We start from the raw sequence: 72,089 nt of genomic DNA on the forward strand, positions 1-72,089 counted from the left end.
AATAGACAGCCCCCAAACATACATTGTCAGTGAGACAAGATGAGACACAAACACAGGCAGAGAACAGACTGAGCAAACGGTGGGGCCCAAGCTGTCTAGACAGGACAGGACAGAAAAGATACTGTCTGCAATGACACACAAAACCCTGAAAAAGTCCAACACTTCTGATATACAAAAAACCTGAGGTCACACGATCTCACCCCGGCTAGATCAGCACTCTGGTATAAACTGGCAGCAAGCAAAAAGATCCTAACATAACAGGGGACTGAACAAGCTGCAACATATAAAGCAGGGCCCAGTGCTACCCCCAGCAGGGAGCACGCTGAACACTAGCAGCAAAGCAAAAAAGACACTACCAGATTAGATGCAAAGGATTAGAAAAAGAATCACTTAGCTGAACATGCAGATCAGGCAGGGGACCAAGGAGCTCCAAATGCACACAGAGGAAAAGATCACCAGCAACCTTCAAGAACAGCCAGCTCCATTATATGCTCCCAGCCAGCAATCCCAGATTCCCAATTATCATCGTCAGGTGGAGAACTTCCATCCACCTGGCCAGCTCCACGACTCTCAGTAACCACCAGAGGGAGCAGAGGGAGCTTCGGCTCAGAAATCCGAGCAAGGGAGTATGTGGCGCCCCTGAGGCTCAGTCACCACAGAGGTACTGCACCTTCCCCTAAGGTGTAGTGCCCCACCATCCAGGTAAGGTGGGAACTCCTTTCCACACCCCAACACTCGAACCCCACACAACAGGGTAGCTCTGCACAACCACATTGCGGCTCAGTGCTTAGAGAGTAGCAGAGCACCTTTGGTGGTTCCCTGCTTGGAACACTGGATGTGCTGGGAGGTGGGTGGAGTCAGGATACATAAAAGAGTGGGAAAGTGTAGGATGACAGGTCAGTCTGACAGAAGGTCAGTCGGGTAGGAAGTCACTCAGACAGGAGTGAGGATCCCTGGAAGAAGGGATGGAGGAAGGAGTGCTACAGCTGCCTTAGTGAGCTGAGCCAGCTGGCACGGGAAAGGAAAAGAAGGAGAAATACGTAGAACTGAAACCTAAGCTTCCATAAGAGAGAGAAAGACAAGTACGGAACAAAGGAGTAAGGAGAACAGAGAGGACGTGGGTTGGAAGAGGAACCCTGCCTATAGGTTCTCAGCGCAAGGCCTGGGCCCGGTCCCCGAGATTGTATGGACACTTATGGTTCTGCAGCAGACACCGGTGGAGTAGTTGGCTGTAAATGCATTACTCCCATCTAAGACTTGGGACACAACAGCAATTGGATAGGGAGCCGGGACTCAGGAGAAGGGAGTCCCCGAAGCAGGCTACAGCTGACTGCCGTACAAGTAGAGTTCTTGGGAACATCTGTTAAAAGGAACTCCAGAGTACCACGGTACTGGAGATCTTCACACTTAAAGGCGCAATAGAGGAGACGTTCAGGAAAGGTACATGTTGGCGGAGTGTTGGAGGGGAGCTTTCCATCTTGCATGGAGGTTGGCTGGGCCTCTGACCCGGAGGACACGGCCCGGAGGCAGGCACCATTGTGTACCGCAGACTTTGAGTAAAGCTTTGGAACTACAAGCCCTGGTGTCCTCCATTCATTCTTGCGCCAACCCGCTCAGCACTGCTACATCTGGGTACCATCCTTTACACTGCCTGCGTCTCTCCTCAACCATTACAACCACACTGCCCTGGGGCTACTGCTTCACCTGTGGGGAGCTACACCATCTATGCTGCAACACACCACTAGCTCCAGAGGATCCGCATGCAGCGTTGGCCTAGCACCTCACTTGCCGAACACCACAGGTGGCCTCACAAACTATTCTATTCCACATTAATTACATTCTCCCATTGATTTGGGCGCTCAGGGCCACGGACCGGGTCACCGCTGCTGTGACACATCCCCCTGACCTCGGCCCGGTACCGAGTACCCCACGGCCCTGGGAGGGCGACCCAAGTTCACAACAGTTGCCCATAGCAACCAATCACTAAGCATCTTTCATTTCACCAAAGCTGTTTAAAAGATGAAAGCTGAGCTGTGATTGGTTGCTAAGAGCAACAGTTTTCCCGCTTCACAACACCTCAGCAGACACTGACTGGGTGGGAGAAATCTAGCATCCCCAGAAACATAAGCTCCCAGCCATTGTCTGCCCCCCAGAAAGGAGCAGAGAGCACAGGACAGACATGAATCACCCCCTCCTCTATTACTGCCGCACTCTATTGTTACCTGCGTAGAAAATCGCATCATCAGCGGCCGCACACAGAGCCACAGTGCCAGGTTACATAACAGCACATCTCCAGTAACTCCCTGCTCAGCGCCACCCAACTCGGGAGTAAGGGATGGAGGATGTGTGATGGTATATGGGCACTGGAGTAAGGGATGGAGGATGTGTGATGGTATATGGGCACTGGACTATGGGATGGAGGATGTGTGATGGTATATGGGCACTGGACTATGGGATGGAGGATGTGTGATAGTATATGGGCACTGGACTATGGGATGGAGGATGTGTGATGGGTATATGGGCACTGGACTGTGGGATGGAGGATATGTATGATGTGTATATGGGCACGGGACTATGGGATTTGAAGATGTGTGATGGGTATAAGGGCACTGGACTATGGGATGGAGGATATGTATGATGGGTATATGGGCACGGGACTATGGGATTTGAGGATGTGTGATGGGTATATGGGCACGGGACTATGGGATGGAGGATGTGTGTTGGGTATATGGGCAAGGGACTATGGAATGGAGGATAAGTATGATGGGTATATGGGCACGGGACTATGGGATGGAGGATGTGTATGATGGGTATATGGGCACGGGACTATGGGATGGAGGATGTGTATGATGGGTATATGGTCACTGGACTATGAGATGGAGGGTAATCATTATAATTTGTTATAACTAACCACAGTTAGTTACTATACCCGGGCAATGTCGTGCTCTTCAGCTAGTCTTCTATAAAACGTATTTAGGAATAAAGAGAATCCTCTTCACGACCTCTGCTCTGCTGGCTCCACTCCTGACATACTCTATGCTGCTGGCTCTACTCACAAAGCGGTTGATTTTTGGCCCCACCCACATAGTAAATTAGCATTTAAAAGACCCCGCCCACACGCTAAAATATTACCAACTACGTTCTGATAGCTCTGTAAAGGGGTTTTAAAAGATGTTCAACTTTGTATTTATTACTGTTTGCTGAATGGTACTGCTACATGTTCACATGTATTACCACACATATACAATGGTACTGCTACACCTTTCTGGGTATTACCATTGTTTGTATTTATGTTCTATTGTCTTTGTTGTTTTTATTTGCACATAGTTGTGATAATATTTAGTGCATTGCAAGGTTTGCCATTTACAGAATAGGGAAAGCGTAGTGCTCCCTTTGGACACTAGAGGGGTGTAGGAGGAGCTGCCGGGAGTTAAAGCGAGATGAGAAGGATATTAGTTCAGAAGGGGCCAGGGTGCCCGAAGTGTCCACATGGGCTATAGGCCCAGGACGGCTCGGCAGGCACACATCGTTAAGCAGCGACAGTCCAAGTTATCCGTGGCTATTGGATATCAGTATAGTGGGCCAAAGCAGTAGAAAAGATGTGGCGACTCATAGCCTGGGCGGACACTCTTAGGGCGAGAGTAGTATGGAGTAAGGAACAGAAGGATGTTGTAGCTTCGCAGGGAGTGGTACAGATGGGTCAGATGCTTTTCCAGAGGCAACCAAACCAGGTGGCGGATGATTTCAAGTCTGGGTCAAAACAGGCAGAATGAATTGTCATCTTGGCGAGGTTAGGCCAGGAAGTAACTGGGAAGCAGTCTAAGACGGTCTGGTCCAGGCATGTGCCGTATAGAAGTGTCAGAAAAGTAGGGAAACCTGAGGAAGCAAGTAAAGACAGATGTGTTATCAATGATGTACCAACTGTGGATATATTATGTGAAGTTGTCAGTAAATAAACCGTTCAAGTTAACATGGACTGTGTCTCAATTACTGGGAGTCGCCTCGTAGATGGGCCATCGCCGCTTGGGAAATACCCAGGGGGACCCGAACCTGGAGACACAGGTACGCCCTACAGTGAATTGTATATTTCTGTGAGGGAAAGCCTGGACACTGATGCTTTAGTGTCTCTGGCCACAATTATAGTCCTGGCCCACCCTAAAGCTATGTACCCACATATGCAGAAAAAACGGACTCCTTCCCAGGAAAAATGCGCTTTTTTATGCGTTTTTTTGCGCGATTTTTGCTCTTTTTTTGCGTTTTTAAGCATTTTTTACAGGAGCATCCTTCTGCTCATAGAATATAGTTAAAAATGCGCATTTTTCTGCAAAATTAATGAACATGCTGCGTTTTTTACCGCAATGCGTTTTTTTCCTGGAAAAAAACGCATCATGTGCACAAAAATTGCGGAATTCATTAAAAAGAATGGGATGCTTCTTGTATGTGTTTTTGAAGCGTTTTTGCCAGGAAAAAAACGCTTGAAAAACGCGAAAAAAAAAGTTTATGTGGGTACACAGCCTTACATTTGGCGTAGTTGGCAGGATACCACTAACTTGCAATGCGGAGAGCCTGCAAAGAAAAGAGCTGATGATGTGTGCGCGACTGTGTACTCCTGGAAAGTGAACAGGAAAAGGAGCAAGTGGTCGCTGTGTCTGGAGAAGAGAAGGGAGAAGATTTTGTGGACATGGACAAAACACTGGATTTGACTACTAAAGATTCTGTGACAACACCGGACTTGACTACCGAGTTGGACTTGGCTTATTTAATGAGAAAGTCTGACATCTTTACTGTGACCAAGATGTTGGCGGTGTATTTGGCGGGAGATGGTGAAGAAGAAGTAGACAACAACAAGAAACGCGTCGTTTGTGGGCATTGCAGCCGTCCCCTGGCGTCAAAAACTGCCTGTCATTATGCCCTGGTCCGCCCCTGTTGGGTGCGGAAGTAGAAGAGAAGAACCCGCCTCCCTCCACTAACAACAAATGGGTGTAGTGGCCGGAGGCTGTCCCACCTGGAAACGGGTGGGAACTGAAGGGACGAGCCATGTATGGCTGAGTATATCGATACCTGCTGGACAAGGGGAACGAAATGGAGAAGCGGGGACCGGAATGTCAGTGAACGGAACTTTCCCCGGCGAAGTCGGAGTTTTTCCAGCCACCGGAGCGTCGTGGAGGGGCCAGCCGGAACTAAGTTGCCAGGAGTCGAGAAGTAGAGGGCCGGAAGTAGAGAACGCCCCAGAGGTACTCGCTCCGGAAGGTCAGCGCGGTACGGTGCTGCGCCTCTGGGAGTTGGATCGCTTGGCCGCCGGTGCAGACGAAAACAGGCAACTAAACCAGGTGGGGCGAAACAGGCAGTAGGAATTGTCATCGTAGCGAGGCTAGGCCAGGAAGAAGCTGGGAAGCAGTCTAAGACGGTTCGGTCCGGGCACGTGCCATATAGAAGCGTCAGCAAAGTAGGGAAAGCTGAGGATGTAAGTAAAGACGGATGTGTAATCTACGATGTGCCAATTGTGGATATATTGTGTGAAGTTATCAGTAAAAAAAACGTTCAAGTTACTATGGACTGTGTCTCAATTACTGGGAGTCGCCTCGGAGAGGGGCTGTTGCCGCTTGGGGAGTGCCCAGGGGAACCCGAACCTGGAGACACAGGTACGATGAACAGTGGATTGTATTATTCTGTGATGGAAGGCCGGGAAACTGATGCTTTAGGCTGTGTGCACACATTACGGATTTGCAGCTGCGGATCTGCTGCAGATCCGCAATTGATTTACAGTACAATGTTATACTATGGGGAAAAACATTTGCTGTGCATATGCTGTTTTTCCGCTCAGATTTTTCCGCAGCATGTCAATTCTTTTTGCGGATTTCGCAGCGTTTTTACACATATTCCATTATAGGAATCCGCAGCTGTAAAAACGCAGGTGAAATCCACACAAAATTCCCAGGAAATCTGCATAAAAAACATGCAGATTTTGACCTGCGGATTCTGCCAAGAGAAGCATATTCCGAGCAGAAAATTCCGCACAGCAATCCGCAACGTGTGCACATACCCTTAGGGTGTGTTTCCACGGTCAGGAAACGCTGCATCCAGATGTAACAGCATAGTGGAGGGGATTTCATGAAATCCCGTCTCCACTATGCGATAAAACACGCAGGAGGCAGACCTGCGCAATCGGACATGTCTACTAATAAAATGACGCCAGAAGTCCCCGTCTACTGCAATTCTCGCGATAACTTGGCTTATCGCGAGAACTGCCGTGTTATCGCGAGAACTGCCGTGTACATGACCGGGGGTTATCTCTGGTCACGTACACAGTGTACATTAGATGATTGCCGGAGATCTCCGGTGGTCATCTACAAGCTCTGCTACATCTGGATGTCATGCATCCAGGTGTAGCAGAGCTGGACTCGTCGTAGGACAATCGTTATTAGGTCTACATCGAATAGGGAGTATACGGTTTGTTATTTTATTTTTCTTTCAGGAGATCGATGGCTTTGGAGCGCCCGGCCAGGGCTATCGGGGTACTCGGCACCGGGCCCGTTGATCTCAATGGGAGTTGTCACGGAAGCTGTGACCCGGTCTGTGGCCCTGGGGCTCCATGGCAAAAGGGGGTGAAAGAATAATGAAATAGAATTGATGAATAGTTCGTGACGCCACCTGTGGTGTTCGGCAAGGGAGATGTTAAGCCGACGCTGCATGCAGATCCTCTGGGACTGGTGATGTGTTGCAGCCAAGATGGTGAAGCTCCCCACAGGTGGAGCTGTAGTCCCAGGGCAGTGTAGATGTAGGGGTAGCTGAGAGGCGCAGGCAGTGTAGAAGCTGGTACCCAGATGTAGCAGTACCAGGTGTGTTGGCGCAGGAATGAATGGAGGACACCAGGGCTTGTAGTTCCAAAGCTTTACTCACAGTCTGTAGTACACACAGGTGCCTGCCTCCGTGCTGTGTCCTCCGGGTCAGGGACTCAGTCGACCTCCAGGCAAGATAGGACACTCCCTTCCAACACTCCGCCAGCATGTGCCTTTCTGAACGTCTCCTTTATAGCGCGTTTAAGTGTGAAGATCTCCTAGTACTGAGTTACACTGGAGTGCCTCCTGACAGATGTTCCCAAGAACTCTACTTGTACTGCAGACAGCTGTAGCCTGCTTCGGGGACTCCTTACTCCTGAGTCCCGGCTCACTATCAATGTTGCTGTTGTGCCCCCAAGTCTTAGATGGGAGTAGTGCATTTACAGCCCACTACTCCACCGGTGTCTGCTGCAGAACCATTAGTGTCCATACAGCCTCGGGGACCGCGCCCCGGCCTTGCGCTTAGAACTTCTAGGCAGGGTTCTTCCTCTAACCCACGTCCTCTGTTCCCTTTTACTCCTACGTTCCATACTAGTCTTTTCTTCTTATGGAAGATCAGGTTTCTGTTCAATGTCTTTCTCTTTCTTTCCTTTCCCGTGCCAGCAGACCCAGGTCACTGAGGTCTGCTGCAGCACCTCCTTCCTCCATCCCTCTCCCAGGGATCTTCTCTCCTCACTCACTGACCTCGAACTGACTGACTGAAATTCTAAACCTTCCCACTCTTTTATGTATTCAAAACTCCACCCGCCTCCCAGCACGTTTCGTGTTCCAAGCAGGGAGCCGCAATGTGGCTTTGCTGAACTACCGTGTTGTGTGGGATGCGAGTGTTGGAGTGTGGTTAGGAGCCTCCAACTCACCTGGATGGTGGGGTACCACACCTCAGGAGGAGCTGCAGTACCTCTGTGGCAACTGAACCCTCAGGGGTGCCATACTCCCCCCCGTTACACACAGCACGTCCGCGGGCTGCAAGTTAAACAGAGTTAACAATACAGGAACATACAAAATTTTGTAAAGCTGATAAACATGTCTTATACTAAACTTCCTAATATAGGAGGCACGTTTTCTTGAACGTTACAAACAAATTAACTGTCTAAATTTTAAATTATGCTACCTAATTTAAAGTGCTATATAAGCAAACTCAATATCAATTCACATTTGCTAGCAACACATCTCCTTTCCACTATCTTTCTCATTTTCCTCTTTCTGCTGTCTCTTCTAGACATAGGATGACAACCATGGATACCTGGTTCGTCACCTGTAGGTAACTTTATTCAAAGTTCTGTAAACACTCACTATTAGAGTTGAGCGACTTTTGGTTTTTTAGGGTCGCGTTTCGTTTCGTGAAACCCGACTTTTCCAAAAGTCGGGTCGAGCAAGATCGTCCGATTATAGGGAAAAGTCGGGGTCGTCCCGAAACACGAAACCCAATGTAAGTCAATGGGGAATAAAAGTCGGCAGTGAGAGGAGGACAGGAAACACACCTACAGTGCCCATTTGAATGCCAAAAGCATCAATTCTTCTTTCTTAAGCTTGTCAACCTTAATTAACTTCATAATACAAGTTACGCACTGAAAAATGGGGGTTATTTGGCTACAGACTGTGGGGGGGAGGGCTGGCTCCAGGTTTTCATGTGCCCTGGGCGAAAGAGCGCCCCTTTAACACATACCACAACTCATCATGCTCCGATACGGCAGAGAAATAGCGGTATAGTACAATGAAAAATACCTCACTTTTTACATCTCATGACGAGGCCCATCTATTTCTCCATACAGAATCATTGGTCCCATATAATGTTTGAAACAGTATATGATGAGCTCCACATAATGCTACAGTATATGTTGGTCCCCATGGATGAAGCTCTACTGTCTTATGGGCCCAAATAATGCTCCAAACATAATGGGCCCCATTTCTAATGCTCTAGTGTATAATGAGCCCTGTAAATGCTGCTCCAGTGTCTGATGTCCACCTTTGAAATGTTCCAGTGTATGGTGGGCCCCATCTATCATTCTCAGACGGTGTTAGGCCCAGTATGGATTGCACGTGATTGCACAAAGGTTAGAAAGGGTACCGTATCCCCAGATAACATGTATGGATAGCGTACACATTCAAAATATATGTCTCAGGAGGCAGGCTCAGACGGTGTTAGGCCCAGTATGGATTGCACGTGATTGCACAAAGGTTAGAAAGGGTACCGTATCCCCGAATAACATGTATGGATAGCGTACACATTCAAAATATATGTCTCAGGAGGCAGGCTCAGACGGTGTTAGGCCCAGTATGGATTGCACGTGATTGCAAAAAGGTTAGAAAGGGTACCGTATCCCCAGATAACATGTATGGATAGCGTACACATTCAAAATATATGTCTATACATCAGGAGGCAGGCTCAGACGGTGTTAGGCCCAGTATGGATTGCACGTGATTGCACAAAGGTTAGAAAGGGTACCGTTTCCCCGGATAACATGTATGGATAGCGTACACATTCAAAATATATGTCTCAGGAGGCAGGCTCAGACGGTGTTAGGCCCAGTATGGATTGCACGTGATTGCACAAAGGTTAGAAAGGGTACCGTATCCCCGGATAACATGTATGGATAGCGTACACATTCAAAATATATGTCTCAGGAGGCAGGCTCAGACGGTGTTAGGCCCAGTATGGATTGCACGTGATTGCACAAAGGTTAGAAAGGGTACCGTATCCCCGGATAACATGTATGGATAGCGTACACATTCAAAATATATGTCTATACATCAGGAGGCAGGCTCAGACGGTGTCAGGCACAGTATGGATTTAACGGCCCAGATTACACAGCGGAGGAGCAGGGAGAGGTAAAGATTGCAAATGCTGGGGCCCTGCCCAAGCAAGGGGGGCCCACTCGTGGGCGTCGGTACTGGCACTGGGCCCCTCATAGTACAGCGGTGTGTCTGACGGCGGGTGTGCACCACCACCGTCAGAGACACTTGATTGCACTATGAGGGACCCTGTGCAAGTGCCCGCGCCCAAGAGTCGGCCTACCCACCTGTCCAGGGCAACGGCACTCGCACAGTGTCGTGCGCTAGGTGGTGACCCCAGCCATGGGGGGGGAGGCAGCACAGTTAGGGAGTTTTAGAAAGTGGCATATGTTGATGTTGGACATTCAGCTGATGCAAAAGGCGAAATAGGTGAAGTACCAGGAAGAGGTGGACCTAAGCAAGCCATTTTTCTGTCACCCTATGTGTCATCAGGGGAAGGTGGGACAAAATCCTTGGAAACCCATGCGTGGTTCATTTTAATGAAGGTTAGATCATCCACATTTTGGGTTGACAGACGGGTCCTTTTTTCTGTCAGGATTGATCCAGCTGCACTGAAGACTCTTTCCGATAGCACACTTGCAGCTGGGCAAGCGAGCTCCTGTAAGGCATATTGGGCCAATTCAGGCCAGGTGTCCAGTTTAGCGGCCCAATAGTCAAAGGGGAATGACCTGTGTGGGAGAACATCGATATGGGAGGAAAAGTAGTTTGTAACCATAGTTGACAACTGCTGTCTCCTGTCACTTTCCATCGATGCAGTATTACCAGTTGTGTGAGCGGTATTTGAAAAATCAGTCTACAACATTGTCATGAAACCCCTGTCTCCAACGCCACTTCTGCTGTGTGCACCACGAACACCTCTGCCAAGCTGCCCCCGGCCCGTACGGCTCGTGTGAGAACCATCACCGCTGCTGTGTGCTGGGAATGCCTCAAGCAACCGATTTACCAGAGTTGCTTGTTTATTAGCCAATATTAGGTCAAGGTTCTCCTGTGGCATGATGTTTTGTAATTTGCCTTTATAGCGTGGATCCAGGATGCTGGCCAACCAGTAGTCGTCATCGTTCATCATTTTGGCAATGCGGGGGTCCCTTTTTAGGATCCGCAAGGCATAATCTGACATGTGGGCCAATGTTCCCGGTGTCAATGATGCACTGCGAGTGCTGGGTGGAGGAGCACTTTCTGGCAAATCCACATCCCTCCAGTCACGCACAAACCCTGTACCAGACCTTGCCACGCCAACATTTTCACTTGCCCCACGAGATGCATCCTCCTCCCCTAAGTAATCATCCCCATCATCCTCCTCCTCCTCCTCTTCTTCCTCCACCTCGTCCAGGAGAGGTCCCTGAGCAGACAATGGCTGAATGTCATCACGGATTCCCTCCTCCTCTTCCTCCTCATCAACATTGGCTGCAGACGCCTGCTCCTTAAGGTGCGTCAAAGTTTGCATGAGCAGACGCATAAGTGGGATGCTCATGCTTAGGATGGCGTCGTCTGCGCTTACCAGCCGTGTGCATTCCTCAAAACACTGAAGGACTTTACAAAGGTCTTTCAGCTTCGACCACTGCACGCCTGTCAACTCCATGTCTGCTCTCAAAGTGCCTGGCCGTGTATCCTCCCACAAATGCATTATGGCCTGCCTCTGCTCGCACAGCCGCGCCACCATGTGCAGGGTGGAGTTCCACCTTGTTGCAATGTCGATAATGAGGCGGTGGTTGGGAAGGTGGAGCAATCGCTGCAGCTTCTGCATACGAACGGAGTGTACAGGCGACCGGCGGATGTGCGCGCACAGTCTTCGCACCTTCTGGAGCAGGGCTGTTAACTCCGGATAATTTTTGAGGAAGCACTGCACCACCAGGTTCAAGGTGTGAGCCAAGCAAGGTATGTGGCTGAGTTTTGAAAGGGCTATGGCTGCCACAAAATTACGGCCGTTATCACTAACTACCTTGCCTGCCTCAAGATGTACACTGCCCAGCCATGACTCAGTTTGTCGCTTCAAGTACTCGGCCAGCACCTCGGCGGTGTGTCTGTCGCCCAAACACATCATCTGCAACACAGCCTGCTGACGCTTTCCACTAGCTGCTCGATAGGGGGACACATCGTGTGCAACAGTGGCAGCTGCAGATGGAGTGCTCGTACGACTGCGCTCTGTGGACGAGCTTTCGCTTCTGGAGGAGGAGGAGGAGGGTCGAACGCCTACAGCCAACTGTTTCCTATACCGTGGGCTAGGCAGCACTGTCCCACCACCGCTGTCCCCTGTGGACCCTGCATCCACCACATTAACCCAGTGCGCAGTGATGGACACGTAACGGCCCTGGCCATGCCGACTGGACCATGCATCAGTTGTGAGGTGCACCTTCCGCTCACTGACTGCTTGAGTGCATGGACAATGCGGTCTTTCACATGATGGTGGAGGGCTGGGATGGCTTTGCGAGAGAAGAAGTGGCGACTGGGTAGGTCATAGCGTGGTACTGCATAGGCCATGAGTTCGCGGAAAGCTGTGCTTTCCACCAACCGAAAGGGCATCATCTCAAACGAGATTAGTTTGGCAATGTGGGCGTTCAAACCCAGTGTACGCGGATGAGAGACTGAGTACTTTCTTGACCTACTCATAGTGTCTGGGAGGGTGAGCTGGACTTGAGAGCTGCATATGGTGGAAGTAGCGGTGGACAGGGCGGACTGAGAGAGGGTTGATGATGGTGATGGAGTTGGTGTTCTTTCTGATGGCCTAGAATCAGTCTTTCGTTGATATAACAGTGGGATTCCCTGACTGCTGTGGTCTTGCAACGACACCTCAACATTTGCTGCTGTGCTAACCGGTGGGCTTACAGTGGGGGAAACAATGTAGCGTTGCTGACTACCTTCGTTGTGATCAGTTGCACATGTGGCACTTGAGGTTTGGTGTTGTGTCCACGCTTGCAAGTGCATGCTGGTTAAATGTCTAAGCATGCAACTGGTATTCAAATTTTTCAGATTTTTCCCTTTGCGCACTTCTTACAGATAACCTTGGCCTGATCATGAGGATTTTGTTCAAAAAAGTGCCACACTGCACTCTTCCTACTTTGGCAGACATTTTGCGGCCTAGCACGCTGTGATCTTTTGACCCTCTGGACAAGCTGTCCAGCAACTCTTTTGATGTTTGGAACCTGTCTTTGGAGTGCTCCGGGCCTGCCAGATAACAGCTGTTGCGATGTCGATGTCTGCTGTGGATGCTCCTCATCTGAGCTATTGGAAGCAGCACCCTCTTCCCCCAATGGATGCCAATCTGGGTCAACAACTGGGTCATCCATCACCTCCTCTTCTATGTCATGTGCACCTTCCTCTGTGTCACCGTGTATGGTGGTATAGTGTGCGGGAAGGGGCACCTGAGTCTCATCAGGGTCAGAATCTGGCTCTGTACACTGCGAGGACAATGTAGTGCTCTGAGTGAATGTACCAGCAGAATCATCCATCAGCGGCTGTGCATCAGTGCACTCCATGTCAGATTCATCTTGGCCTGGGTAATCCACCATTTCACTTGATAATCCAGGCATGGTATGTGAAAAAAGCTCCATGGAGTAATCAGTAGTATGGCCTGCGTCATCCTTCAATCTTGGTTGGGGTGAAGGACACAAGGAAAGGTGTGGTTCATGAACATGAGCCTCCAATGACGACTCAGTGCTTTTACTTTTTACAACTGAAGAAGAGGAGGCGATAGAGCTGGAGGCTGAGTCAGCAATGTAAGACAAAACTTTTTCCTGATGCTCTGGCTTTAAAAGCGGTTTGCCAACTCCTAGAAAACTAAGCGTTCGAGGCCTTATGTAGCCAGACGATGACGCAGGGTCAGCACCTCCTGCATTCGGTCCTATTTTGCTCTTGCCACTACCTTCAGATCCACCACCAACACCATCATTACCAGCTGCCAACCCCCGCCCAATTCCACTGCCTCTTCCACCAGCCTTCCTCATTTTTGGTAGAAATGTAGACAAAATCCAACAAACTATATAGTAATGTAAAACAAGGTACAAGGTGTCTATAGGACAGGGGAGATTTTGAATTTCTGCAGACACTTGTGGACACTGGACACTTTTGGATTGTGTGAGGCCCACTGATATCTGAGCGCTATGTGACAGGCTCGATGGCACAGCTGTGACAAAAGTGACTAGAGGATGATAGGAACTGAAGGAGTTAAATTGAGTTCTGTCTATGTTGCATTCTCTTGTTTAAAACCTTATCTGTTCTTCGAGGAGATGTCTCAGACATCTCCCTTGTGAACCAAGGTCAAATACCTCTGCTTTTTAGCCTACATAACTTTCTTTGTAGAAAACAAGTTGTGAAATCATTTTTTATACTGCGCATGTCTTTAAATGTTTAAATTCTTTACTATAAAAGACGGAAGCCTAACTGATAAGCCAGAGGCGTCTTGGCAGGCATCCCGAGTGGTATTATACAGCTTGTGTCTGTGTTATCCTTCTCGACGGAGCAATCAATTAGAGACATATGATGCCTCACACCTAAGAACATCGGTCCTTCAGATGAAAGAGATATCTGATGGATCCCGACAGTTTCCTGGCGCCCGAAACAGGGACCTGATATAGGCACCTCTCCAAGACTACCCGATCTACAGACCACTCCAGTTACTGATGAAATTGTGAACAGCAGACCTAAACACCTGGCCAGGTAAGAGATCAATTTTTCTCTTCTCTGCTCTTCATAATCTATCATTATAACTAAGGTCCGTATAAAGGGGAATCTAGTAGAGGAGGGGGCCGTAAAATCAGGTCCATATAAGAACTCTGAGGAAATCGGGTGTGACACGCATATGTAATTTCTGCTCGAATGAGAGGTTACTGTAGGTTCTGTCTGTGCACAGCTATTTTTAGAAAAAGAGCTGATGCAAATCAAAATGGGAGAGGTCTGACATTACGGAATATAAGGCTGGGTGAACAGTTCATACTGCGCAGCCCGGACGGACAAGTTTTTCACAATAGACGATTCCGCACTAGAAATAGAGGAGGTTGTTGAGTGACTGCCTTGATTTGAAGGACTGTGAAAAGTAGACAAATAAGCTGCACAGTAGGTATTCGTTCAAAGAGTGGTGATATTGCCTAACTGGGTCATGTGACAGCGTCCTTTCGGGGAGGTCACCGCCTAAGCTTAAATCAACACCCTTTACGAATAAACCTTGTGACAGATAAGAGTGTGACCGAATGAACACAGGACCGTGAAATGAGCCTGTGACAGGATATGACTGAAGAACCCCAGTAGATGGACACTTTATTTACAATCCTGTGTGTTGTGGGAGTATTTCTGTTCGGATGCTACATAGCATATAAGTACACGAAACACGTAGTACACCGAGGAACAGACACTCCATTTAGCCTGTTAGCACCTTAGGAAGAAGGTAACGAGGTATAGTAGAGCCTAGTCTTGAGCTTACCCAATACACCACCTAAGGCAGGGGACTAACAGGAAGACAACAAGAGAAACAGGATAAGAATAAAAGATAAAATGGGGAACAGTCAGGGAAAGACACCTGAAGAAGGAAATCGGTTATGTGATATAATTGAGGATAGATATGGAAGTAGTGCAGCAAAGAACCTGGAAAAAGTATTAATCAAATCCAAAGTGCAAGATAGGCAGGCTGTGTGAATCCTTGTATATATGTCTATGAGAACCTCTGAATAAGATGAGAGATGAGTAATTGAGTATAAAAAAAAAAAAAAAATCAGTGAATGAGCACGTATGAATGAATCATCACACATCATTTTTGTGTCAAGAGATTTGTGACCTTTCTAGTTGTGGTGGAATCCCGGACAGATGCGTTATAGATATTTCAAATCTACATCTGAGACTGAATGAATTGAGTAATGATATAGGTCGTGTTATATGTGGCATTACATTGTAAAGTTTCCTGAATGCATTTGGCCAGAAAAAGGGCAAGGCATGGTTAATCTCATTATACAGTTATCTGCCCTTACAGTGAAATCCCGTGATTTTGAGTTTCTTTGTAGAAATTGATTTTGATAAGTCTAAAGAACTACAGAATTCTGTGAAGGACGACGCTGCATTCTGATGGGAGGGGGGAATGATACCGCTGCGCAGTTTTTCTTCTCCCTTCGCTCTTATCTCTGCTGAGTGTGAGCTGTGCTCAAAATTCTCTGTAATTCTATCCGTAAGGTACACGCCGAAAGATTTGTGCATTTTAAAGCAACAGTACTTAATTGAAGATTGGAAGTTAAAAGTAAGATATGGTGCCTAATTTAGAAGGGAATTGTAAGTGATTGCTTGGTCATTAATGTGTTTGAACCTGCTTCTAGTTGTGTGATTGATTTGTATAGCAAATTGTGTCAAATTACAAGAGACAGAGAAGGAAGGAAGCAGTAAAACAAGTGGGACAAATATTGAAAAAGGCAAAAATACCAGAGTGTGAATGTTTGGATGTACAAAAAGGCACAGACAAGGGAAGAAAATAGCAAGTGAATAAATGATGCTTGAGAATGTGCAGCAGTGTGGAAGGTGTATTATGAATGTTTGATTGACAAAGTGTAACCAGAGACCCAGACAAAACAGATGGACTTGTAAACACTGTGGTCAGACTCAGACAAATCCAGACTGAATAGCTACTTGTGTGACCTGTGCTACTGACCTAAGAGAATTGCACTAAATCCTATCCAGACAAGATCATAAGAAGCTGACATAATAGTGTGGATAGTGGGTAGTGGGGACATTGGCCCTTGAGGAGTAAGCTGACAGTAGACATCAGACGACCAACCCCATCAGGACCTAGAAGTGTGACAAAGAATCCGGCTTGGGGCATGGATGATAAATCTGCACGATCTGGGGAGACGTACTGTGAGTCACTAAGACAATGGGCTGCAGTGGAACAATCAGAGCAGTCCGTACTCCTGACTAATGTGACACAGCAAAGAGGAGAGAGAGTAGAGATATACCTTGGACGGTTACAGCTGAAATGGGCAGACATGGGGTACATTTGCATAAATCCACTTGATGTTAGAATACTGGTGAATGCATTCATTGACGGTATGAACAAAGACTTACGAGACGCAGTACAGACAGCCAGACCTGAATGGAGACATGTAGATCCGAAAGACCTCCTTAAGATAGCTAAAGAAATTGAGCAAACAAGGACAATAAAACGACCTGTCATGTATGCTGGAGCACAAGGAAAAAAGTGGAGACGTAATAGGGAAGACATGTGAGATGACACTGACGTTTCTTTTGACAATCTATTCCCCACATGACATCCATGCCATACTCCTACAAGTTCAACCAAAACATCTGTCTATGGCCAGACAGCTCCGACTTGAGTGTGCTCTACTAATTCCTGAGTATGTCACTCCTCAAAAGATGTAACGTTCTGAATCCAGCCACCCTCCTGCCTGTGGATTCAGAAAAGGGGGAATTGGTGACCGTATTGGCAAGTGAGGAAGGATACTTTGACATGACGCATGAACATGTCTGCATAGAACTGATGAGTCAGGAGACAGTTGGGTTTGCACACATTCATGAAAAACCTGTTCCTAATGCAGACTTTGAGTTTCTTTTTTGTAGATGGCTCCAGATACCACCAGGATGGACGATTCTACACTGGATATGCAGTAGTATCCTCACATGAGGTAATCCGAGCGGAACCACTCTCTCCTCACATGTCGGCGCAGGAGGCAGAGTTGAAGGCACTCACTGAGGCGTGTAGAGCCGCTGCAGGTAAAGTCGCTAATATTTTCACAGATTCGAAGCCCATTAAAAATGCAGAGCTGGTGAAACAATTGATGGAGGCATTGATGTTACCAGTCCAGGTTGGCATTGTCAAGGTAAAAGCACACACAAAGGTGACTCCGTGGAGATAGAGGGCAATAGAAGGGCGAACGAGGCTGCTAAAATAGCACAAGGCGGCCTAGAGAGAGCAGTGGACGGTGGCGGGGAGTCAGCGTATTCCAGCCACATTGGGTCTAGATGTCCTGAAATCCCTCCAGCAAAAGGCTGCCCAAACAGAGAAGGTACATCGGGGGAGACTGGGAGCTGAGCTGAACTCAAATGGAGTATGGGAGAATAAGGATAAAATGTGCCCACCAAAGTCCCTGTTCCCAATCATGGCGCAAGCAGCACATGGCCCCAATCACACCTCAAAAAGTCACATGTGTGCCATGGTAGATGCCTTCTGGATCGCTCCTGGCTTCAGTTGCGCAGCCGCGAAACTTGTACAATCATGCCTCATCTGTGCACAGCACAACCCAGGTAAAACAGTAAAAGTCCCTAAGAAAGCGACACCTAGGCCTCTCTACCCGTTTCAGAGACGGCAGATTGACGACATACAGCTACCAAGGTAGGAGTGTATGCAAATATCCTAGTATGTGTAGATCTCTTCTCTGGATGGCCAGAGGCCTACCCGGTGAAAACGGCTACAGCTCGAGCCACTGCAAAGACACTGGTGATGGAACTAGTACCACGATTCGGTGTCCCTGAAACAATTGAATCAGACAGAGGTACACACTTTACTGCTGAGGTAATGCAAAATGTAATGCAAATGATAGGTGTAGAACAAGCATTTCATACACCCTACCACCCACAGAGTTCAGGGAAGGTAGAGAGAATGAACGGGACACTAAAATTGAAAATACAGAAAACCATGGAACAAACCCATAAACCATGGCCAGAGTGTCTCCCATTAGCATTATTCTCAGTAAGGTACACACCCACGGGGAAAACTAAACTGTCACCCTTCGAGATACTGTTTGGAAGACCACCGAACACAGGGTTGTACTACCCACAGGTCTTAACACTCAATGTGGATAATTTGACAAGTTATGTAATCCAGTTGCAAAAGCATTTAACTCAAATGCATTCTCTAGTTTTCTCTTCCATTCCAGATCCAGATAGTGTGGAAGGAACTCATTGTCTACAACCTGGTGATTACGTATATGTCAAGAAACACTCCAGAAAGACCCTTGAACCCCGATATCAAGGACCTTACCAAGTACTCCTAACAACGCCTACTTCTGTTAAGTTGGAAGGACGACCAACCTGGATCCACGCATCGCATTGCAAACTAGCCACAGGAATTAACAAAGCATAAGAGTGCATAATGTTTTGGTTTGGTTTTGTTGCATTATCTGTAATAATGGTAGCTGCGTGGGACAATCTAAATTCTCCAATGTCCTTGAATAATAAGTTTATACAACATCATGAAAAATTACTGAATGATTGGTCAAATCATTTGCTGGATCTGCACACATTCACCAGTATCAGCCACTAGTATTCCGTTCCTTGTTATTCCTGTGCCACCCGAGGAATTATTTGCCTGGACCAGTTGTTCTGATACACTTGCTAATAATGCCACAAATAATGTGAAGTTATGGAACACAACTGTTGGAATACCTATTGTGGGATGGGTAGGATACCCTTGGTGGCAGGGTAATCTTTCAGGAGGTAATACATACCTTCAATATCTGGCATATAAAGGGGGGGCTTGGGTACCCAGGAATAGAACTCGATTAACCTACCTGGGGCAAATTCCAATGTATGGCCTACAAGTTAGTTTTAATGTAACTTCCCACTCTACTGATGCCTTCAAACCAATACTGCTAGAAAGAAGGTTGCATAACACGTCCTGGGAGTATTCCAATTTATTTCCCCAGGGCAATAATGAAACTTGTTTTAATATTTCAGGTACTATACCTTGCAACGAGTCATCTGGATATGAGAAAGGAACTCCCACCTGTGGAAATCCCGATGTAGGGTAGTGTAGCCCTTTAGGACAACTTCCAAATTGGTGTATGCTTCAGAATGTATCTGCGTTCATAGATTTAGTTCATAGACTGGTATTACAACATTCAGCCCTATGGGACCTACCTAGTGACATGTACTGGGTATGTGGAGACAATGCATATAAATGGTTGCCAGTAGGGGTAAAAGGTGCTTGTACTCTGGGTCGTTTGACTCCAGCTACCTTTGTTATTCCGAATGACCAGTTGAATACTCAGAGCATACCTAAACACACGTTGTACAAAAGAGCTGCTGACAATACACCTCGCCTCTCTGGGAGACCACATATAGTGCAGATGAGTGTGGCTAATAAAATTGTTAGCTCTATTTTTATTTATCCTATGATCACTCAAATGTGGGATAAATTAGTCAGGGCTACAGATTACTTAGATGACCAAATATGGGATATATTGGATATATTGAACACCACCGTTGCTGTCCAAAATCAGCTTATCATAGTCACTAATCAGCATACCATAGTATTAGATTATTTAACTGCAGCGCAAGGAGGTATGTGTCAAGTCATCGGACCAGCTTGCTGTCATTATATAGATCCCAACAGCATTATAAAGTTAAAATTGAAAATAGAGGATGTTCAAAAACTTAGAGATCAGTACGATAAAGACAATGATCGTACTAAGGATAGTTGGTGGTCAGATACATTCTCCTTTCTTAATCCAGCTAATTGGTTTAAGGGTATTGGAGGCTGGATAACTGGGATTATACTAAGTCTATTACGTATTGTTGTTTGTATCTTCGTAATATATGTGCTATTGAAACTTGTTTTTTGGTGTATCTCTGTATGCAAGAAAAGATGTAGAAATAGATAAGGAAGTTTGACTGTAAACAACAAGAATTTAACTATTATTCCTTTGAGTCCTAGATTGACATCTCATTTCTGGCATGAAGGAGCGTACTCTTGCAATGATGGACGTGGCTTCAGTATCTGGGGGATGGAGAAGGTAGAAGACCTGTCTCCCTTGGGCAACCCGTCGGCCTGGGATAGTACCTGGTGAACGAGCCACTATCCGCTGTTGTTGCAGGATCCAGTGTTCCAGATTGTGGAAAATGAAGATGTCAAAGGGGGGAAATGATAGGAACTGAAGGAGTTAAATTGAGTTCTGTCTATTTTGCATTCTCTTGTTTAAAACCTTATCTGTTCTTCGAGGAGATGTCTCAGACATCTCCCTTGTGAACCAAGGTCAAATACCTCTGCTTTTTAGCCTACATAACTTTCTTTGTAGAAAACAAGTTGTGAAATCATTTTTTATACTGCGCATGTCTTTAAATGTTTAAATTCTTTACTATAAAAGACGGAAGCCTAACTGATAAGCCAGAGGCGTCTTGGCAGGCATCCCGAGTGGTATTATACAGCTTGTGTCTGTGTTATCCTTCTCGACGGAGCAATCAATTAGAGACATATGATGCCTCACACCTAAGAACATCGGTCCTTCAGATGAAAGAGATATCTGAGGGATCCCGACAAGGATAAGGGAGATTTTGAATCTCTGCACACACTTTTGGACACTGGATGGACACTTTTGGATTGTGTGAGGCCCACTGATATCTGAGCGCTATGTGACAGGCTCGATGGCACAGCTGTGACCAAAGTGACTAGAGGATAAGGGAGATTTTGAATCTCTGCACACACTTTTGGACACTGGACACTTTTGGATTGTGTGAGGCCCAATGAATATCTGAGCGCTATGTGACAGGCTCGATGGCACAGCTGTGACAAAAGTGACTAGAGGATAAGGGAGATTTTGAATCTCTGCACACACTTTTGGACACTGGATGGACACTTTTGGATTGTGTGAGGCCCACTGATATCTGAGCGCTATGTGACAGGCTCGATGGCACAGCTGTGACCAAAGTGACTAGAGGATAAGGGAGATTTTGAATCTCTGCACACACTTTTGGACACTGGATGGACACTTTTGGATTGTGTGAGGCCCACTGATATCTGAGCGCTATGTGACAGGCTCGATGGCACAGCTGTGACCAAAGTGACTAGAGGATAAGGGAGATTTTGAATCTCTGCACACACTTTTGGACACTGGATGGACACTTTTGGATTGTGTGAGGCCCACTGATATCTGAGCGCTATGTGACAGGCTCGATGGCACAGCTGTGACCAAAGTGACTAGAGGATAAGGGAGATTTTGAATCTCTGCACACACTTTTGGACACTGGACACTTTTGGATTGTGTGAGGCCCACTGATATCTGAGCGCTATGTGACAGGCTCGATGGCACAGCTGTGACCAAAGTGACTAGAGGATAAGGGAGATTTTGAATCTCTGCACACACTTTTGGACACTGGACACTTTTGGATTGTGTGAGGCCCAATGAATATCTGAGCGCTATGTGACAGGCTCGATGGCACAGCTGTGACAAAAGTGACTAGAGGATAAGGGAGATTTTGAATCTCTGCACACACTTTTGGACACTGGATGGACACTTTTGGATTGTGTGAGGCCCACTGATATCTGAGCGCTATGTGACAGGCTCGATGGCACAGCTGTGACCAAAGTGACTAGAGGATAAGGGAGATTTTGAATCTCTGCACACACTTTTGGACACTGGACACTTTTGGATTGTGTGAGGCCCAATGAATATCTGAGCGCTATGTGACAGGCTCGATGGCACAGCTGTGACCAAAGTGACTAGAGGATAAGGGAGATTTTGAATCTCTGCACACACTTTTGGACACTGGACACTTTTGGATTGTGTGAGGCCCAATGAATATCTGAGCACTATGTGACAGGCTCGATGGCACAGCTGTGACAAAAGTGACTAGAGGATAAGGGAGATTGGATTGCTTTTAAAAAAGCAGTTTGCGGAGCAGTGGGTAAACAGCAATGCAGGAATGTCAGGAAGCCTTAGAAGGCAGCCCAACAACCAACACCACTGATACACCACTATATAGCCTCCCCTTGCACTGCACACACAGTGACTGTTGTGTTGTGCAGGCCAAATTGCTAGCAGCAGAAGCAGTTTTTTTGTCTTCTCAGCAGGACAAAAAAAAAAAATTGGGATTGCTTTTAAAAAAGCAGTTTGCGGAGCAGTGGGTAAACAGCAATGCAGGAATGTCAGGAAGCCTTAGAAGGCAGCCCAACAACCAACACCACTGATACACCACTATATAGCCTCCCCTTGCACTGCACACACAGTGACTGGTGTGTTGTGCAGGCCAAATCGCTAGCAGCAGAAGCAGTTTTTTTGTCTTCTTCCCTGCCTAACGCTCTCCCTACAGAATCAGCAGCAACCTCTCCCTATACTAAGATCGGCAGAAGTAAGATGGCGGTCGGCGTGCACGCCCTTTTATACCCCCTGTGACGCCCACCAAAGCAAGCCAATCACTTGCATGCCCTTCTGAAAGATGGTGGTGACCCGTGCCTATGTCATCACGTTGCCCACAGTGTCAGTGGATCCTGATTGGCTGAAAAAGAGCGCAAAACAAACTTTTGAAACGTGACTTTGGCGCGTAAGTCGCCGACCTCGTGGCCGACCTCATCCTAGGGTCGGGTTTCGTTTCATGAAACCCGACTTTGCCAAAAGTCGGCGACTTTTGAATTTTTTCGACTCGTTTCGCTCAACTCTACTCACTATGTCTTTTTCTCAAGATACTTCCATAAAATCTGTCATCAGGAAATAACATTAAGCATTATCATTAAGTGCAAAAGTAGACACTGGTCCGGCCATCGTGTCTGGAAATGTCCCTATAACGAGGTAGGTCTTCTTTTACGAAGAGAGTCCTATGTAAAACCAAGAGAGAGCACCTAAAGAGGTGCAAATTATGTACAATAACAGTTCTGGACCATTCAGCGTTCATGATCTCCACAGCTCAAATGTGAAGGCCGCCAATACAACTGGGCAACACTGGAAGAACAGAACATGATAGCCAAAAAATAGAAAACTGGTACAAAAATAGGAAACAAAGCACAACTGTGCAAATACCCTCCTGGGTAACGAGAGTTAAAGTGAAGAGCGTTTTAACTAGTGATTGTCCCCTCCTGGGGTTTCTGGACTGGAACTGCTTCCAGGGGTGAAGCTTTGGGTGTCTTCATCTTGTTGCTGGTTGCTTGCCACATGGCATGGTTGTGGCAGCTGGTGTGATTGCCGCCTAGGGTCTTGTAGCTGTGGTAAAGGGAACCCATGATGCATACCGATACCCATCAACTGTTCCTCATGGGTGGGTGGCTCTGTTGCTTTGGTGCGTGGCCTAGCACCGAGGGATGCCGCAGCTTGTTGGCACTGATAGGCGACTACATGGGGACTCGGCAGCCAAGGAATCCCGAGGTCACTATCCCAAAGCGACCTAGACTCCTCCAATCCCCGAAGATGCCGAATCGTGCGTGCCTGTTCCAGCCATATCCTTCTCAGTAAGGACCTCTTCCACCTCCCCAATTCCGACAGTCTAGTGCCCCCAGCTGACTTTTCCAACTGCCCCATTTCGAGTTTCCGCAAGCCAGCCTCTGATAACGTGAATCCGGGGGGCAACCTGTTAGGAGGGCCGGGGTATATACCTGGTGCCTCCTGGCGGTACGGCCTCGGCTCCCGTGCAGGTTGAAGCTGGCCGGTGGCAGCAGACCGCGGTAGAGTGGATGGTGGCTCCGGGCCTACGGGGACCTCTGGTGGGACCTGCTCAGCCGCGTCAGGTCCAGGCGGGACCTCCTCTTCCTCCGCTTCGGCTCCCAGGGCCTCATGCAATTCCTCCTGTGGCGGCAGCGAAGGGGCTCCGGATGCTGCCGGTGGTGTGATGGCGGCTGCAGGCTCCGTGGAGTCTGCCTGGGGAAGCTCCAGTGCAGCAGCGGCGGTTACCGCAGGTGTAGGCCCAGGGCCGGACTGGGACTAAAATTCAGCCCTGGCATTTGAAGTTACACAGGCCCACTAGTCACATGGTGACTATATAATATCTTTGTACACTTGTAGGTTACAAGAAGTGAGAGAAGATTAACACGACTATATAACATGTAGTCAGAGCTGTGCCCAGTATTTCAGCTCAGTCCTATTTATTGCTTCTAGGTACAGTACTCCTCCCAAATCTCTGTCCCCTTTTGTACGCACGGTGACAGAATTCCTGGCAGAACTGCTCTCTATTGGGCAACCAGACCCCCTGGTCACAGCCACCCCTATCATACCTCCCAACTTTTGAAGAAGGGAAAGATGGACAAACACTGCGGCGCGCGCAGCTGCAAATTTTGGCCACGCCCAGCCACACCCATTTCACAACTAGTCACACCCATGTCCACACCTAATCACACCCATTTAGCACTGCTGATCACACTGACTGGTACTGAGGGCACAGTGGCTGGCATTATGGGCACACTGACTGGCACTAAGGAAGAGAGAAAACAGAGAGAGAGAAAAAAGAAAACAGAGAGAGCGAGAAAGAAAGGGGAAAGAAAGAAAGAACAGTGAGAGACAAAGACAGAACAGAGAGAGACAGAGAAAGAACAGAGAGAGAAAGAAAGAACAGAGAGAAAGAGAGGAAAGAAAAAGAAAGAAAGAGGGGAAGAAAGAACAGAGAGAGAAAAAAGAAAGATTAGAGAGAGAAAGAACAGAGAGAGAAAGAAAGAACAGAGAGAGAAAGAAAATGAGGGAAAGACAGAACAGAGAATGAAAGAACAGAGAAAGAAAGAAAAAGAGAGAAAGAAATAAAGAAAGATTCTACAAAGATACTATAGCAGCCCGGCTCCCATTGTAGTGCCCACCTGAGCCTCCCGGTGCAGGACCTATCATGATCCGCTCACATGGCCGGCATCCCCGATTCCAAGGCGATCCTGCTGTCTGCGCTGTCGGAGGAGGACATGGTGATGGAATTGAAGCATTCCTGGTTCCGTCACAATCTCCTCAAGAAATTCTCATTTCCGGTCAGCTTCCAGCACATCACTTCAGGTGGAACGTCATGTGTGTGTTTTAAAATGCTCCTCGGGGCTCCGCCGTGTACTCCTGTGTCCGTGGGAAAAGCCCGCTTCATATGCCTTGTACACACTTGGCTCCGCTCCGTACATCCCGTACACATATGGCTCCACTCCATACACACGGCTCCACTCCGTCCACCTCGTACACGCGCGGCTCCTCTCCGTACACCTCGTACACGCGCGGCTCCGCTCCGTACACCTCATACACTCACGGCTCCACTCCGTACACCTCGTACACTCACGGCTCCGCTCCGTACACCTCGTACACTCACGGCTCTGCTCCGTACACCTCGTACACACTGCTCCGCTCCGTACACCTCGTACACACGGCTCCGCTCCGTACACCTCGTACACACGGCTCCGCTCCGTACACCTCGTACACTCACGGCTCCGCTCCGTACACCTCGTACACTCACGGCTCCGCTCCGTACACCTCGTACACACTGCTCCGCTCCGTACACCTCGTACACACGGCTCCGCTCCGTACACCTCGTACACACTGCTCCGCTCCGTACACCTCGTACACACGGCTCCGCTCCGTACACCTCGTACACTCACGGCTCCGCTCCGTACACCTCGTACACACGTGGCTCCTCTCCGTACACCTCGTACACACAGCTCCGCTCCGTACACCTCGTACACTCACGGCTCCTCTCCGTACACCTCGTACACACACGGCTCCGCTCCGTACACCTTGTACACGCGTGGCTCCTCTCCGTACACCTCGTACACACAGCTCCGCTCCGTACACCTCGTACACTCACGGCTCCGCTCCGTACACCTCGTACACACACAGCTCTGCTACATCCACACTGTAAATCCTGACCCCACACATACATACCTCAACCAGCACCATGACAACAGCAAAGCAGAGTCTTGCAGACGGTAGAGGCAAGGCTGAGCGCACAGGACCTGTGATGAGGTCACAGGAGGGGCGGAGTCAGGGGTGACATGATCGGGGGTCTGGACAAAGGCTCCTGCTGATCATGTGACCCCCTGACTCCTCCCCTCCTGTGACCTCATCACAGGCAAGCGAGTGCGACGCTGTGAGTGGCTGCGGGGGGGAGGGGGTCTCATGCTAAGGCGAGGATGGGGGGGGCGTGGCGTCTTATCTCCCTGCAGTGCGGGAGGAACTTTGAAACTATCACCGCCATGCCCGCAGAGGGCCGGCGGCAGGAGCAACAGTGGCCGCAGCAGCTGGCAAGCGGCCAGATGACGGCCCACGTGACAGCGGCCCAGCGGGAAAATGCCCGGTTGGTTATATTGCCAATCCGGGCCTGTGTAGGCCCCTCCCGGGCGTGCTGCCAGTTCAGCCTCCACAAGGCCTCCTGCCTCAGCTGCAAACATTGAGTCAGCTGGGCAATCTCCTCCTCCAGCTGCCGTCAATTCAGCGTAGAAGCAGGGTCCGAGCCTTCAGCCATGGCGCCGGGGAGATCCAGCTCAACCTCCCCGCGCTCCGCAGGCCTCCTTCCCTCTTCTTCCATCATGGCTTCTGGCGATCTTCTCCCTCCTGTCTCGGCTTCTTTCCCGCCACTGGCTTCCGCTCCTCCCTCTGGGGACGGCGTCTTTTTCCAACTCCTCCATACCAAGCCAGTGTACGAACCCCTCGGAGGGTGGGCCAAGTTGCTGTCGCATAGAAGTTTAGGCAGGGGAGGCCCAGGACAGTCCGCACTCTTTTCTTAGGACCACCCATATGATCACGCCCTTCTTCTCCAGGCTGTCGGCCATTTTTAGTATTCATTTCACAGTCTATCAAATTGGGTCTTCTGCACATTCTCAAAAGTTTTAAGTCCAACAAATCTTAGGCACACAGAACCCGATGGCATCGGGTCTCGTCATCCTGTTCGTGACACCAGGAGTGCCCGGCCAGGGCTATCGGGGTACTCGGCACCGGGCCCGTTGATCTCAATGGGAGTTGTCACGGAAGCTGTGACCTGGTCCGTGGCCCTGGGGCTCCATGGCAAAAGGGGGTGAAAGAACAATGAAATAGAATTGATGAATAGTTCGTGACGCCACCTGTGGTGTTCGGCAAGGGAGATGTTAAGCCGACGCTGCATGCAGATCCTCTGGGACTGGTGATGTGTGGCAGCCAAGATGGTGAAGCTCCCCACAGGTGGAGCTGTATCCCAGGGCAGTGTAGATGTAGGGGTAGCTGAGAGGCGCAGGCAGTGTAGAAGCTGGTACCCAGATGTAGCGGTACCAAGTGTGTTGGCGCAGGAATGAGTGGAGGACACCAGGGCTTGTAGTTCCAAAGCTTTACTAACAGTCTGTAGTGCACACAGGTGCCTGCCTCCGTGCTGTGTCCTCCGGGTCAGGGACTCAGTCGACCTCCAGGCAAGATAGGACGCTCCCTTCCAACACTCCACCAACATGTGCCTTTCTGAATGTCTCCTCTTATAGCGCCTTTAAGTGTGAAGATCTCCTAGTACTGAGTTACACTGGAGTTCCTCCTGACAGATGTTCCCAAGAACTGTACTCGTATGGCAGACAGCTGTAGCCTGCTTCGGGGACTCCTTACTCCTGAGTCCCGGCTCACTATCAATGTTGCTGTTGTGCCCCCAAGTCTTAGATGGGAGTAGTGCATTTACAGCCCACTACTCCACCGGTGTCTGCTGCAGAACCATTAGTGTCCATACAACCTCGGGGACCGGGCCCCGGCCTTGCGCTTAGAACTTCTAGGCAGGGTTCTTCCTCTAACCTACGTCCTCTGTTCCCTTTTACTCCTACGTTCCGTACTAGACTTTCCTTCTTATGGAAGATCAGGTTTCTGTTCAAGGTCTTTCTCTTTCTTTCCTTTCCCGTGCCAGCAGACCCAGGTCACTGGGGTCCGCTGCAGCACCTCCTTCCTCCATCCCTCTCCCAGGGATCTTCTCTCCTCTCTCACTAACCTCGAACTGACTGACTGAAATTCTAAACCTTCCCGCTCTTTTATGTATTCTAAACTCCACCCGCCTCCCAGCACGTTTCGTGTTCCAAGCAGGGAGCCGCAATGTGGCTTTGCTGAACTACTGTGTTGTGTGGGATGCGAGTGTTGGAGCGTGGTCAGGAGCCTCCAACTCACCTGGATGGTGGGGTACCACACCTCAGGAGGAGGTGCAGTACCTCTGTGGCAACTGAACCCTCAGGGGCGCCACAGCTTTGCTTGGATTTGAGCGTATAATAAAAATATGGAAAACTGTGTAGTGTTTTATTTCATTAAAATACCTTTTTGTGGCCGTGTCTTTTTTCTAACCCTTTCATACTATAGGATTAATAATGGATAGACGTCTTATTGACGCCTCTCCATTATTAACCGGGCTTAATGTCACCTTACAATCAAAGGTGACATTAACCCCTTATTACCCCATATGCCACCGCTACACGGCAGTGAGATGAGAGAGGCTAAGCGCCGGAATTTCTGGATCAGCTGCGGGCTGGTATTTGTAGCCAGGGGAGGGTCCAATATCCATGGCCCCTTCCTAGGCTATGAATATCAGCCCGCAGCTGTCTGCGTAGCCTTTCTGGCTATAAAATATAGGGGAACCCTATGTCATTTTTTTGGGGGGTCCCCCTATTTTAATAGCCAGTAAAGGCTATGCAGACAGCTGCGGGCTGATATTCATAGCCTGGAGAGGAGCCATGGGTATTACCCCCTTCCCAGGCTACAAATATTGGCCCCCAGACGTCGGCTTTCCCACTCTGGCGCAGAAAATTGCGCGGGAGCCCACATCCTTTTTTTTTTTTTTTGGGGGGGGGGCACTTTGGGGGGTGGGCACCCACCCCGGGGGCACCCACCCCACCCGGGGATACCTTGTTTTAATAGCCAGATAGATATATATACAGTATATACACTCACTGGCCACTTTATTAGGTACACCATGCTAGTAACGGGTTGGACCCCCTTTTGCCTTCAGAACTGCCTCAATTCTTCGTGGCAGAGATTCAACAAGGTGCTGGAAGCATTCCTCAGAGATTTTGGACCATATTGACATGATGGCATCACACAGTTGGCGCAGATTTGTCGGCTGCACATCCCTGATGCGAATCTCCCGTTCCACCACATCCCAAAGATGCTCTATTGGATTGAGATCTGGTGACTGAGGAGGCCATTTGAGTACAGTAAACTCATTGTCATGTTCAAGAAACCAATCTGAGATGATTCAAGCTTTATGACATGGCGCATTATCCTGCTGAAAGTAGCCATCAGATGTTGGGTACATTGTGGTCATAAAGGGATGGACATGGTCAGCAACAATACTCAGGTAGGCTGTGGCGTTGCAACGATGCTCAATTGGTACCAAGGGGCCCAAAGAGTGCCCAGAAAAAATTCCCCACACCATGACACCACCACCACCAGCCTGAACCGTTGATACAAGGCAGGATGGATCCATGCTTTCATGTTGTTTACGCCAAATTCTGACCCTACCATCCGAATGTCGCAGCAGAAATCGAGACTCATCAGACCAGGCAACGTTTTTCCAATCTTCTACTGTCCAATTTCGATGAGCTTGTGCAAATTGTAGCCTCAGTTTCCTGTTCTTAGCTGAGAGGAGTGGTACCCAGTGTGGTCTTCTGCTGCTGTAGCCCATCTGCCTCAAAGTTCGACGCACTGTGCGTTCAGAGATGCTCTTCTGCCTACCTTGGTTGTAACGGGTGGCAATTTGAGTCACTGTTGCCTTTCTATCAGCTCGAACCAGTCTGCCCATTCTCCTCTGACCTCTGGCATCAACAAGGCATTTCCGGCCACAGAACTGCCGCTCACTGGATTTTTTTTCTTTTTCGGACCATTCTCTGTAAACCCTAGAGATGGTTGTGCGTGAAAATCCCAGTAGATCCGCAGTTTCTGAAATTCTCAGACCAGCCCTTCTGGCACCAACAATCATGCCACGTTCAAAGGCACTCAAATCACCTTTCTTCCCCATACTGATGCTCGGTTTGAACTGCAGGAGATTGTCTTGACCATGTCTACATGCCTAAATGCACTGAGTTGCCGCCATGTGATTGTCTGATTAGAAATTAAGTCTTAACACACAGTTGGACAGGTGTACCTAATAAAGTGGCCAGTGAGTGTATATATCTATAGATACATAAATATATCTATAGATACATAGATATATCTATAGATAGATATGTCTATGTATTTATCTATAGATATGTCTATCTATCTTTCTATCTATCTATAGATCTATCTATCTATCTATGTGTGTAATGTAGTGTGGGTTGGACAAATGTTAAAGAGGAGCTTGGACCAGAAATGACATCACAAATCATTTTTTAATTGCTAAATAATATATCTTTATTTAGCTTACAAAAAACGCATACAAATCCGCATGAAAAAAAACGCATCAAAAATGCAGGAGACCTGCCAGCGATCTCAGGTGCAGATTTTACCTGCGTCAAATCCTGATGCAGTCCTGACCGTGGAAACATACCCTAAGGCTATGTGCACACGTTGCAGAAATGCTGCGGAAATGTCCGCAGCATTGCCGCAGCTCCCCGCTGCGGGTAGATCGCATGCAGAATTCGTATGCGTTTTCCCACAAAACACTAGCGGTTTGCAGGCATTTTTAGCTTGCAGAATGTTTGCGCATTCCAAGTGATCTGAAGCATGGAAAAGTGATTGACAGGTGGGTCACACACAAGCACAGCGCTTGACAAGTGTGACCAACTTTTTACTATTATGCCCATGCAGCATCAATTGTAAAAGATAAGATGTTAAAAATAATAAAAAATAATCAAAAAAATTAATAAATATGGTTATTTTCACCTCCCGGCGGCCCCCGGTCTCCTCCGCGGCGCTCCCGGCATCTTCCGATACCAGGGATGCCTTCCGTGAAGGACCTTTGTGGCGTCATCTCGGGTGATTCGTGCAAAGCATCCCTGGGATCGGAAGATGCCGGGAGCACCGCCGCGGAGGAGATTGGGGGCCGCCGGGAGGTGAAAATAACCATATTTATTAATTTTTTTGATTATTTTTTATTATTTTTAACATCCTATCTTTTACTACTGATGCTGTCAATCACTTATACAAGCGATGCTACAGATCACTTGGAAAGCGCTAGCATTCTGCAAGCTAAATACGCTTGTGTTTTGCAGGAAAACGCATGCGAATTCTGCATGCGTTTTACCAGCTGCAGGGAGTTGCTGAAATTTCCGCAGCATTTCTGAACGTGTGCACATAGCCTAATTAGCGGTTTTTAAGCATTTCCACTGCGGAAAAAACGCTTCAAAAACGCAACGTGGGTCCACGACTATAGTCCTGGCCGACCCTTACAGCTCCGCCCACATATTGGTAATAGCTCCGCCCACATACCGCCCATTGCCAGACTACTCCGAGCGCAGCTCACGCGCTTAGGACTAGGTAAGTTCTGACTCCGCCCACTCATCTCTGGATTGGATCACACGTAGCGCCTGGACACGCCTATATTAGATTGACAACCTCTCCTGCCTCCGCCTCCACATCGCGTTTCCCTCAAGCTCCGCCCATTTACTGGCATTTTCCAGCCTCCCACTTGCTGGCAAGACGCCGGACTTCTGACGTCAGCCAAGAATTAACCCCGCCTTCTAGCTTGGCAGAGCTGTGACATTGGCTGCGTCATCAGTGTGCGCCTGTGGATTGCGTCTCTCCTACCAGTGCATGGACAGGCGGTGATCAGAGGAGAGCGGAGCGGGTATGTCATAGTCGCCAGCCTGTACCGGTGTAGACGGGAGGTTCGGCTCCGATGTAGTCATATACTGGGTCTTGTAACGGCGACCAATGAGAGCTCAGCTTTGATTTTCCCAAAGCGGATTTGGAGATGAGAGCTGCTCTCTGATTGGTGGTGTAGAGCTGCGTGGTCTATGGCCGCCTGTCCTTCCTCACAGAGCCGGTCATTATAGAAACCTGTGGGAAGTGACATTGTGTTGGATTTTCACCCTGATTAGCGCAGTTTTCAATTTCCCTGTTGAGCAGACACTGATCATCCTCCCCCGGTGTACGGCCGCCATGTATCGCCCTCTGTCCCCCATCATTATTGATGGGTGATACTTTATCATCGCCCCATTTGTTTGATCTGAGATCCGTGATATTAGAGGGGGTTTCCACGTCGGACAGATTGTCAGGGTTCAGAATCAAACACAAAGTGATTCTCTCTTCCCCGTCCCTTTCTTGGCGCCTTTTTGTGTTCCCCCCCTCGCTACTTTCTGTTTCCTGTTCTCTCTGACTGCTCGGACAATCGGTAGTGAGCTGTGTGATTGGCTGCAGCGGTCACATGAACCTGGGTCCGAACTTCTACACTGCAGGGGTAATAACAGATCGGCCGGGCCTCTCCCTGAGGGTCGCTGCTGCATTACTGTTCACGTCTGATGACTTCACCAGGGTGAGCAGACCATCGCTGACTGACTGCAGCCGCTGACTGACTGCAGCCGTGGTCGTTCTTCCCGCCTACTTGTTTCCCATCCGTCTCTATGAAGCCAGAGATGTCAATCAAAGAATAAGGGATGGAGGGAAAACAAGCAGTGAAGGGGTGTCTATATGAATGGAGGATCGAGCGGCGGGGCTTAGTCATTCTTTGCTGAAAAAGTCCCTTTACAATAATTTTTGGTCCTTCTCCTGTGTATGTTGTTTCCTTCTCCCGTCAGTTGGTGATTGTTTGCAGCGGTGGTTGTTTCTAGATTATGGTGGAGAATGGATGGATCTAGATGGAGGGTAAATCCGGGGGTTTCCAGAACTGAGATATAGCACAGGTCATCCGTATCAGAAGGTGGGTGACGGGTGTCGGGCCTCCGTCAATCAGCTATTTGCGGCTGCCGACTGTACAGCACAGCTCCATATATCACATAGTGGCCATTCTCAGGTACTGCAGCTTGGCTCCAATTGAAGTGACTGTAATCTGGGCTGCAGTACTGAGCGCGGCCACTAGACAGTGGACTGTTTCCCATCTCTGTATACTTTCGGCCAGTGCGTATTACAGCTGATCGGTGGAGGTGCCGGGTGTCGGATGCCCATGGTGTGATGGTGATGACCTATCCTGCATTAAGTTGTCCGAGGTACAATATTTTTACTTCTTGCGATACTTTTCTTGGATGTTTCATTGACCCCCTTTAATGCCTGCTATCATGAAATGAGTGGACGCTAGCCGCCTGGAGTATCTTTCCGTAGACGGAAGGCTTCGCGCCAGCTGTCCACGCACTTCCCGGCCTCTTAGCTCTTGTGGATTTTTCTTCCATCTGATTTGCTTTTCTGTGCATCGCTATATATCAGGAAGACACTTATCTTCATTCTCCGTCTACCCCTTTTTTCAGTACTCTTCCAATTTGGTTCCTCAAGACCCATGGCCTCTGCACTACGTCGAGGATTTCAAGGAGTCATTTTCCGCGCGGCTTCATTTTCATCTTTCACTCGATGGCCAAGCGTTCATACTACAGATACTCGTGGGAGAATCGCTATTCAGCCCAAGTCTCATTACAAGAAAGTCTGCAGCAATGCTGGAGACCTTGCCGATTCCAAAAGACCCTCCAACTACCCCACAGCGGCTGAGAAGGGGCAACTGCAACGTCACTACCAGCGGCATAAAAATGCAACCGGTCGGCCGAGAATTAAAAAGTTGGACTTGCCGTCACATACCCGAGAAAACCTGTCTGAGAAATTTGCAAAAACTTATAGGAAAAGCAGAAATGAGGACGTTTACGATGATGTGGAATCGTACAATAGCATGGCTGATCCGAGGGTCTTCCAACAGAGTAGAGCAGAGTACAAGTCTCTGTGCTACAGCCCCGGACATACTGTGCAAGCATCCAAGGCAGAAGGCAAAACCCTTCTACAGGACGTGGCTTGTAACCACCTTTCTCCTGCAGAAATTTCAGATTTTTGGGAAAAACTAAGTTGTGTCCCTGAAGTCCATATGGGCGGACTAAAATCCAATAAACTTTTTGAGAAATTATGTGGCCGCAGCGTTGAAGCCCTACAGCTCTACAGTCATCAGGAGCTCATCCGTATCCTTGGAGCCTTCGTCCGACTCAAAATTCCCACAAATCATCCCATGCTGAAAGCCTACGAAAAAGAGTTTAGTGGCCGGGTTTGGTACCTGTCTACTAATGAGTTACTTTTGGTGGCAGATATGTGGAGATGCCTCTCGTTCAGCGTCCCGAAGTTTTTGGACATAATGTACAGTTATATGTACTTGCGTTGTTTGAACCTAACTTTAGCTCAGGCCATCCAGTTAATATACATCATCGGTGAAGGGAGACGAGCCCCTGAAGACTTGATGGAGAAACTCGAGGCCTTGATCTTGAGATATCTCCAGACCATCAACCTAGAAGAAATCGGAACGGTTTGTCTAGGCTTTTTTAAGACTGGTCATGGGTTATCGGAGTATCTAATGAGAAAATTTGGTGATCTGATCGTAGACAACATCAACGACATAAGCAACTATTCTTTAGTCAACGTCCTTAAAATGTTCCGCTTCACCCGCGTTGACCATGTGGAGTTTTTTAGGCAGGTTGGAAAGGTGGCCAGTCAACGCATACCCAGCATGGGCATTCAGGGCATCATGCATGTTACCCTGTCTTTCGCCTCAATGCATATTCTGGATGAAGATCTCATGAACACAGTCGCCTCAGTCATTCCGGATCGAGTAGGCTACTGTAGGAGCAAAGACATTGCCAAGTTGCTCTGGTCTTTTGGCATCTTGACCTATAATCCACCCAACGCCGACATTTTCTTCTCCGTTTTAATTCAAGAAATCTACAAAAATCTGGAAGAATTTCAGAGCTTTCCTGAACACTTCTTGACTTGTCTGATGGCCCTCGCTTTCTGTCAGAGGTTCCCACTGGATCTAATCAAGGTGGCCCTAAGCGAAGCGTTCATCATTCAGTCATCTAAAATAAGCCTGTTCGAACTGAAGAAGGATCTCTTCACCTTAGCCGGTAGTGTAGAGATCGAATGCCCAGAATACATCGGGGAAACCATCTCCCCTGAGCTACGCCAAGAAGTTACCAAAATGATTCTAAATTTCTCCAAACTGGACATCTACGTGAAGGCAGAGGCACAAGAAGCGGCCTCAATGTTAGAAACCTTGTTGGGAGGTCCTGAGTTTGTAAAGCACCACATGATCTTGCCTCATACTCGATCAAAAGACTTGGAGGTCCACTTTGATATCAACAGCAAACCCATCCCGATAACTGAAAGTATTGTCAAAGCTGAGCAATTGAAGAAGAAACCCATTGGCGTCCAAGTCACCGATGACCTCGTGAACCAATTACTGAATAAAAACTTGAACCCTCTTCCTGACGATACTCAGGACGGTCCAAAAATTAAAGATTCCGCCAGAATCACTGAAGACCTCTTGTCCCAGTTGACCACAAGAAGGAATCTTGATAAGAAACCTGTTGCTGAGGTTATTAAGCTGGCCCTTCAGGTCACCAACCGGAATCACTATTGCTATGGTCAGAAACGGCTCTTGGGTCTCCATGACATGAAAAGGAGGCAACTGCAGAAGTTGGGTTACGTGGTGGTGGAGCTGCCGTACTGGGAGTGGTATCCTCTAACCAAATGCTCCCAATCGGAAAAACTTTCATATCTACATTACAAAGTGTTCGAGTCACTGGACCGAGCGAGGTGACGGACGACTGGATCTGTAGTGGTGACCACTGATCATCACAATCATTTCATTGCCCCCATTTTTTTTATTCACGAGAAGTAATAAAGTCGTGACACAAGGAAATGATATCTCCAGCCCTGTCCTCCATGCTGTTTACTGTGAATAAAAAAAGATAGGGGATTTGTTTTTGTCTGTGTAGTGTCAGATTTATTGTTTTGTACAGATTGAATTCGTGTTGGGTTTTTAGGTGCATTTAATTTGCAAAGTAAAAAAAAAAGTTTCTTTGGAGAGGAAGAAGTTAAAATAGCAAATATTTTATATAAGCATATTATCTGATAATGTGTGCAAACTGTAAAGTGCTGCGGAATATGTTAGCACTATATAAAAATAAAAGATTATTATCTCCTCCCTCCCGCCCTCCTTCTTACACCTCCTCCTCCGTCTTCTTCCCTTCCCCCTCCTCCGTCTTCTTCCCTTCCCCCTCCTCCGTCTTCTTCCCTTCCCCCCGCTTGCGCGTTCCTCGTCCTCCTCGTCGTCCTCCTCCGCCTTGCTCCTCGGCCTTTCCGCCTCTCTCGCTCCTCGGCCTTTCCGCCTCTCTCGCTCCTCGGCCTTTCCGCCTCTCTCTTGCTCCTCGGCCTTCCCTTCCCCCTCCTCGGTTGTTGTTTTGTTAGTATTATCTCAGTCCAGAAAATCCTGTTAGACTGATATTTAAAGAACCTGAATGTCTAATATTCTGGATTATTGGGCTTCAGGAAGAAATATTGTTATATATGAATGTATGTGTGTATCACCAACCAATCATGAAGCATCTTTCATTTCACCATAGCTGTTTAAAAGAAGCTGAGCTGTGTTTGGGTGTTATGGGCAACGGTTTTCCTTTCAACCAATCACTAAGCATCTTTTATTTCACCAGAGCTGTTTAATGGATGAAAGCTGAGCTGTGATTGGTTGCCATTAGCAACAATTTTCCCACTCCACAACACCTCAGCAGACACTGACCGGGTGGGAGAAATCTAGCATCCCCGGAAACATAAGCTCCCAGCCATTGTCTGCCCCCAGAAAGGAGCAGAGAGCACATGACAGAAATGAATCCCCCATATCCCTATCACACATCCGCCCCTCCCGTGCCCATATACCCATCACACAACCTCCATCCCGTTGGCACATCTTCCCTTTTAAAGGGATCTCCGGTATGGAAGTTAGGGCAAATTACTCAGCGCTCTGATTGTAACCACAGGCTTCTATTAAAGGGATCATTGGTATGGAAGTCAGGGCAATTCCACTCAGCTCTGTGGTTCTGACTCCAGGCCTCTTGACGGGATGATGTGGGATATTAGGGGTAGTAGTCCGGTGGCTCTGGCTGACGGGATGATGAGGGATATTAGGGGTAGTAGTCCGGTGGCTCTGGCTGACGGGATGATGTGGGATATTAGGGGTAGTAGTCCGGTGGCTCTGGCTGACGGGATGATGAGGGATATTAGGGGTAGTAGTCCGGTGGCTCTGGCTGACGGGATGATGAGGCATATTAGGGGTAGTAGTCCGGTGGCTCTGGCTGACGGGATGATGTGGGATATTAGGGGTAGTAGTCCGGTGGCTCTGGCTGACGGGATGATGTGGGATATTAGTGGTAGTCCGGAGGCTCTGGCTGACGGGATGATGTGGGATATTAGGGGTAGTAGTCCGGTGGCTCTGGCTGACGGGATGATGTGGGATATTAGGGGGAGTAGTCCGGTGGCTCTGGCTGACGGGATGATGTGGGATATTAGGGGTAATTGTCCGGTGGCTCTGGCTGACGGGATGATGTGGGATATTAGGGGTAGTAGTCCGGTGGCTCTGGCTGACGGGATGATGTGGGATATTAGGGGTAGTAGTCCGGCGGCTCTGACTGGATGATGTGGGATATTAGGGGTAGTAGTCCGGTGGCTCTGGCTGACGGGATGATGTGGGATATTAGGGGTAGTAGTCCGGTGGCTCTGGCTGATGGGATGATGTGGGATATTAGGGGTAGTAGTCCGGTGGCTCTGGCTGATGGGATGATGTGGGATATTAGGGGTAGTTTTCCGGTGGCTCTGGCTGACGGGATGATGTGGGATATTAGAGGTAGTTGTCCGGTGATTCTGGCTGACGGGATGATGTGGGATATTAGGGGTAGTAGTCCGGTGGCTCTGGCTGACGGGATGATGTGGGATATTAGAGGTAGTTGTCCGGTGATTCTGGCTGACGGGATGATGTGGGATATTAGGGGTAGTAGTCCGGCGGCTCTGACTGGATGATGTGGGATATTAGGGGTAGTAGTCCGGTGGCTCTGGCTGACGGGATGATGTGGGATATTAGGGGTAGTAGTCCGGTGGCTCTGGCTGACGGGATGATGTGGGATATTAGGGGTAGTAGTCCGGTGGCTCTGGCTGACGGGATGATGTGGGATATTAGGGGTAGTAGTCCGGTGGCTCTGGCTGGATGATGTGGGATATTAGTGGTAGTAGTCCGGTGGCTCTGACTGGATGATGTGGGATATTAGGGGTAGTGGTCCGGTGGCTCTGACTGGATGATTTGGGGGTTAGCAGAACCAAATCAGTTCTTCCAGTGACCACCCATTTTTACCCCTCGATTTTTATTTATTTTTTTATTTTTGCTGTGGTTCTGCAGGTAATGTGTGCGACCCTGTGATCATATCTATGTAGATGGGCTGCTACTATTGCTGCGGTTCTCAGTGGTCTCCTGGGGCGTGATATTGGGGGACATTAGGGAACGCACAGATAATAAAGATAAATGCCTGTATTTTGTTTTGGGTTTTGACCATTTAAGTCTAAATTTTAATTTTGCAATTAATTGATATCTGCTCTAATTTTAAGTAACAATAAAGATGCAAAAAATTCCAAAAACTACATAACCAAAAAGTAGTAATGTCACTAGGAATCGTAAAAAGAAAAATCTCCTACAGATTTCTCTGTTGTAAGATTTGAAAGCACAAAGTCTCCTGAAAGGTTAGAGGGAACGCAGAGCAATCATTGGAGATGGTGGACCGGGGTGCCGCGGTTTTACTGCGTCCTTGGAGAATCTGGGATTTGGGTCTTGCTGTTTCCAAAAATGACCAGCAGGTGGCGATGTCGGTCTTCATAACAGATCCCGGCTTGTTGCTCCTTGTGATGGCCGATCTGTGTGACACATATGCTAGGTCCAGGCGTCAGTCATGATGGCACTATGGTAAATTATAGGATGGCTGCTGTAGTTCAGCAGAGTGGAGCCGTTATGAAAATATTGAAAGGTTTGTGTTGACCTTTATGGCGCCGTCTTGCATATGCTACATAGGGAGATCAGCATTGCCGTACACAATGTTTTCTGCCACTCTTTTGAAATCTCTTTTTAATTAATCCAGTGCCCACCGTCTATCACTGACCCCCTATCCCGGCTATCATCACAGTACCCTAACCCACAGCCTGTGATTGAACATTAACCATCTGATCTCCTAGGTGTTGCTGCGCGGAAACCTGACACTATTGCGCCAAGATGGTCGTAAATCTCTGCCTTCCTCAGTTCAAGCCACGGGTGTCTTGCAACAAGGTAACGTTTTCTAATTATTAAAGGCTAAAGATAATTGCATCGATGGCTTTAAATTTCTTAGCGAAACAGCAAGTTTTTCAGTACACGACTAGGTTTCTCATGCCTCCTAGTCCAACCACACCACCAGCTCTGATTGGCAGCTTTCTGTCAATATGCAATGTACACAGAGAGCTGGTGTGGGCGGGATAATGCAGAGCTCAGCATTCTGAGCACTGCTAGATCTGTAGCAAAGAAAACTGTGATTGTATCAAATTGACAGCAAGCAGCCCCGTAAGTGGTACATTTCTGGAATCGGGGTCTCTGCCCCTACATCATGCTGCTCTCTGATTACATAGTAAAACCCGGTGATAAATTTCCCCCAACTTGACAACAACTAGGCAATGCATTTCAGATAGCTGGGACTCGGCACCAATCTCCTGAACGTGGCACTTTTATCCCCTTTATAATGGAAAGACATTGTGCATGGTTGGCCCATTTCCTATGGGGCTGCTGAAGAAAACCAAATACAGCTCTCCGGAAGTCCCGAAAGGAAGAGTCGGTGGAGCTTGCACTCCATAATAGTATAAAATGCCCCGTTCTGTAAGCGATGGGGTTCTTGGTGGTCGGACACCCTTCAATCTCACCGAAAAAGCCTATCCTCAAGATAGATGATGACTTTTTCCAAGCAGAACACCCCTTTTATAGCTCATAGATGAATAGTCAGAGATACTAGGACAACTGCTGACCTGAGAGCAGCATGATGCAGGGGCTGAAACCCGGACTCCAGCGATGTGCTGCTTGCTGTCATTCTGCAAAGCTCAGAATGCTTATCTCTGTAAAATCCTGCCCCCCGTCACTGATTGGTAATTTTCTTGCGTACACTCTGCGTAGTCAGCAAGCTGCCAATCGGTAGTGGAGGCGGGGTTACACATAGTAGAAGGGCAACATGGCATGAGACACCTAGTTCTCTAGTGATAATCTCCTGCTGATAAAACACTGATGTTATAAATTCAACACATAGCCTAGTAAGTGACACATCGCTGGGATCAGGGTCTCTGCCCCTACGTTCCATGGAGATTCCACATTGGCTCCATACAGAATCCCCCGTCGCTTCCCTTTTTTTCTTTTTTTTTCTTTTTTTTTACCCCAAAGTTCAGATTTCAAAAACAATCATGGAAAAATCCACATTTTAGATAGAGAAATGTCAGTCCGATGCAAAGAATAGACCATGACATGTCTCCTCTGTTCTTAGATCAGCGCTGATGGATACGAAGTGGAAAATCTGGTCTCCGAAGATCTGTCGAAAAGGAACCGTGGCTTTCGCTGTGAATATTTCATTAAGCCTCCGATACACATCACCTTCTCCTTCCCCTTTAATCTAGATATATGTAGGATTAATATTGACACCTCGTCGGGGGGGCACCAGCACTTTTCAGGAATGGATATATATACAGCTACCTCCACCAACAAAATGTCTAGTACTAACCATGAGGTGAGCCAGCCGGCTTTGGTCGGCCAGGCATCGGACAAAGAAGTCTTTGCTTTGGTGGGGAAAGTTGTGCTAAAAAATCAAAGCAAGGCTACTTTCAATAACCGGGGCTTCAAGCCTAGGCACCCGTTCCATCAGACCGATAACGTGATGTCCTACCATGGCTCGTCTTGCCAAGATCTGTGGAACAAGGGGCTGCACTCACTAAGTAACGTTAGCCACCTGAAAATCTGCATAACGCATGTGGCCGGGGGGACGCCTTGTAGTATAAAGAGGGTGGAGGTGTGGGGGCAGCCGGCAAAGACTTGCGCTAAGGAACTGGTGGAGAGTGTTTACCAAATCGCTTGCCTGAGTCTTCCCCATGGCTTTGGACAGCAGCGTCCGGCATCGCCAATGGAAAGCAACTCGGAAAACACACAGCACAGCCTGAGCGAGCTCACCAATATTCTCCAAGATGTCCCCGAGGAGTTCCTGGACCCAATCACACTGGAGATCATGACTTTCCCCATAGTCCTTCCATCGGGGAAAGTCATCGACCAAAGCACACTTGACAAATGCAACCAAAGTGAAGCGTCGTGGGGCAGGATGCCAAGTGACCCGTTTACAGGTGTGCCGTACACTGCGCACTCCCAGCCTCTCCCACATCCTTCACTCAAAGCGAGGATAGACTACTTCCTCCTACAGCACAATATTCCTGGCTCCAACCTCCTGGGAAGAGCGCTAGTCGGCGCCCCAGTGACTGCTTCCGCCATCACTTTGTCCTCCATGAAGAGGAAAGTGGAGTGGATGGAGGATTCGGCCAACGATGGCGATAAGGTAGACACCTACTTTTCAGCAGTGAGTGGCCTCTCGTCTACCTCAGAGATCGGAACGAAAAAGATGAAGACGGAGAATGACAGTCACACGTCACAGATGGATTGCTCCAATTCAGGTATTCCTAACACTGGCTATTTCTAAAGGGTAAAGTTAGGATCAGTCATCGATACCTGAATGGGGGAGGTGCGACACTTGTCATCCTCACCGAGCAGCTGGTTTCCGTCAACTGTGTAGTGGCCGTGGCGCTGTGCTGCAGATCCAGTGTTATTCATTCATTGTGCAGGTCCTGGCCACAGCCACTATACAGTTACCGGAGCTGTGCTGTTCTGTTCCGGAACTGATCACATCCGGGATGATCTTCAGGGGTGCTGGGTGTTGTACCCCCACCAATTTGATATCCTAGACCCTCAATATAAAAGTACTGGACCCTTTAAGAAAACTGCCAACTGGCTTAGGGAAACTAATAGCACATGCAATGCTCCATGGGAAATTAAATATGCTAATAGGAAGAGAACAAGGACTCTAGCACCTCCAATTGGAAGTAGAAATCCTAGAAGACAATATCCACTCTTTTTAATGAATCTTTGTAACATGACATGTGAATATAACGCCAAACCAGATCCTCCATTTGTCTACAGGTCTTACATCGTTCTTACCTGTCAGTATAAAGTATGGTTGTGTAGGAGAGGACAATAACTCACCATACAGTTCCAGATATACCGGCCTTTTATATTTAGTACTAAATTTTTATAGTCACCAGTTCCTCAGGGGCGTGTCATTAACCTTCTCTGCTTTATTACCCAGTGAACACCGCCCTTTTGTTAAGCGCATACAAAGTAGCAATAAATTAAAATATCTGGACCCAGCTTCGGACTGGGGCACCTTGGGCCCACCAGAGAAAATCATTCTTGGGGCCCGCTATGTAGCTACATAGAAATAAATACAAGACAACCAATTGTGTGGTAAAACACGCTAATATCAGGGTATAATATAAGGTAGTACATGTATTAATTATGTAGCAGTGGTTGGAGTAGAATCATAGAGGGGTAGCCCCCTCATAGAATATAATGCAGCCCCCTCTCATAGAATATAATGCAGCACCCCACAAAATATAATGCAACCCCCTCATAAGGTATAACTCATTCCTCACCATAGAATATAATGTAGCACCTTCATAGGGTATAATGCAGCCTCTCCCCATAGAGTATACTGTAGCCCCCTCATAGGGGATAATGCTGCCCCCCTCATATAGTATAATGTAGTCTCCTGAGAGAATAATGCAGCCCCACCACAGAATATAATGCATGCAGCCCCCCCATAAAGTATAATGTAGTCCCTCTCCACCCCATCATTGTCCTCATCACCACCTCCATCATTGCCTTCTCCCCACCACCTCAATCATTGCCTCCTCCCCCACCACCATCATTGTCCATTTCATCACCTCCATCATTGTCTCCCCCCACAACAATCATTGTCCATCACCTCCATTATTGCCTCCCCCCACCATCATTGTCCATCACCTCCATCATTGCCTTCTCCCATCTCCATCATTGGCCATCACCTCCATTATTGCCTCCCCCAACCAATATCATTGTCCTTCCCCACCACCCCAAACATACAAAAGCCGGCAGCTTTCTGTCTGAGACAGCACGCTGGATGATGACGTCATCCAGCTGGGCTTTCTCAGACAGGAAGCGCCGGGCAGGAAGCAGGACGCCGGGATGTGCTGCGAGAGGTGAGTGGTGCTGTGCTTTGTGCCTGCGTGTATGTGGTGCGGTGCTTTGTGTGTGTGTGTGTTGCGGTGGTGGGGCTTTATATGCGGGCAGTGTTTGCTGCAGCCTGCGGCTAACGCTGCCCCCTATTAAAGAGAAATGGTATTCACGCCTCTCCACGCCCATAGGGGAGTTGAGAAGCGTGAATATTCATTTCGCTTTAGCAGCGAGGACAGGATCCTGTCTCCAGCTGCTGCTGCGCTTGCACAGGGCAGGCCCCCTTGACTCAGGGGCCCCATTGCCACTGGCTGGGGGCCCTTGCAGCAGTGAGGGCCCTAGGCAGCTGCTGGCCAGTATGCTAGCAGGTGTCAGTGCCTGGGCCCACCGGAGAATCCTCCGGTGGGTCAGTCTGAGCCTGTCTGGACCTATATGGCATTTAACAAAAAAAAAAATGTGCAGAAAACTCTGGGGGGTCAGCAGGAATAAAATAAGAGCAAAAATGGCCATTTCTGACCTGTGATAGGTCCCCTCTAAGGACAAACTTTGACCGATCTATCCTCTGTCGAAGGCTTCTCACCCAGCCAACCATACACCTATATTTTGCACTGATGAGACAGTTGTGTGAAGATGGCAGACTTCTTGTTCTGGAGAAAATTCTGGTCCGGCTTTATTTCCTTATTCATGTGAAATGAAGGATCTTTAAACGGTCGATAAGTGGCGCTAGAGACCCTGCTCCTCTTTTCCTCTGTGAGGAGACTTTTCGACACAGGAGAAAGTTGGCCAGTGTCCAGTGCTGTGAGAGAAGGTGACTAGCTGCTCATTTCAGTAGTGAACGATAATGCTTTGTCAACACTGGAACATGCCAACACAGAAAACTTTCTCCTGTGTCGAGAAGAAGCTGAAAATGGCACTGTCCCGAGGTGGGACCACCATTAAATCTGACCACTGGAGCATCTTCATCAGTTAGTACAGCATCTAAACTTTATTTTTGTTGACTGAACAGCCCTATTGAAGTTCTCAGAAGTACTGATTATCTTATTGGCCAGGTTTTCTGAGATAAGCAGGCTCCCCTGGATCCTTATGAGTGATTCCTAGGTGCCCCGTATATTCAGCCACAACATCCACATAGGTGATCAGTGTCAACAAGGTCTCCATGATGACAGAATTTAGGAATGGGCATGTTGTCCTTACAGACAGTAGTACAGTCATGGCCAAAAGTTTTGAGAATGACACAAATATTATATTTTCACATGATCTGCTGGCCTCTGGTTTTTATGTGTTTGTCAGATGTTTATATAAAGTGGTCTCAGTGAGAGCACTTTATATATTTTTTTCTACTGGCTAACACGGTACCAAACCACTTTTTTCGTTTTGTCAGATGTTTTTATCACATACAGAAATATAATTGCAATCATATTATGAGTAACAAAAGGTTATATTGACAGTTAGAATGAGTTAATGCAGCAAGTCAATATTTGCAGTGTTGACCCTTCTTCTTCAGGACCTCAGCAATTCTCCCTGGCATGCTCTCAATCAACTTCTGGATCAAATCCTGACTGATAGCAGTCCATTCTTGCAAAATCAATGCTTTTATTTTGTCTGAATTTGAAGGTTTTTGTTTGTCCACCCGTCTCTTGATGATTGACCACAAGTTCTCAATGGGATTAAGATCTGGGGAGTTTCCAGGCCATGGTCCCAAAATCTCTGTTTTGTTCCCTGAGCCATTTAGTTATCACCTTTGCTTTATGGCAAGGTGCTCCATCATGTTGAAAAAGGCATTGTTAATCGCCAAACTGCTCTTGGACAGTTGGGAGAAGTTGCTCTTGGAGGACATTCTGGTACCATTCTTTATTCATGGCTGTGTTTTTAGGCAAGACTGAGAGAGCCCATTCCCTTGGCTGAGAAGCAACCCCACACATGAATGGTTTCAGGATGCTTGACAGTTGGCATGAGACAAGACTGGTGGTAGTGCTCACCTGGTCTTCTCCGAATAAGCCGTTTTCCAGATGTCCCAAACAATCGAAAAGGGGATTCATCAGAGAAAATGACTTTACCCCAGTCCTCAGCAGTCCACTCCCTGTACCTCTTGCAGAATATCAGTCTGTCCATGATGTTTTTTCTGGAGAGAAGTGGCTTCTTTGCTGCCCTCCTTGAGACCAGGCCTTGCTCCAAGAGTCTCCGCCTCACAGTGCGTGCAGATGCACTCACACCTGCCTGCTGCCATTCCTGAGCAAGCTCTGCACTGCTGGTAGCCCGATCCCGCAGCTGAAACACTTTTAAGAGACGGTCCTGGCGCTTGCTGGTCTTTCTTGGGCGCCCTGGAGCCTTTTTGGCAACGGGAACCTCTCTCCTTGAAGTTCTTGATGATGCGATAGATTGTTGACTGAGGTGCAATCTTTCTAGCTGCGATACTCTTCCCTGTTAGGCCATTTTTGTGCAGTGCAATGATGACTGCACGTGTTTCTTTAGAGATAACCATGGTTAACAGAAGAGAAACAATGATGCCAAGCACCAGCCTCCTTTTAAAGTGTCCAGTGGTGTCATTCTTACTTAATCATGACAGATTGATCTCCAGCCCTGTCCTCATCAACACCCACATCTGTGTTAATGGAGCAATCACTGAAACGATGTTAGCAGGTCCTTTTAAGGCAGGGCTGCAATGATGTTGAAATGTGTTTTGGGGGATAAAGTTCATTTTCTAGGCAAATATTGACTTTGCAAGTAATTGCTGTTAAGCTGATCACTCTTTATAACATTCTGGAGTATATGCAAATTGCCATTAGAAAAAATGAAGCAGTAGACTTTGTAAAAATTAATATTTGTGTCATTCTCAAAACTTTTGGCCATGACTGTAGTATCAGGGTTTGGGCCTGAATTGTCAAGGCTTGTTGAGGTTTGCGATTTGTTTTATGATTTTCGTTTGCCCACAGAGTCAATAACCCATGAGCAGAGACTGACACAAAGTCTGGACCAGGCTCTCACCTCAGCCCTGGGCTCCATGCCCTCGTACACAGCAAGATTTATGAAGAGTCAACAGCAAGGATTTCACATGGAGAGTGCTGGAAGCTCACCCTGGACCACAGCCTCAACCTTCACCGGTATTGTCCTAGGGAAGAGCACTTCTGGCAATAATCTGTATATTGAGCTATGCAGGGAGGACGCGCATCGTGTCTACACTGCATCTCCTGCCCCTCATGTAAGATGGTCCTCCTTATATCCATGGGGCCCTAATGTACAACTAATGGGGGCACCCATCGCCACCACCTTGGTACTCCTGTGAAACAGGATGGTCTTCTTTAGAGAACTTGCTTTTTTATTGTATTCAATACCAGCAGTACAAGTATTGTAATATATAGAACAAGAGATCAAACAATCACAAGACTAAAAAAAAAAGTTAATTTTTAAAAATGTTAAACACAAATATAAAAGTTTGATTCTGCTTCAGCTTACAAATGTAAAAAAATAGATATAAAAATAAATAATTAATTCATAAGAATATATGCTGGGAAAAAAAACTGCATGTCTTTTAAAAATGCAATACCTTACACAGGTCTGTCCATGGGGTAACAATTAAAATTTACAGGTCTGAAAATTAGACTACTCAAGCAAATTTTTTTTATTTATTTTTCTTTATTTCACAAATTTAAATGTTCTTAAGCCACTAAAATGTAACAGTCTGTACAAGTTTAGGAGTCACCGTAATTGTACTGACCTGGAGAATCCCGTCACCTTGTCACACAAATTGCTATAAAAGCGAAACCTCCCCAAAAAAGTCAAAATTGCATGTTATTTTGGGCCATGTAACCAAACTTTGAACTTTTTTTTTCTTGTTTTTCACTGTTATGTGGTGAAATGATGTCAAAACTACAACTCGTTCTCCAAAAATCAAGTCTTTGTACGGCTTTGTGCGTCTCTCGGACTCTCCCTCTCTCCTCCTCCTCCCTCTCTCCTCCTCCTCCCTCTCTCCTCCTCCTCCCTCCTCCTCCTCCACCTCTCCCCCTGCATTGGGCCTCCCCCCGGAACTTTGGACTTTTGCGACGGGCCTCCCCCGGAACTTTGGACTTTTGCGACGGGCCTCCCCCGGAACTTTGGACTTTTGCGACGGGCCTCCCCCGGAACTTTGGACTTTTGCGACGGGCCTCCCCCGGAACTTTGGACTTTTGCGACGGGCCTCCCCCGGAACTGCGGATTTTTTGCGACGGGATTCCATCCGGTAGAAGTCCGTGTTCAGCATTTAGCGCCGGAAATGGTCCAGTATGAACCCTGAACTTTTAAATTTGGGTTCTCTCATCTCTAAATAAATGAAGTTGTGACTCATGGGAAAAAGAAAAGCAAAGAAAAAAATATCTTTGCAAAAACTAAAGTTTTTAATCGGCGTCACTGATGAAGACTTAAGTCAGTTCAACCTATTAACCCCGTCAACGAGAACAGATTAATATGTATGAATGACGTCCATGTTGGGTTGGTCCTGCAAATTGTAAAAATACAAGTCTCGGTAATTAATAAGCGATATCCCGGCCTCTTCTCTAAGAGCATTTTACTGGCTGTGACCCCCTTAGATGCCGCAGGTATCTTATTGCCGCAAGATCCTCTTTCTCCCCCACTCTTCAATTCGATCCAAAGACCAAATAAAGATGCATGTCAGCGTTACGCCAACCAATTAACCCTACGTTATGATTTTGAGTGAGCAACTTCATTGAAGTCGGGTCTAAAATATAAAGTAAAAAAAAAAATGTTTTTAATAGAGATGTAACGATATTAAAAATCACAAAACTCTTCTTTTCCACATTAGAAAAAAATGTAAAGAAAATAAATATTGCTGGGTCCACAAAGATCCAAAAATATAAGTTATCAGAAAGCAGTAAAAAAAAGCACAAGAAAAAATTATTTTATACATAAAAAAACTAAAGTTCCCAGAATATTACAAATAAAAAGTGACAGCTCTTTACCCTCACAAAAAACAAAAAAAAAACAACCTAAGCCCTGATATAACTGTTGATTAAGAAGAAAAGTGGCTAAAAAGTTTTTTTGGAGGGCCAAAGACATTAAAAATAAATTAATTGGTGAAAAACAAAGAATTTCCACTTCCTGAAGGCCCACAATAGGCCACGGATTTATCACTCCTGATGTTCCCACCGCACCTTCCCTCGCAGGTATTGCTGACATTGCAGGATCAGGGGGTGTCCGGGAGGGGTCCCCAATATTGGTGATTGTATTCATCGTCTTTACATAAAGGGGGGATTCTTTGTGTATTTGCCTTTGGACGTTGGGTTTCAGTAATGATTTTGTGTGTGTGGGATCTCTCTTCCGCAGAGCATGCAAGGAGCGGCGTGGATCAAGGCTGCGCATCATGTCTGAGGACATTTTCAGCTTATTGTAAGACTGAACCCATTTACCAGCTTTCCTGCAGCCACCTGATGTGTCGCCCTTGCCTGGCCGAAACGCAAAAGGCGTTTTCCGTCGTCTGCAGGAATTGCAATCGGACCGTCGCCACTCGTGACGTGCTGAGGGTCCACCTGTAGACGGCACCCAAACCAGAGGAGCCAATCACGTTCAGCTTCCTTCCGGGGTATAACGCTTAGATGGGACACAACCTTTGCTGCTAATCTCTACAGACTTGTGCATATTTATTTAGAAAGGTCATATTAGGAGGTTTAGCCGGAGCCTCGGCCTCTCTGCTCTCTCATAGCTGTGCTAGCCCAAAAAAAAGAAAAACTAGTTTTTGTGTTTACAATGGGATTCCACAATGGATGCCTGATGGGAACCTGATTTTGAAATTAAGTGCAATTGTGTATCGTGATCCTCATGCTTTCATTCCTTGGTGCCTGGTATGTTCCCCGCGTGGTTCCAGTAATTACTGGCCTCTTACCGCCATCTGTTGTGCCCTGCTGGTCTCTTAAGCATTTCCTTAGTAATAAAATGGCCTTACTCAGGCACCCCCTGTGCACAGACCGACCCCGTCTTCCTTCAGTTGACTAATGTGGATATTAAATTGGCGCCAAATGTGTTAAAGGAACGGCGCTTCCTCCATATATTTGCACTTCCTGTCACATGACATCAGTACAATTTGCAATATGGCCGTCTTTAGTCTAGAATTATTAATCTCAGGCACCTGTTCAAGGTCTCAGATCCAATTCTAGAGCCAATCTGTCTACATCATAGCAACCATCTTAAAGATGTTCTCTAGCGTCAGTAGGATGACCGTCTTTGTGGTCGATGCGGAGCAGCGATGTAGAATGTTTTCTTAAATGGTTATCGTCATGTCTTCAGGAGGGATCACTCCTGACCTGAGGCTTCCTGCTTGCTAGGAGCAATTCGCTTCTCAGCGATTGACTGTCTGGACCAGTGGCTTTGTCTCTACAGCTCCGGAGGAGCGATGATGCTCCAGAGCAGCACTTGCAGCCTTTATAGCAAAGAGCTTGCGAGTGCTGCGTTTATTGCCTAGAAGAACACTTCTCTGCAGCAGTGGCTTGTAGTCCTGGCACCGAGCAGTAAGCAAAATACCGTCATTAAAAATCCATCCACTCTCCAGAACTGAGACGATTTTTAATAAGTAAATTGCAAAGCTTACCCATTTATGATGACGTGACAACCCCTTCAGTAGGACAGAGTCCTATACGAAGAGTGTAGATGCTATATCGTAGCAGATCTTGCCTTGGCCATTCTTATTGTCCATATATTTGCTAGGTTATTCCCCCTTTTCCTTATAAACACAGTTTTTTTTAATAACTAAACTCCACCCCGGTTGGGAAAAATGCAGAAATTTGGAAATTGTACAATTTTTAAAATGGAACGTCAAAAATTTCATTCTACACCATTGACTTACTGGAGGCCATCAGTGCAAAATGATACAATAACTGGTTACGGTCCTTTTTTTTTATTGCCGAAAGGGGACCTACAATTTCTTCAGAGACCTTCGAACACTTGTACACGACCCTCACTGTGCTGTAATTCTGAGACGGTGGCTGTGAATGTGCGATAATTCTAACCTCTTTACGTGAAGTGTTTTTGCAGTACGTCAGTTTTGTTCCATGGGCCATTCCGTAAGTCTAGGTCCTCTTTGCCGACTGTGGTAACACTGTGCAGATTGATGTTTTGTGTCATGATTTACTTTTTACCAAAAGTATTATCGATGCCCAACTTAGGAAAAGATCTATTTCTTAGCCTTTTGTTTATTGGTTCAAAACTTGACTGAAGTTTGGTAAAATTACGCATTGTCGAAACCCATCGTGGAGAGAAATGTGTTTTTTACCGTCATACAATAATGCAGAGAGGAGTCATTTAAAAAAAACATAATCTCTTTCCGTATAGACTGTCAGATTATGAGAGCATCCATTTTTGGAGAAGTGGGTATCATTGTCATGTCTCCTTCATTTATATATTCACGTTCTGCCAAGATGAGCGTGGCCGGGTTCAGTTCACATTTTGGTGCCTGATTGTGGCTCTGTTGGCTTCAGTCTGAATATCCGAAATGCAGGGTTTTGCCCTACCCCCCCCCATTATACATTCAGTGGAATGAGACAAATGGAGCCCAAATTATGAAATGTTTGTCCACTGTTTTCCAGCTATGTCCATTTCAGCGGAAAAAAATAATGTAGACTACGCCGTTATTGTCACCAGTAAAACGGATTCGGACCCCATTTGTCTTATTGAATTGATTGGCTCTGATGGAGGGAAAGAAGAAGCCATGAAAGGGCAGCCGGGCGCATTGGTAAAGAAGAAGCCATGAAAGGGCAGCCGGGCGCATTGGTAAAGAAGAAGCCATGAAAGGGCAGCCGGGCGCATTGGTAAAGAAGAAGCCATGAAAGGGCAGCCGGGCGCATTGGTAAAGAAGAAGCCATGAAAGGGCAGCCGGGCGCATTGGTAAAGAAGAAGCCATGAAAGGGCAGCCACTTGCATTGTGACCCGAGCCTTGGGGTGAATTCTATTTTTGTTGCTGTTTTTTTCAAAAATGTGTTCTACTAAATTGCTTTTTTTTTTTTTCTTGGTGCCAAAAACATGGACTTCTACAAGCCCTAAACCAATCAATTAGGAGAGTTGTGTAAAATCTGCGCCATGCTAATTCTACTCCTTGTTGTAGGAAATCTTGCTATTTCTGTCCATTGCCTAAGGTTACATGCAGTTCCGGCTATCTCTTGTAATGTGAATGTTTACAGATCTCTCCATGTTCTTATTGTCTTTTTTGAAACCTAAGGTCACACTCATCGATTTTACATGGCTATAAGCTCAGCGGGTCTTAAGTAAAGTTCCCAGATGTGTTTTTCAGGATATGTGATGGAACCGAAATTGCCTGTTTCTTGTGCCTTTGTGTAAGTTATACTGTAAAATTTCAAGCCAATGTCAACACGGGCCAAATACTTTCACAAGCACCTTCTCGTCTTGCCACAATCTGAATAATCTTACGTACGGGTGTATAATCTGTGTAAGAACATGTAGGACGTTCTTTGGATAACAACTGCTCGATGTAATGTATGGCGCATTAAAGATTTGCTAAAATTTGTTATTGTGGTTTTGCTTTATTTGCTTTAAAATTATTTTCTTTTGCTTTGGATGAAGGGCATGTGCCACCACTTGCCTTATTTTCGTCTACTAAACCAGTCCTTCGCTTGTGGTTCACCTAAGTCTTTCGACCCAACTTTTGAAAGTGTCTACTACCAAACGGTGACTATGCTGCAGTAATCACCAGACTGAACAGTACGGCCTTGTTTTTTTTAGCTTTTTATTTCTTTATTATTTTAAATAGGGAATACCATGCAACAGCAACAAATGACAGGGGAAAAATTGCAATCTGATCTAAACCTTTCATCCCAACTCTGATAATCCCCGATTGTCGTAAAGAAAAAAAAGAGAAGTCTTTCATAGTGATTGACAAGTAAACTCAAGCTAACAAGAGCCTAAATCATTCTATACTTAGGAGGATAACATAATGTCATGTCCGATCTTTCAAAAATGACTCTTACTTTTGGCCTTAGTGTTGACAGCTTGCCCACTTTCTACATCCCAAATACTGGATCAAATAGAATATCATCGTGAAAGACTCGGGCAGAGTTCAGGTTTTCTTTTTGAGAATCCAAAAAAGCTGATCTTGAGGAAGATTGATCTTGAGCTACCCTAGATAGGTCCAACAGGGCCTTCTCTGACATTATCTTAATATTATCAAGCCATCGAGTCGCTGGTCTTCTTCACTTTGTTCCTTCTATTCTTTGGATCGTGATGTCCTTCTCCAGTGATCGCTCTCTTTGTATGATATGTCAAAGTAGGCATGTCGTCGCTTGGTGATCCTTGCTTCGAGTGACATGTCTGCCTTGATTTGTAGACTGTGGAGACCTGTGTGTCTTAAGCAGTGCCTCCCCCCCCCTTCCCACCAATCCCGTAATGAAAACACAGCCAGACCTAAATGGGTTGAACAGGTCGGTCACAGTTTATTAATTACATAAGCAGAGAAAGGCAATTACATTTCGTAACAGGCGGCTTATAGCTGAGATCCTGTCCGTGATCGACAGGCGATTTGGCCAACGAGCGATTACGAACCTTTGCTCTCCTCCACTCCTTCCGCTGTGACTTAATATCGTTAACAAGGGTTAGTTATGTATATACATATATAATTTTTTTTTATCTTTTTTTTTATTAAAACACCCATTTACACATTTAACCGCCAGTTAGTATAAAAATTAGTGGAGACCACGCACATTCCTTGGGTCTAAATCTGTTTTGACTACACATAAATTGAATTTGCCACTGATCATGTCAGCAATCCCTATGTCCATCTTGGCAATATGTAGAGAAGAGTGGAGAAGGGTTGTAAATAGAGACCATGGACAAAGGGTGAATCCGGACTCCACCATGAACTCTTCCACCATGAACTCTTCCAACAACAAGTAACTGGCAAGACATACAACTATTTTGGTCTTCTTACTGTCCCCTTCGCCCATTCCTCCTTTTTTGTTCTTCAGTGATCCATCTGGGTGGCGTTGACTGCTGCTCTTAATCATTAGTAATAGAGGTGGACCTCTTTACGATGTTGGGCCCTCTAGTAATTATGTCGGCTAAACCTTTCCTCCCAACTCTTACTACCCTTACCTGTCAAAGAGAAGAACATTTTTCAAGATTTAACGAGTTAACTCAAGTTGTTCAACAGGAAACTAAATCTTTTGTACAGTTTATAGGAGGAACTTAACATAAGGGAGTGGACAGTTCTTAGCCCCGAGCCGGATTTCTGCGTAATTTATTATTGGACCTTTTCCTCTTTCGTTGCAGTTTTGAAAAAGAACAGATGTTGTGTTTTTGAGAAACAAAAAGTCATATGAGATTCAGATATCGATGTGTCCTGAGATCACACCTCACCCTCCTGAGACTGGAATAACAATGAAAATGTAATCATACGAAGACGCTGCTCGCTGATATGTTGGGAATTAACCAAGTTCTGATGGAACAGTGTGACTTGTACCTTAATAATACCGCCACAGAAGGGACAGTTGAGAGTATTGTAGTCAGAATGCAAGCTAAGCCGCTACTGAATACTAAACTTTTTATGCTATATAAGCCTTTGCACAGATTTTTTTAAATTCATTTGTTCTACAAATTTAAGCAAATTTCTAATTCGTCTTCTGTAAAAAAAAATATATATAATTTCGCTACTGATGATTTGTATATAAGTCCTTTATCTACCTGAGTCATCTACAGATCTTCTACATATACATCATAACACCTGTTCCTGGTTCCATCCGCTCTTTTTGCTCCAACTGTTTCTCCCAGTGTTGGCAATAGTAGCAAGGAGTAGGTTACAGACAGATTTTCACAGGGTGGAGAAGAGAAAGGATCTACAGCCTCTGGGAGGGCAGAGAAAGGGAAGAAAGAGCAGCAAAATGAAGTATGAAACTTTGCCGATATATGAGCTAATAAAGATGGCAGCACCCTGGATATACACCTCATTTGCACCCTTTATTACTGGATGATAAATTCCCACAAGAGAAACACTTGAAACTTAGCTCAGGTTGCAAACTGCATATTAATGAGTCTGAAAATGAAGACTGCAGATTGAAAGTAGGAGCATTTTTTTTTTTTTTAGCTAAAGCCAAGTATTATCATATGTAAAAATATAGTATCGCCATATACAGTAGTATGGCAAAGTGAAACTGGTATACATATGTGACTGGAATACTTATAGTGGAACATACAATGGTAGAAATCAAGTAGAGGAAAAATGATGAAAGCACTGTAAATGTTACATCGTCCTTCAGGCTGTCGAGAAGGCAGCGTGGAATAATTTTAAGACTGTTTGTTCAGGATATTTTGGAAACAAGTATGCGTCCAAATACAAAAAGCTGGTGGATGAGATGCTTATGTGTTACCACAAGCTTTGCAAACTTCACTTCTCCGAAGATTCGCTTTCTCCATTCTCACCTTGACTTCTTCCAGGAGAACTGTGGAGCCGTCAGTAATTATCATGGTGAGAGACTCCATCAGGACATTGAGAGAAGGTATGAAGGGAAATTGAGCCCGGCAATGTTAGAATACTGCTGGATGATCGAGAGACGCTCCAGAGCTACACTACAGACGGCAGTGGCAAGACGAGAGAGCGCGCCCAACTTGAAATTGCAGTAAATGTAGTTATTTAGTCATTTATTATGTACTTTGGCCCATGTAATGATAGTTTTTTTGACAGCAGGTATGTTATTGCATAATGATCACGTTTTAATAAAATTATCAGTCCGGAAGTACCATAATATAATATAATGCACGCCCCATAGGCAGACTCTATATAGTATAATGCACCCCATAGGCAGACTCTATATTGTATAATGCACCCCCATGGGCCTCTATATAGTATAATGCACCCCCATGGGCCTCTATATAATATAATGCACCCCCATAGGCAGACTCTATATAGTATAATGCACTCTCCATAGGCAGACTATATAGCATAATGCACCCCCATAGGCAGACTCTATATAGCATAATGCACCCCATAGGCAGACTATATAGTATAATGCACCTCCCATAGGCAGACTCTATATAGTATAATGCACCCCCCATAGGCAGACTATAGCATAATGCACCTCCCATAGGCAGACTCTATAGTATAATGCACCCCCATAGGCAGACTATATAGTATAATGCACCTCCCATAGGCAGACTATATAGTATAATGCACCCCCCCATAGGCAGACTCTATATAGCATAATGCACCTCCCATAGGCAGACTCTATATAGCATAATGCACCTCCCATAGGCAGGCTCTATAGTATAATGCACCCCCATAGGCAGACTATATAGCATAATGCACCCCATAGGCTGACTCTATATAGTATAATGCACCCCCATAGGCTGACTATATAGTGTAATGCACTCTCCATAGGCAGGCTGTATATAGTATAATGCACCCCATAGGCAGACTATATAGTATAATGCACCCCATAGGCAGACTCTATATAGTATAATGCCCTCCCCAATACGCAGACTCTATAGTATAATGCACTCTCATAGGCAGACTATATAGTATAATGCACCCCCATAGGCAGACTCTTGATAGTATAATGCACCCCATAGGCAGACTCTTGATAGTATAATGCACCCCATAGGCAGACTCTATAAACTATAATGCACTCTCCATAGGCAGACTCTATAAACTATAATGCACTCTCCATAGGCAGACTCTATATAGTATAATGCCCTCTCCATAAAAAAATACAATACTCATCTCTCCTTGTTCCCCCGGTGCTCCGAGCGGACTCCAAGTAATGTCATCACTCCCACTGTCAGTGTCTGCATCAGGGACGTCAGATGCTGAGAGGCGGATGATGGGAGAGGGAACGTGACGCTTCCTGTCTCATCAGTGCTTTCAACTTTATCGGCATCCAGTCGATACAGTTGAATTTGTGATGCCTGGCTGCGGTCCTGGTGCTAGCACCGGGTTCCCCCCCTTTAGTTCCGGGTCCCCATAGCCGCCAGGTGGAAGTGCAGGGGGATAGTCTGGCTTTAAATTTATCTTTTTCATTCACTTTGAATATTGTTAATTGAAAAAAATAAAAACCATTAGCTCTTCTATTTTTAAAAGCATTTTTACTTTGCAACATTTTTTCCCCACACCTGCCTATTACTTTACCCCAGTACTGTACATCAATAGTGGTTATGATTACCAACAATTATGGATTTTCTCATCCTTGGACCTTAGTATGTGGAATAGCTAATATGAGAGGAGCATTGCCATAATTTTGCTCTCAGATATGCCCTTAATGATTCCATGGGCTTGTGTAATGGCGGCACGAATAATAACTTCATTGTGTGGGAGTCGCATTATATCGAACAAGAAGTGGAAACGGACTTTGAAGAATCCGCATCCTTTGTGCCGATCCCTTCTGCTTTCTTTTTTCTACTACTTCAAAACTTCGGCCATTGAGGGCGGTAGGGGTTGGGGTTGGGGGGGCTTTGCTTTCAGGACTTGCCTTTGAAGATGTCAGTCGAGTAGATATGAAAACCCTGTAATCATTTTATTAACGTCTTTATGAGGTTCTTCACTTTCCGCCAGTCCGGACCCCCATCGCCCTGCCTTCATTGTGTTTGTACACAGAGAATGGAGGGGTGTGATAAGATAATAGTATAGTCTTTGATTCTGGAGATAATTGACGACACACATTAAAGCTCGTGATTATAATCCTACATTACTGACGCCAGCTTAATATTAGGATGCGCAAGTGTCTCCATAATGGCTCTACCCCCCCCCCCGATATTAGCAAGTGTTTGTCACGTAAACATGACCCATAAAGGGGGTTCAAAAGTCACAACCAAGAGGTCTGTACACAATAAGTACAGAAGACGTAATATAGGGGACCTAGCGCCTCCGAGAAATGACTTATTACAATGCAGGAGAGCTGGCGAAGGTCACAGCAAATCAGTCTATTGAATGACGAACAGGTTTCCGGACTGATAATTTTATTAAAACGTGATAATTAACATATCTGCTGTCAAAACAAGACAAAATGTAAATGCCTTACTATAAAATAAACAATATAAACTTTTTTTTTTTTTTTTACAATATTTTAACCCCTTCACCCCCAAGGGTGGTTTGCACGTTAACTCCCGGGCCAATTTTTACAATTCTGACCACTGTACCTTTATGAGGTCATAACTCTGGAACGCTTCCATTGATCCCGGTGATTCTGACATTGTTTTCTCGTGACATATTGTACTTCATGTTAGTGGTAAAATTTCATTCAAATAACTTGCGTTTATTTGTGGAAAAAATGGAAATTTGGCAAAAATTTTGAAAATTTCGCAATTTTCCAACTTTGAATTTTTATGCCCTTAAATCACAGAGATACGGCACACAAAAAACTTGATAAGTAACATTTCCCACATGTTTACTTTACATCAGCACAATTTTGGAACCAAAATTTTTTTTTGTTAGGAAGTTATAAGGGTTAAAAGTTGACCAGCGATTTCTCATTTTTACAACACCATTTTATTTTTAGGACCACATCACATTTGAAGCCACTTTGAGGGGGTCTATATGATAGAAAATACCCAAAATTGACACCATTCTAAAAACTGAACCCCTTAAGGTGCTCAAAACCACATTCAAGAAGTTTATTAACCCATTAGGTGCGTCACAGGAATTTTTTTGAATATTTAAAAAGAAATGAACATCTAACTTTTTTTCACAAAAAAAATACTTCAGGTTCAATTTTTTTTATTTTACCAAGGGTAACAGGAGAAATTGGACTGCAAAAGTTATTGTGCAATTTGTCCTGAGTACGCTGATACCTGATTTGTGGGGGGGAACGACTGTTTCGGCGCATGGCAGAGCTCAGAATGGAAGGAGCGCCGTTTGACTTTTTCAATGCAAAATTGGCTGGAATTCAGATCGGACGCCATGTCACGTTTGGAGAGTCCCTGATGTACCTAAACAGTGGAAACCCCCTACAAGTGACCCCATTTTGGAAACTAGACCCCCCAAGGAACTTATCTAGATATGTGGTGAGAACTTTGAACCCACAAGGGCTTTACAGAAGTTTATAACGTACAGTGGTACAATTAAAAAATCATATTTTTTCCACAAAAATGATCTTTTCACCCCAATTTTTATTTTCCCAAGGGTAACAGGACCCTAAAAGTTATTGTGCAATTTGTCCTGAGTACGCTGATACCCCACATGTGGGGGTAAACCACTATTTGGGCGCATGGCAGAGCTCGGAAGGGAAGCAGCGCCATTTGACGTTTTTGGCTGGAATTGAGATCGGACACCATGTCGCGTTTGGAAAACCCCTGATGTACCAAAACAGTGGAAATCCCCCACAAATGACACCATTTTGGAAACTAGACCACCTAAGGAACTTATCTAGATGTGTGGTGAGAACTTTGAACCCCCATGGGCTTCACAGAAGTTTATAACATAAAGCCATACAATTAAAAAATCATATTTTTTCCACAAAAATGATCTTTTCACCCTCAATTCTTATTTTTCCAAGGGTAACAGGACCGTAAAAGTTATTGTGCAATTTGTTCTGAGTACGCTGATACCCCACATGTGGGGGTAAACCACTATTTGGGCGCATGGCAGAGCTCGGAAGGGAAGCAGCGCCATTTGACGTTTTTGGCTGGAATTGAGATCGGACACCATGTCGCGTTTGGAAAACTCCTGATGTACCTAAACAGTGGAAACCCCCCACAAATGACACCATTTTGTAAACTAGACCCCCCAAGGAACTTATCTAGATGTGTGGTGAGCACTTTGAACCCCCCAGTGCTTCACAGAAGTTTATAACGCCCGGGTGTGAAAATAAAAAATTCGTATTTTTTTCCACAAACATGATCTTTTAGTCACCATTTTTTTATTTTCCCAAGGGTACCAGGAGAAATTGGACCCCAAAAGTTGTTGTCCAATTTGTCCTGAGTATGCTGATACCCCATATGTGGGAGAAAACTACTGTATGGGCACACGTCGGGGCTCGGAAGGGAAGTAGTGACGTTTTGGAATGCAGACTTTGATGGAATGGTCTGCGGGTGTCATGTTGCCTTTGGAGAGCCCCTAATGTACCTAAACAGTGGAAACCCCCCACAAGTGACCCCATTTTGAAAACTAGACCCACTAAGGAACTTATCTAGATGTGAGGTGAGCACTTTGAACCCCCAAGGGCTTCACTGAAGTTTATAATGCCAGGGCATGAAAATAAAAAAATCGTATTTTTTCCAGAAACATGATCAATTAGTCCCCAATTTTTTCATTTTCCCAAGGGTAACAGGAGAAATTGGACCCCCAAAAGTTGTTGTCCAATTTGGCCTGAGTACGCTGACACCCCATATGTGGGAGAAAACTACTGTATGGACACACGTCGGGGCTCGGAAGGGAAGCAGTGACGTTTTGGAATGCAGACTTTGATGGAATGGTCTGCGGGTGTCATGTGCGTTTGGAGAGCCCCTGATGTACCTAAACTATTGAAACTCCCCACAAGTGACCCCATTTTGGACACTAGACCCCCCACGGAACTTATCTAGATGTGTGGTGAGCACTTTGAACCCCCAAGTGCTTCACAGAAGTTTATAACACTCGGACGTGAAAATAAAAAAATCATTTTTTTCCACAAAAATGATATTTTTGCCCCCAATTTTTTATTTTCCTAAGGGTAACAGGAGAAATTGGACCCCAAAAATTGTTTTGCAATTTGTCCTGAGTAGGCTGATACCCTACATGTGGGGGTAAAACCCTGTTTGGGTGCATGGCAGAGCTTGGAAGGGAAGGAGCACCATTTGACTTTTTCAACTCAGAATTGGCTGGAATTGAGATCAGACGCCATGTTGCATTTGGAGAGCCCCTGATGTGCCCAAACAGTGGAAACCCCCAATTATAACTCCAACCCTAACCCCAACACACCCCTAACCCTAGCCCTAACCCTAACCCTAGCCCTAACCCTAAGGCTGTGTGCACACGCTGCGGATTTTGCTGCGGTTCCGCAGCGGTTTTGGCTGCTGCGGACCCGCAGCAGTTTCTGCTGCGGTGTACAGTACCATGATTCCCTATGGGAATCAAAAACCGCAGTGCAGACGGTGCGGAATATCTGCGGTTTTCAATCCGCAGAAAGAATTGACATGTCAATTCTTTCTGCGGATTCTCCTGCGGTTTGCCATCTCCTCTATTGAGGAGATGAAAAACCGCAGGACAAAACCGCAGAGCAATCCGCAGGTAAAACCGCAGGTCTTTTGACCTGCGGATTTTACAAAATCCGCGCGGATGAATCCGCACCTAATCCGCAGCGTGTGCACTCAGCCTTACCCTAACGGGAAAATGGAGATAAATACTTTTTTTTTAGTTTTATTATTTTTCCCTAACTAAGGGGGTGATAACGGGGGGTTTGACTTACTATTTATGGCGGTTTTTATGTTTGGCGGCTGTCACACTCTAAAAGACGCTTTTTATTGTAAAATAGTTTTTGCATCACCACATTTTGAGAGCTATAATTTTTCCGTATTTTGACCCACTGAGTCATGTGAGGTCTTATTTTTTGCGGGACGTTTTTATTGGTACCATTTTCGGGCACGTGACATTTTTTGATCGCTTTTTATTCCTATTTTTGGGACGCAGAATGAACAAAAACCAGCGTTTCATGAATTTCTTTTGGGGGAGTGCGTTTACACCGTTCTGCGTGCGGTAAAATTGATAAAGCGGTTTTATTCTTCGGGTCAGTACGGTTACAGTGATACCTCATTTAGGTCTTTTTTTATGTTTTTGTCGGTTTTATGCAATGAAAACTATTTTATATAAAAAATAATTATTTTTGCATCGCTTTATTCTGTGAGCTATAACTTTTTTATTTTTTCGCTGCTGATGTTGTGTGGCGGCTCGTTTTTTGCGGGACAAGATGACGTTTTCAGCGGTACCATGGATATTTATATGCGTCTTTTTGATCGCGCGTTATTACACTTTTTGTTTGGCGGTATGATAATAAATCATTATTTTTTGCTTCGTTTTTTATTTTTATTTTGGGTTCGCTAAAAGGGTTAACTAATGGGACAGTTTTATAGGGCGGGTCATTACGGACGCGGCGATACCTAATATGTGTACTTTTATTGTTTTTTTTTTTATTATTTCCAAAAAATGGATTTATTGAGGGAATATTTTTTTTTTTTTTCTAATTTGGCGATTTTTTTTAATTTATTTTTACATTATTACATAGTCCCAGGTGGGACATCACTGTCCTGTGACAGATCAGCAATCTGTCACAGGCATTGAAGAAGACTTCCTCTTGCCTGCGCTTTGCAGGCACTGAGGAAGCCAGCTTCCTCAGGTCCCCGAAGGCCCCCGTCGCCATCTTGGATTCGGGGGCCTGGAGGATAGGAGCCCCCCGCAGCAGCGCTGCACATTGCGTTGCCGTGGGGGGCTCAGGGAAGCACGGAGGGAGCCCTCTCCCTGCCGATGCTTCCCTTTAACTCCCGGTACACCGCGATCATGTTTGATCGCGGTGTGCAAGGGGTTAACGTGTCGGGGGCGGTCTGTGACCTCCCCTGACACACAGTGCCGGGTGTCAGCTGTGATAATCAGCTGACACCCGGCCGCGATCAGCGGCGCTCACCACGTGGGCGCCGCTGATCGCGGTAGACGTACTATCCCGTCCACGGTCATACGGGCCCGGGTACTGTGGACGGGATAGTACGTCGGATGTCAGGAAGGGGTTAATTTAGTGCACATCCAACACAAAATATTTGCAAACCACAATAAAAAAATTGCATAAAATGTCATGTATGGGGCTAAAAATAGGATATGCCTCACTTTTTTTTGCATTCATGGGCTTCTTTAAAAAAAAAAAATCACATACATACTGTATTGTATGTACCGTAATTATTAAAAAAAAAAAAAAAAGTTTCATCTGATTTGTGGACCAGACTAAATTATGACTTGTATAACCTCTAAATGACCATGAAGGAACATACGATCAAGTACATAATATAGAATAAAAAATTCTATTGCAATATTAGAGACATGGAAATATAGTACATAAAAACTGTTCATTTATCAAAGGGAAAAGTGGTAACAGAAACTATTCAGTAGGCAAATAAATCCTCATATTTCAAAGTAATTGCTGGCCTTAATGAAAATAGGTACCTCTATTTATCCATAAAGTAAACCAATGGCATGACTTCCACATACAGTGGGTAGGGAAAGTATTCAGACCCCTTTAAATTTTTCACTCTTTGTTTCATTGCAGCCATTTGGTAAATTCAAAAAAGTTCATTTTTTTTCTCATTAATGTACACTCTGTGCCCCATCTTGACTGAAAAAAAAACAAATGTAGAAATTTTTGCAAATTTGTTAAAAAAGAAAAACAAATATCCCATGGTCATAAGTATTCAGACCCTTTGCTCAGACACTCACATTTAAGTCACATGCTGTCCATTTCCTTGTGATCCTCCTTGAGATGGTTCTACGCCTTCTTTGGAGTCCAGCTGTGTTTAATTAAACTGATAGGACTTGATTTGTAAAGGTGCACACCTATCTATATAAGACCTCACAGCTCACAGTGCATGTCAGACCAAATGAGAATCATGAGGTCAAAGGAACTGGCCAAGGAGCTCAGAGACAGAATAGTGGCAAGGCACAGATCTGACCAAGGTTACAAAAGAATTTCTGCAGTACTCAAGGTTCCTAAGAGCACAGTGGCCTCCATAATCCTTAAATGGAAGAAGTTTGGAACCACCAGAAGTCGTCTTAAACCTGGCCGTCCAGCCAAACTGAGCAATCAGGGAGAAGAGCCTTGGTGAGAGAGGTAAAGAAGAACCCCAAGATCACTGTGGCTGAGCCTCACAGATGCAGTAGGGAGATGGGAGAAAGGTCCACAAAGTCAACTATCACTGCAGCCCTCCACCAGTCAGGCCATTATGGCAGTGGCCAGACGGAAGCCTCTCCTCAGTGCCAGACTTATGAAAGCCTGCATAGATTTTGCTAAAAAACACATGAAGGACTCCCAGACTATGAGAAATAAGATTCTCTGTTCTGATGAGTCGAAGATAGAACTTTTTGGTGATAATTCAAAGCGGAATGTGTGGAGAAAACCAGGCACTGCTCATCACCTACCCAATACAATCGCAACAGTGAAACATGGTGGTGGCAGCATCATGCTATGGGGTTGTTTTTCAGCTGCAGGGACAGGATGACTGATTGCAATTGAAGGAAACATGAATGCCGCCAAGTACAGAGATATCCTGGATGAAAACCTCTTCCAGAGTGCTCTGGACCTCAGACTTGGCCGAAGGTCCACCTTCCAACAAGACAATGACCCTAAGCACACAGCTAAAATAACAAAGGAGTGGCTTCAGAACAACATTCTTGATTGGCCCAGCCAGATCCCTGACCTAAACCCAATTGAGTATCTCTGGAGACATCTGAAAATGGCTGTCCACAACGTTCACCATCCAACCTGACGGAACTGGAGAGGATCTGCAAGGAAGAATGTCAGAGGATCCCCAAATCCAGGGGTGAAAAACTTGTTGCATCATTACCAAGAAGACTCATGGCGGTACTAGCTCAAAAGGTGCGTCTACTCAATATTGAGCAAAGGGTCTGAATACTTATGACCATGTGATATTTCAGTTTTTCTTTTTTAATACATTTGCAAAAATTTCTACATTTCTGTTTTTTTTCGGTCAAGATGGGGTGCAGAGTGTATATTAATGAGAAAAAAAATGAACTTTTTTGAATTTACCAAATGGCTGCAATGAAACAAAGAGTGAAAAATTTAAAGGGGTCTGAATACTTTCCGTACCAACTGTATGTAACTGCTGGCTCATAACATGAACAGCAAACACCACAAAAAGAGGACTTGAAAATCCTCCAAAAATCTATAACAAAAACACCAGGAAAAAGGCAGAGATGCTTACCTGCCTAGGCCTCAAAGCAAATGCACCATCAGAGTGCAATGGACCCAAATAAAGATGGCGGCTTCACAGGTGCAGTATTACTGATGAGACAGCCAGCCTACAATCCAGGATTGGCCACTTGGTACACCAGTGCACTAAAGATACATAGATTTTTGGAGGATTTTGAAGTCCTCTATGTGTTTTTGCTGTTAGAGTAGTACTTGCAAGTGTGAGGACCCGTGAAGTGGGTTGCGAGCTTTCATATTTTGGCCATAATATTAACCACTTAACGAACGCTGATATGCCTTTTAATGGCGGTAGTTAAGGGTACTTAAACAACAGCGCCATTAATTCACAGCACTGTGGAGAAAGTAAATAGCGCCCCCCAGTGTCGGATTTTCTCCAGGGTCTCGGCTGCCGAGGGTAGCCGAGACTCCAGAGAACATGAATAATGGCAATCGCAAAAAAAACGCGATTTTGCATTTACTTTCTCTTTCCTCTGATGTGATCGCAGATTAGAGGAGAGAGAACTAAGGTCCCCGATACCCACCCGGTACATCCCGAAGGTCCTGGATCCCCTCCCGGTGGTCCTGCGTCCCTCCTGCCTCCTCTGGTGGGCGCTGCCAAATTGGATCCAGAAGAAAATGGCGGGCGCATGCGCATGCGCAGTGCGCCCACCGCAAAGCTGCAGGCTCCGGCTGGCAGATTTCATTCAATCATTTTGATCACTGTGATAAACTATCATGGTGATCAAAATGAAAAAAAAGTAAATAACCCCCCCCCCTGTTTATCACCCACTTAGTCAGGCAAACATAATGAAATAAAGAAAATATTTTTTTCCATTAGGGTTAGGGCTAGGGTTATGATAGAATTAGGGTTAGGGTTACAATTAGGGTTAGGGTTAGAATTAGTGTTAGGGTTGGAATTAGGGATGGAATTAGGGTTAGGGCTAGGGTTAGAGCTAGGTTTAGAATTAGGGTTAGGGTTGGAATTAGGGTTAGAATTAGGGTTAGGGTTAGGGTTGGGATTAGGGTTAGGGGCGTATTGGGGTTAGGGTTGGAGCAAGAATTGAGGGGTTTCCACTAGTTACCAACTTTGGGGGTCTAATTTCTCCTGTTACCCTTGGGAAATTAAAAAAATTGGGGGCTAAAAAATCACTTTTGTGGAATAAAAAGACTTTATTTTCTGGGCTCTGCGTTATAAACTTCTGTGAAGCACTTGGGGGTTCAAAGTTCTCACCACACATCTAGATAAGCTCCTTAGGGGATCTAGTTTCCAAAATGGGGTCACTTGTGGGGGGTTTATACTGTTTAGGCACATCAGGGGCTCTGCAAACGCAACATGACGTTCGCAGACCATTCCAACAAAGTCTGCATTCCAAAATGGCGCTCCTTCCCTTCCAAGCTCTCCCATGCGCCCAAACAGTGGTTCCCCCCCACATATGGGGTATCAGCGTACTCGGGACAAATTGCACAACTTTTTTTGTCCAATTTCTCCTGTTACCCTTAAGAAAATAAAAAATAGCGGGCTAAAAAATCATTTTTGAGGAAAAAAAATAATTTTTTATTTTCACGGCTCTGCGTTTATAAACTTCTGTGAAGCCCTTGGGGGGTTCAAAGTGCTCACCACATATCTAGATAAGCTCCTTCGGGGGTCTAGTTTCCAAGATGGTCCCCCCACATATTAGGTATCAGCGTACTCAGGACAAATTGCACAACAACTTTTGTGGTCCAATTTCTCCTGTTACCCTTGAGAAAATAAAACAGCGGGCTAAAAAATCATTTTTGAGGAAAAAAAAAGTGATTTTTTATTTTCACTGCTCTGCGTTATAAACTTCTGTGAAGCACTTGGGGGTTCAAAGTGCTCACCACACATCTAGATAAGTTCCTTAAGGGGACTTCAAACAAAAATGAATGGAAGTGTGGAACACAATTTCATAACAGACATTCAATTTGGTTAAAACCAACATTTATTTGGTCATATAAAAATTACATACTCATTGTATTAATCACAAAAAATAGAGATACACGGTGCACAATATAACCACTAACAAGGGTATCACAATATACAGATTCAGGAAAAAATGACTAGTAAAATATTACCAGGGGAAGAGTCTTGAGGAGATCATTTGCATATTCCCAGTGCCTTCTGGGATAAGTGAAGAGTCTCCGCGAGCTCAACGATCACTGGGTTTTGGCCGTTGCAGCTGAAAAGAGGAAATCGGAATACCACGGGGAAGAGTCTTGAGGAGATCATTTGCATATTCCCAGTGCCTTCTGGGATAAGTGAAGAGTCTCCGCGAGCTCAACGATCACTGGGTTTTGGCAGTTGCAGCTGAAAAGAGGAAATCGGAAAACCAGGGGAAGAGTCTTGAGGAGATCATTTGCATATTCCCAGTGCCTTCTGGGATAAGTGAAGAGTCTCCGCGAGCTCAACGATCACTGGGTTTTGGCCGTTGCAGCTGAAAAGAGGAAATCGGAAAACCAGGGGAAGAGTCTTGAGGAGATCATTTGCATATTCCCAGTGCCTTCTGGGATACGTGAAGAGTCTCTGCGAGCTCAACGATCACTGGGTTTTGGCCGTTGCAGCTGAAAAGAGGAAATTGGAAAAACCGAATTTTGGCTCATCTTTCATCGTTTTTAAGAAATCTCAAGATGGAAGAGGCCAGGAGCCATTTGGTGAGCTGCATTTCTTGCTACATGTTCACAGACTTACCAGTGGAAAAGCCAAACTTCACATGCCACAAATGCAAGCTTGTGTCCCTGTTGGAGGAAAAGTTGCAAAATCTCGAAGAGAGGTTAGCTACGTTGAAGATCATTAAGGAAGGTGAAGAGTTCTTGGACAGAGCAGAATTATCTCTTCATGTTACAGAAAGAGAAGAAATTCGAAGTGCACCTGAAGAAACAGAGGAATGGAGACATGTGACCCAGAGAAGCAGGAGGATCAGGAGGCAGTCAGCACCCATACTGCTCAGAAACCAGTACCAGGCTCTCACGCAGGAAAATGATGAAGAAATACATCAGGATAAGACTTTGCCAACAAACAGCAACCTTGTACGCCTTCAGAGTCCTCCTGGATGGAGAAAGAAAAATGTTGTGAAGAAGAAACGGAGAGTGGTGGTCATGGGGGATTCCCTGTTGAGAGGAACAGAGGCCGCTATCTGCAGACCGGATATAACTTCAAGAGAAATGTGCTGTCTTCCAGGTGCAAAAATTAAAGATGTGTCTGACAGGATATCAGGACTCTTCAGACCTACAGATGACTACCCATTCCTGCTACTACATGTGGGGACAAATGACACCGCAAGAAATGACCTGGAAACCATCTGCAGAGACTTTGAAGACTTAGGCAAGAAAGTGAAAGAACTGGGAGCGCAGGTGGTCTTCTCTTCCATCCTCCCAGTGGATGGCCATGGAACAAGGAGGTGGAATAAGATTCTGCAGGTGAACAACTGGCTACGTCGATGGTGCCGTCAGCAACGATTTGGATTTCTGGATCACGGAGTGAACTACTTATACGATGGACTACTTGCTAGAGATGGGGTGCACCTTACGAAGACTGGAAAGCATGTATTTGGAAGTCGCCTTGCTACACTTGTAAGGAGAGCTTTAAACTAGAACAACATGGGAAGGGAAGCAAAAGACCAGAAAAAGCCATACACCTGACAAATGCTATTGAGAACTCTGCTAATAGAAGTGGAAAGGAAGAACAAAGACGAAAGAATCTAATTAATAAAAATATTGGAGAAAGAGAAACCAATCACAAACTAAAATGTTTCTATACTAATGCACAAAGCATGGGCAACAAACAAGGAGAATTGGAACTACTAACACAGGAAAAGAAATATGATGTCATTGGAATCACTGAAACTGGTGGGACGATACACATGATTGAAATACAAGACTAGAAGGATACAACTTATTTGCAAGAAACAGACTTGATAAACGAGGAGGGGGTGTTGCATTGTATGTTAGAAACGCATATATCTGCACAGAGATTGAAGCTTCAGAGACTGGGAGTTCTGTGGAAACTGTTTGGGTAAGAATACAAGGACAGAACAATGGAAAGGACACCATTGTAGGCATTTACTACAGGCCGCCTGTGCAAGCTGAAGATATGGATGAACTCTTTATGCATCAAATGGCCAAGTTCTCCAAAAAATATGACATAGTTGTCATGGGAGATTTCAACTATCCAGACATTTGTTGGGAATCTCTCTCAGGCAAAACTAACAGGTCAAGGAAATTCTTATCCTCTCTTGCTGACAACTTTATCTTCCAAAAGGTAGGGGAGAAAACAAGGGGAACTGCTACCTTGGATCTAATCCTTATAAACAGGGAGGAAATGGTTGAGGAGGTAAAAGTGGCTGGAACCCTAGGAGGTAGCGACCATGCTATTTTAGAATTTTGGATAACTAGAGGCGGAAGACCTGTGAAGACTCAGACGTCAAGGTTAGATTTCAGAAAGGCAGATTTTAAGGGATTCAGAAAGATAATTGGAGGGATCCAATGGCTGGATATCCTTAAAGACAAAAATGTCCAGGAAGGATGGGAAATCTTGAAAAATGAAATTCTCAAAGCACAGTTGTTAACAATTCCGAAAAGAGGGAAGAATAGGAAGCATTTAAGGAAACCAGGATGGGTGAACACAGAACTTAAGCACATGCTAAAAAGGAAGAAAAAAATGTTTATAAAATGGAAAGAGGGAGGCATATCTAAAGAAGAATATAATGCTGTCTGCAGAATCTGCAGGGCACAAATCAGATTAGCTAAAGCTGAAAATGAATTGAGGCTTGCAAGAGATGTCAAAAGCAATAATAAAGGATTTTGGGGATATGTCAAAAGTAAAAGAAAAGTCAAAGATGCTATAGGATTTTTACAGGATGAAAATGATGAAATGGTAAGACAGGATGTTGAGAAGGCTGAACTTTTAAATTCCTATTTTGCATCTGTTTTCTCTCAGAAAGGAAATGTAACACCAACTGTTATTCACTGTCCTATTAAGGGAATAGAAGAATCCAGGATATCTATAAACAGAAAGATAGTGAGGAAACACTTAGCTAACCTAAATGAATTCAAGTCTCCAGGTCCAGATGAATTACACCCCAGAGTACTGAAGGAGATAGCAGAAGAAATTTCTGAACCACTCTCCATAATCTTTGAAAATTCTTGGAGAACAGGAGAAGTGCCAGAAGACTGGAGAAGAGCAAATGTTGTTCCTGTCTTCAAAAAGGGGAAGAAGGTGGACCCAGGCAACTATAGGCCGGTGAGTCTGACTTCTATACCAGGAAAGATCTTTGAACAAATTATTAAACAACATGTAAGTCAATACCTGGATAAGAATGAAGTGATCAAACAGAGTCAGCATGGGTTTGTAACTAATAAGTCATGTCAGACTAACTTAATTTCCTTCTATGACGGTATCACTGATTGGGTGGATCAAGGAAATGCTGTAGATATAGTATATCTTGACTTCAGCAAAGCATTTGACAAAGTCTCTCATACAATCCTTATTGAAAAAATGACTAAGTATGGAATGGACAAGGCAACTGTTAGGTGGATTCACAGCTGGCTTAGTGATCGGACCCAAAGAGTGGTCGTAAATGGCTGCACATCCAGTTGGAAGAATGTCTCAAGTGGGGTACCACAGGGCTCTGTCCTGGGCCCTGTATTGTTCAACATCTTTATCAACGATTTAGATGAAGGAATTGAGGGTAAACTGATTAAATTTGCTGATGACACAAAGCTAGGAGGGATAGCTAATACTAGAGAAGAGAGAGAGAGGATTCAAAAAGATTTAAATAAACTGGAGAAGTGGGCAGTAACTAACAGAATGGTTTTTAACAGGGAGAAATGCAAAGTACTACATCTGGGCAATAAAAATGAAAAAAGCATATATAGAATGGGAGGAATAGGGCTAAGTGACAGCACATGTGAAAAAGACTTGGGTATACTAATAGATCACAGACTGAATATGAGTCAACAGTGTGATGCAGCAGCAAAAAAGGCAAATGCAGTTCTAAGATGTATTAACAGAAGCATACAGTCTAGATCACGTGAAGTCATTATTTCCCTCTACTCCTCTTTGGTCAGACCTCATCTGGAATATTGTGTCCAGTTTTGGGCACCACATTTTAAAAAAGACATCAACAAACTGGAGCAAGTTCAGAAAAGAGCGACCAGAATGGTGACCGGTCTGCAAACCCTGTCTTATGAGGAAAGGTTGCAGGATTTGGGAATGTTTAGTTTGCAAAAGAGAAGACTGAGAGGAGACTTAATTGCTGTCTACAAATATCTAAAGGGCTGTCACATTGTAGAAGGATCAACTTTATTCTCATTTGCACAAGGAAAGACTAGAAGCAATGGGATGAAACTGAATGGGAGGAGACACAGATTAGATATTAGAAAAAACTTGTTGACAGTTAGAGTGATCAATGAGTGGAACAGGCTGCCACGAGAAGTGGTGAGTTCTCCTTCAATGGAAGTCTTCAAACAGAGGCTGGACAGACATCTGACTGGGATGATTTAGCGAATCCTGCTTTGAGCAGGGGGTTGGACCAGATGGCCCAGGAGGTCCCTTCCAACTCTACGATTCTATGATTCTATGATTCTATGATTCTACTGTAGTGCACAGGATATATGTCTACAGAAAGTATGCGCTGAAAATAACATCATGCGATTTGTTTATGACGCCTGTGCACCAAAATATAGAAATAAATAACATTGTCCCCAAATACTGTGATCAATATCTAGCATTTGTTTCCAAAATAGACTAATAAAAAACTGCCAGAAATATATGTATGATATGGATTGCAAGCTGAATGTTCTCAGGACAACTGCTTAGGGGCAAAAAATGAACAGACTAAGAGTTAATTTGTCAAAAGAATCTACATATCTCTTTTATAAAGTGCTATGTGCAAAGTGCAATAAGAAATGAATATCACATGTGTAAATTACCTAATGGCGGTGTGCAAATAAACAACCTCAGAGTTAATCTCCAACCATGGTAAAGCATGTCTCTATATGGAAAAGCCCATCATCGCAACAGACAGACCGCCCAGGAAATAGGAGACATGACTATAAATAGATCATACAACAATACTTGACATATACTTACCCCCCTATTGAAGATGCTCACGCGAAATGCGCGTCAGGGAACTGCTGCCACTACAGGTCAGGTATTCGCACTTAGCTGCCATGTTTATTTAATGTGCTGGCTCTTTACTGCGATGATGGGCTTTTCCATATAGAGACATGCTTTACCATGGTTGGAGATTAACTCTGAGGTTGTTTATTTGCACACCACCATTAGGTAATTTACACATGTGATATTCATTTCTTATTGCACTTTGCACATAGCACTTTATAAAAGAGATATGTAGATTCTTTTGACAAATTAACTCTTAGTCTGTCCATTTTTTGCCCCTAAGCAGTTGTCCTGAGAACATTCAGCTTGCAATCCATACCATACATATATTTCTGCCAGTTTTTTATTAGTCTATTTTGGAAACAAATGCTAGATATTGATCACAGTATTTGGGGACAATGTTATTTATTTCTATATTTTGGTGCACAGGCGTCATAAACAAATCGCATGATGTTATTTTCAGCGCATACTTTCTGTAGACATATATCCTGTGCACTACAGTAATATTTTACTAGTCATTTTTTCCTGAATCTGTCTATTGTGATACCCTTGTTAGTGGTTATATTGTGCACCGTGTATCTCTTTTTTGTGATTAATACAATGAGTATGTAATTTTTATATGACCAAATAAATGTTGGTTTTAACCAAATTGAATGTCTGTTA

The 72,089-nt window shown here is 45.7% G+C and overlaps 2 protein-coding genes and 1 long non-coding RNA gene across 4 annotated transcripts; all 3 read left to right on the forward strand.

Moving 5' to 3' along the window:
* Nucleotides 1–16,405: 16,405 nt before the first annotated feature.
* Nucleotides 16,406–20,762, forward strand: LOC141098765 (uncharacterized). Its single transcript, XR_012234351.1, has 2 exons — nt 16,406–18,704; nt 19,296–20,762. It is a non-coding gene; the product is annotated as an uncharacterized lncRNA (long non-coding RNA).
* An 11,068-nt stretch (nt 20,763–31,830) lies between these two features.
* On the forward strand, nt 31,831–51,932 carry UBOX5 (U-box domain containing 5). 2 transcript variants are annotated; one of them, XM_073586741.1, is made up of 5 exons: nt 31,831–31,967; nt 39,347–39,437; nt 40,669–41,836; nt 46,364–46,531; nt 48,747–51,932. In XM_073586741.1, the coding sequence occupies exons 2-5, from the start codon at nt 39,384–39,386 to the stop codon at nt 48,953–48,955; spliced, it is 1,599 nt and encodes a 532-aa protein (XP_073442842.1). In that variant the 5' UTR covers nt 31,831–31,967; nt 39,347–39,383; the 3' UTR covers nt 48,956–51,932. The 2 variants fall into 2 exon arrangements, with proteins under 2 accessions (XP_073442842.1, XP_073442843.1); XM_073586742.1 differs by lacking the exon at nt 31,831–31,967 and adding an exon at nt 32,636–32,654.
* Nucleotides 31,832–36,285, forward strand: FASTKD5 (FAST kinase domains 5). The gene is made up of 2 exons (XM_073586740.1): nt 31,832–31,967; nt 33,580–36,285. The coding sequence occupies exon 2, from the start codon at nt 33,609–33,611 to the stop codon at nt 35,895–35,897; it is 2,289 nt and encodes a 762-aa protein (XP_073442841.1). The 5' UTR covers nt 31,832–31,967; nt 33,580–33,608; the 3' UTR covers nt 35,898–36,285.
* Nucleotides 51,933–72,089: the final 20,157 nt, after the last annotated feature.

Source organism: Dendrobates tinctorius, unplaced genomic scaffold (genome assembly GCF_039654945.1).
Source record: "Dendrobates tinctorius isolate UK_male_01 unplaced genomic scaffold, ASM3965494v1 ptg000095l, whole genome shotgun sequence".
In the NCBI taxonomy this organism is placed as follows: domain Eukaryota; kingdom Metazoa; phylum Chordata; class Amphibia; order Anura; family Dendrobatidae; genus Dendrobates; species Dendrobates tinctorius.

Coding starts and splice junctions, on each gene's coding strand:
- FASTKD5 (XM_073586740.1), top strand. CDS start 33,609: ATGGCCTCTGCACTACGTCGAGGATTTCAAGGAGTCATTTTCCGCGCG.
- UBOX5 (XM_073586741.1), top strand. CDS start 39,384: ATGGTCGTAAATCTCTGCCTTCCTCAGTTCAAGCCACGGGTGTCTTGC. Junction 39,438..40,668: donor CACGGGTGTCTTGCAACAAG/GTAACGTTTTCT, acceptor CTCTGTTCTTAG/ATCAGCGCTGATGGATACGA. Junction 46,532..48,746: donor CACAGCCTCAACCTTCACCG/GTATTGTCCTAG, acceptor TCTCTTCCGCAG/AGCATGCAAGGAGCGGCGTG.